Source organism: Numenius arquata, chromosome 1, assembly GCF_964106895.1.
Source record: "Numenius arquata chromosome 1, bNumArq3.hap1.1, whole genome shotgun sequence".
Taxonomy (NCBI): domain Eukaryota; kingdom Metazoa; phylum Chordata; class Aves; order Charadriiformes; family Scolopacidae; genus Numenius; species Numenius arquata.
This window is the reverse complement of record NC_133576.1, coordinates 117,436,177-117,507,754: the sequence shown is the minus strand read 5'-3', so window position 1 is coordinate 117,507,754 and position 71,578 is coordinate 117,436,177. Positions and strand designations below refer to the sequence as shown.

The 71,578-nt window shown below is 42.0% G+C and overlaps 2 protein-coding genes and 2 non-coding genes across 6 annotated transcripts; 2 read left to right on the top strand and 2 right to left on the bottom strand.

Annotated features, from left to right (window-relative positions):
* Window positions 1-31,919: 31,919 nt before the first annotated feature.
* Window positions 31,920-50,128, top strand: USPL1 (ubiquitin specific peptidase like 1). 3 transcript variants are annotated; one of them, XM_074148899.1, is made up of 10 exons: window positions 31,920-32,072; window positions 32,259-32,333; window positions 37,725-37,820; window positions 38,459-38,587; window positions 39,710-40,361; window positions 42,597-42,683; window positions 43,111-43,240; window positions 44,511-44,636; window positions 45,302-45,462; window positions 46,658-50,128. In XM_074148899.1, the coding sequence occupies exons 3-10, from the start codon at window positions 37,818-37,820 to the stop codon at window positions 48,526-48,528; spliced, it is 3,159 nt and encodes a 1,052-aa protein (XP_074005000.1). In that variant the 5' UTR covers window positions 31,920-32,072; window positions 32,259-32,333; window positions 37,725-37,817; the 3' UTR covers window positions 48,529-50,128. The 3 variants fall into 3 exon arrangements, with proteins under 3 accessions (XP_074005000.1, XP_074004990.1, XP_074005009.1); XM_074148889.1 differs by having other exon boundaries at window positions 31,935-32,072; window positions 37,725-37,891; window positions 46,658-50,122; XM_074148908.1 differs by lacking the exon at window positions 37,725-37,820 and having other exon boundaries at window positions 32,050-32,072; window positions 46,658-50,122.
* Window positions 50,129-53,894: 3,766 nt separating this feature from the next.
* On the bottom strand, window positions 53,895-53,967 carry TRNAV-AAC (transfer RNA valine (anticodon AAC)). The gene has a single exon. It is a non-coding gene; the product is annotated as a tRNA-Val (tRNA).
* A 264-nt stretch (window positions 53,968-54,231) lies between these two features.
* On the bottom strand, window positions 54,232-54,305 carry TRNAN-GUU (transfer RNA asparagine (anticodon GUU)). The gene has a single exon. It is a non-coding gene; the product is annotated as a tRNA-Asn (tRNA).
* Window positions 54,306-61,229: 6,924 nt separating this feature from the next.
* Window positions 61,230-70,202, top strand: ALOX5AP (arachidonate 5-lipoxygenase activating protein). Its single transcript, XM_074156821.1, has 5 exons — window positions 61,230-61,351; window positions 66,016-66,115; window positions 67,617-67,687; window positions 68,619-68,700; window positions 69,344-70,202. The coding sequence occupies exons 1-5, from the start codon at window positions 61,282-61,284 to the stop codon at window positions 69,504-69,506; spliced, it is 486 nt and encodes a 161-aa protein (XP_074012922.1). The 5' UTR covers window positions 61,230-61,281; the 3' UTR covers window positions 69,507-70,202.
* Window positions 70,203-71,578: the final 1,376 nt, after the last annotated feature.

Genomic DNA, 71,578 nt, shown 5'->3' with positions numbered 1-71,578 from the left:
CATGGCATAAAATCCGTAGTTATTTAGGTTACTTGAAATCATGGAAAACTGTTAATCTAACCAAAATGAATAAGTGGGCCCCAAAAACATAAATCAAGTTTAAAGGATGATACACAACAAACACATACTAAAATAAACACAAGTGAAAAGTTTGTGTTTTATGAGGTTTCAAATTAAAAGTGCAACTGTATGGAACTTAGTATACTAAAACACAATGTTAGGCAAGGGGAAGGTAATTACCTACAAAATGTGCCGATAAGTTGATGTTACCCGCTGACATTTATTTTCCCATAGATTTAATTCACTCACACTCTCATGCTCACTTACTCACAAGCACCAAGACTGATCTCTGCCCAAATGGTCTGGGCCAGGAAAATTTGCATGCAAAACAGAGGACAAGGGACATCAACTGTTAGGTCCTCACCCCATTTCAGGATTTGTTCTTAATTAGCAATAAAACCCCAGAGTTTTGAGCAGATCTTTTAGGATATCCTTCAGGAATCATCAGTTGTGACAAGACAGTCCTTTGCCTCAGGATCTTGCTTACCTCGCCTTCCATAAATCTTAGGCCATATTGCTGCCCATTCTTTTTTCCTCCTTTGGAATATAGATCTGAAATGTACGCCCACAGTCTCTTCTCCTGCTCAGCTAACAGGAAGAAGAACGGTGTCTGTGATATACCACAACCTTGTTGCCATCCTCCTGCTGTTAGGATGCAAGGTCTTCTGCTGGCAAGTCATCTGTGCTGTGGTACCCAGATACTGCTGGGAATGGTGTCCTGGAAACGGTGTCCTTTTTATCAGTACAGGCCATTTCTTTAACTTTCATACTTTCTCCTTATGCTTACACACAAATTTCCATCCATCCTGCATTCATACCAATCTTCATACTTCTATTACAGCTCTCTGCATAGTTTTATGTTAGTTAAACTGATCTGATGCAGATCGTTGCAGAAAGGATATGTTCCATACTTCTACCTCCTCCTTCCTTTGCCATGTGCTCCTCTATTGTCCTTGCAGCAACAGCAGCAGCCATCGCTGGCAAGCTGCTCAGGGAGCAAACCAAGAGACAAATCAAGCCTTTACTGGTAAGACTAGAATTGCTTTTTTAACACTGCAGCTCCACGAACTGGATCACCGGGGCAGAAGAACACCAGCCTCAGGTGCAAGGGTAGGACTGCCTCTATTTAATGGCAGTTGTTCATTAGGTCGGTTATGCTGTAATGGGAAAGAACACCAGATGCCTTGGCCTCAGGAAGGAACTAGGGCACCACTTCAGCAGTTTAGTGAAAATCTCTGCTCAATATGCTGCTGCACTCAAAACAAGAATAATAAAACAGGCTGCTTAAACAATAGAAGAGAATTAGAAGAAAGCCAGTGTAACAGGATTATAAAAATCAATGCTGTGACCTTACCAGAACAAAAACCACATGAGGTACAGGACAGCCCTTCTCCAAAAGCATACTAAAGAACTGGAAAGAGTTCAGATGTCAACAATGATAAACATTGAAACATATCATATGAAGAGAAACTGGCAAGTTTAAAATCAAGAGTATTATGAGTGGACACAAAAAATAATAAATGTTCCGACCAGACATTTCTATGCTTACTACCTTATAACATAAGAAAACATACTGAGAAACGGGCACAGGGGGAAAATTCAAAAATGATCACAAGAAATGTTCTTCACAACATATGTAATTTATTCATATTGATTATCAAGGAAATTCAGTTATTAATGTAAATACAATGCCCCTATCAACACTAATATAAATCAAACCAGTTGCTACATAAAGAAATCAGGAAGAAACTTATTTGGAGTTAACGTCAACTGAAGCATCAGGATGTATTCACTAGTGAAACAAGAAACTGTATTATGGTTTAAGCCAATACGATAACTCCTATGTGAAAATATCAACCGAAAAAAGGAATAGCAACTTGATTTCATTATTGAACTTTTATTCACAATTGCACACTAACTTCTCCTACAGTTTGCATTAACTGTTATTAATAGCTCAGTAACAACAGTATAGTGATAGTTAAAAAAATTTGAAACACCTAAAGATTGGACACTTCAAGCTCTTACGTAAGCAATAAAGGCTAATACACGAAAAACGAAAATCAGCATTTTCTCCATCACTGGAGGTTCTACCTAAAATGTATTTTTCCTGATTTCCAATCACAGCCAGTTTCTTAGAAGTTTGTCTATTTTTCAAAGAGCTGAAACTGAACATTTTTCCCCTTACCTTTTTTTTAAAGGATTACTTTAACAAGGATTCTCATCAGATCTTGCTTAAAGTACCCCAAAAGTGACTTACTGATCACCCACAAACAAAGGAGCTAGAAATAGTTTAAGCACTAATTACTTAGTATGCCACTACTATGCTGCTTGGTTTTCTTGATTAGATCACCCTGTTTTAGTTTGAAACGCGTATTTTTACAGCACGTACTAGAAAACACATTACCCCATTGTAATAGTCATTACAAAGACATACAGAAAATTATAATTCTTCCTCAAAGAGCAAAAAGGCTTCGTTTTATTAAGACAGGGAAGGAAAAAAAATTAATGACAGCATAAGGATGGTGCTTCATATATTTTGTTTGAGTTTTTTCCACTGTGTCTGGGAAGGTAAAGAGGATATAATATTGTCTGGGAGTGGGGCATAGTGAGGGAATGGGAAGGAAAAGCTGCCAGCGCTGGCAATGCAAGGATAGGACTTCATGGCTGGGTCAGGTAAACAGGGCAGGAATAAATGCTGAAGCAACATGCAGTACAATAGAGGGTATGAATGAAGACTCAAAAGGTCAGTAATATAGACAGCACAAAGAACCAGAATGATTGCCTGGAAACTCCTTCCTGGACAGCTGGTACCAGAACAAGAGAAACTGAGAAATTTAAATAGCTACATAAACTTTGGGCAGTGGCACTTGAATGTAGGCAAGGGTACGAGTTCCGTTAGAGAAGGGAATTTCTGTCAATATACAGCTGTGGGTCTGAGAAGACCTTACTGCCCGCAATGACAGAAAAGCTGTCTAGCACAAAAGCAAGCCAACAGGGTGCAGAAAGGCAATATACAATTTCTGAACCCAAAAAGCAACATACCTTCCATCTATGTACTGAAAGAAGCAGACCATTTACCACCAGGAAATCAGAACATAAAATTTATTTCCTTTGTTTAACTTATTCTGTTTTGCTGATGACATAGGCTGTGAATTTGCGAGGAAAAGAATAGTCACTTGCCAGATTTACCTTTTATTGCCACAGCTTTTGCCCGAGATCATTTTAGTAACACACCCCATTGACAAATATCGAACACTTTCTAAAATACAAGGGATATTTTGCTTTTCTAAAGCTATTTTGTTATGTGCTTGAAAACACATACTGAATATAGGTAACATTTACCTGCAAAGTTGCCCCATGCACTTTTTTTCCTTTTTAGTAGAGGGTGGGCAATTGCAATAAACTCATTGGGGAGAAGGCGTAAACTAACTTCATTTACATGTGAAGGATTTTCATGCTAAAGACATTTCTTTGCTCATTCCAGTAGTATGAAAGCTATTTTTTTGGCAATAAAAGTTTTTGGACCGAAACAGACATTTCTGAACTTCTTGCTGCTGATTAATGTACAGTTTAAGAGAGCCATTACTTTGTGACAAGCACTATAGAAGCCAAGTGTCAGATAATATATCAGCTTCTGCTCCACTTTAATTCTAATTTAATGATCAGAACTCTTTTATTCTTAATGCCTTGTTTTAAATATTAAACTGCAAAGAGTTCAGCAGGATACGTAGTAGCTACTGTAAGAGTAGTACACCTGTCTCATAGTGTGAATATCATGCGGGCATTAAGCGGAAGGTATTTTAATATTAGCCAAAGCATTCAAACACTAACATTTGTCACAATCCACTGTAAATCCGCTAAAGGAAGACCTAAGTTTACACTCCATATGCACAAAACTGACATAAACAGAGCAATAAAATTACTACAACTCACATGGTAAACTTTCGATCGTACTTATCATTCAGTCTGTATGTTGTGCAAATTATTTTCCTGAAATGGACAAAATATTTCTTGTTATTTTAAGTGCTTTTGTCTGTAACTGCTTGCGCATCTTTTCCTAAGGTACACAAAAGCTCTAGGTAGGAGCGCGTCTCCATTCTAGGACACGGCGCAGAATCACGCATGAAGGCATGTTCCCAGCACCAAACGACTCACAGCGCGCTCTCATCTGCGTTAGAAAAAAGGTACTACTTAACTACGGTATTAGTAGAAATCTTACGGTAATACAAGTGCATCCCAAACACAAGCCTATTTGTTGAACGCACAGTCCAAATACAGGGTAAGCCAGAGCTCTAGACAGCTAGAGCGGACTGCGCCACAGAGAGAGGCTACCCTAGCAGTAGGCAGCGCGGAAAGCCACGGCAGCAGCACCGAGCCTGGCCGCGGGAGCTAAGCAGAGGAGCCAGCGCGGCAGAGGACTTGTCGCGGCCACCAAGGTCGCGCTGGCCGCTGCGTGGCGGGGCCCCGCGCGGCGGGAGGGCGGGAGCGGGCGGCCATGAGCGCGCGCGGCGCGGCGGGCAGCCAATGGGGAGCGCTGGTGCCGCCCGCCCCGCGGGCAGCAGCTGGCGCGGCCGGCCAAGGTCCAGCTGCGGCCCCGGCCGGCTCCCGGCGGCTGCGGCTGCCCCGGGGCCGGGCGGGGAGCGGAGCGGAGGGGAGGAGCCTCCAGGGTCCTAGTGCCGCCGAGGCCGGGCAGGAGCCTCTCGCCTTCCGCCCCGCCGCGGCTGCCTCCCCTGGCGGGAGTCACCCCGGCGCTGCCCTGGTCATCCTCACGGAGACCATCTTCTGATGGCGCTGCCAGCTGGCCCAAGCCAAGTTTTGGCTCGAGTGTTGAAGAACCGAAGAAGAAGCTAAGGCCACCTGAACGTGCGCTGGGTGACGAGCAGAGCTGTGCGCAGCCCCCGGCGAAACCACCGCCCCGGGAGAAAAGGACTAAAGGATTCGACAGGAAAAGGGAAAGGTCAGTACCTTCCGCACCCGGCATCAAACCTGCCTGTGCTTATGAGAAACTCTGACGAGATCCGCAGAACTCAGCTGTGCATCCTCATCACGCAGAACAGGAAAGGAAAAACAGCTCGGGAACATGTGGGAAAGTGAGAGCCGGACTAAAAGCGCACATGCTGTAGCACACTAGTACGATTCCAGGATCCCTCCTGGCAAATGAAGGAAGCATCTTGACAAGCCAAAGTCTCAGAAACACAGAGAAATGCAGGAAGAACAGCCAGGGTGAGGCTGCTTTTACACCTGTAGATGTGGAATATACCAGCATGCCCAGTTCCTGTCCTCCTGTTGCTACTTTAAATTTACTGGAAGCGAACACAGCCGTACAGGAAGGCATAGATACAGCCCTCTGCACCTATACCCCACTCTCTCAAACACACCAGAGTGACAACTTCTGATGTATTTTCATTTTGCTACCTCCCTCCACTCCTTGCCAATACTTCAACACCACTTGAAGATCAAACAGTAGAATTCTGTGATATTTTTTACAGCTTTTATACTCTTTTAGTGAGATACCCTTAAGTGACCTGAGATGACCTGGTCTGAGGTGCTAGAATTAGAAACAGGATTGAAACTGCTACTTTTATTGCCTTGAAGTGTTTCCTATGGAAATTTGGATCAATTTTGTTAATAGTCTTCATTAATGTGTCTACAGTCCCGCAGCCCAAACCAGACAAGGGATGGACAGACAAGCTCCACATGGGTGGAAATAGAGTTAGGTGAGCATCAACAGTCTCCTCCTGTAAAGGAATAGGGACACAGACAGAAAAAATACCACACAGCATACAGCTGTGAGTAGAGTTAAGTGAAAAATTTATGGGAAGACCACTCTTTAATACAAGCGTAATATAAACGTATCTGTTCGCTTTGGGATAAACTCCTCCACCACATAGTATACATGGTAGAACAGGACCATTATTTAAAAGCCAAAGTACCTGGTTTATGTTATGTTCTATCTATTCTGTCTCAGCAATCTGTCTTACTCCTATCAAAACCACAGCTCTGTCATCTAGACAACAAAAATTCTGGAGCTACAGACATATTTTCAATACACAAATGAATGCAGGCTTAGAGTTAATACTGCTACGTAGCACATAAAAAAAACCTCAAACACCCTAAAGATTCAAAACAATATCTGAAAAATTTTACTTCACATACTGTTCAAAACCTTTCCTTTGATCTTACTGCTGTGGGTGCTCATCTGTCTCCATATTACAGATACTAAAGAAATGTAGGACTAGAAGCCCAGGCCAGGTTTAGACCTGCTTCTTGCAGTGCTCCAGTATGAAGCTTCAGGATTTTAAGTGATAATTTTTGTTGTCAATAGGTAAATCTGGTTTGTCTTTCACATTTTTATTAAACAAGGAAAAATTAAATTTGTAAGAAAGCCAAAATCCTTGAAATAGGTAAGATAACCAGAAACCAACTAGTTCACTCTAGTGTTTTCACAATACAGAGCGCATTAGATCTGTGCTATCAACTTCCCAAATAAAAGCATTTCTGAACCTAAATCGTTAAAAAAACCCCAAAAAAACGCACAGGTGGCAATGCAAAGCAGATACTCCTATAGTCTCCAGTCAAATAGTCCAGAAATGAATACACTGAAACTGTGCCACTTTATAAAAAAACTAAAAAAAAATAATCACTGTTTCTCAGTTCCAACTTATACTTACAAGACAGATGTAGCCTACAAACTCAGCAAATCAACAGTGTGAAAAAGAGCAATCAGACATGGTAAAACACAGCTTTTTGAAAGAAAGTACATTGAATAAGTAATTGATAGCACACATGTCCAATGTGCACAAAACTTCTCAAGGATTCAAATGGGCATGAGCATCTTCCACATATTTATATGGGATGGCATCAAGTTTCACTGCGGGCTGCAACATTGAGGCCATGCCTTTCGGCTGGCATGTTCATTTAACATATGAGTCATTCAGTGTGGAAACAACATAACAGAAACATCCACAAACTAATGAATTGTGAAAGAACTATAACATTTTCCCCCTCGGGCTTCCACCTACTAAAGTGTCACAAATAAAGTTAATATCACAAAAATGATTTAGCAAAAGAGGAATTAAACACTAAATGACAGTCAACTCTCTTACAAGTCAATCACTTGTTTTAACCATTTTTATTTGAAACAATACCAGTCAGACCAGTCACCTTCGAAAAGATCAACAGAAAAAAAAGACACTTCAGCCTTGATTTTTATAACTACTGCAACTACATATAAGATACCTCTACCACATGGAAATTACAAATGAGGTTTTTCTTGATTGATACCCCTCAAAATTTGAGAGCGTTTAAAACTAAGAAGAGCCCACCTTCCCCTAAAAGCTGGTTTAAAATATAAACAGATCAAATAAATAACCAAACACTTGCCATGCAATGAACCAGAGTGAAAGATTAGCCTGGAAAAAAAAAAGTTGTGAGCAGCCTGATTTCCTCATCCCAAGTTACTACGATAGCCTAAAGCAGTTCACAGCAGTTTAAAAAACTACTTATAAATATATCTAAGCAGATATCTAAGCTTATAGTCATATATCTAGCATGCATACTTGTCCAGTGCTAGAGGAACCTAGTATGGCCTTACATTATAGTTGCTGATTTGTGTTTTGTATTTTGGCACTGGAAAAAGCACATAGCACTTTAAGGGCCAGATTTTTATCTCCCACCCACCTAGAAAGTAAAAATGAGAAGCTGAGTGTTGCGGAAAGGGATATTAAATGGAAGTCACTATTAGTCACTTCCATACAAATATAATTTCAAATGAGGATACTGCTTGCATTCATCTTTTCAGAAACTGCCTTAAAGCAGGTCTAACTTGTGCACTTATATCAGGTCTTTGGAGTCTGGCCACAGACCTCTCAGGAGTTCATTTACCTACCAGACATTCTCTGTACTTCCTGTATCTTAGAAAGGATACTCTGTTTTGATTAATGCTTTCTTAGGTACCTGTTAAGTTATGGTGCACGTCTATACTGTGCAACTGAATACAGTACAACTAGATTGTGTCAGCCAGCCTGGTACTCCTCCCTGCCCAGGACACACTACAGTTTTGCTGTTCTCCTCAGATGCCCATCAGAGGTATCTATTAGCATCTGAGCTCCTTATCCTTGCCTTTTAACGGGGCTAAGGCCTCTGACAGGCATGCAGTGGGCTGAACGCTGTTACCACTGTTAGCACTCACAGACATTAACCACCATCCCTCTGACCAACACTGAACATCCAATTAATGCCTAATCTGCTTGTGAATCAGCTCCTGAGCCACCACAGCTTTCAGCATGGCATGAGAAAATTAGGTGTTCTTGAGGTCTGTCAAAACCCTAATTTCACTGGAAGTAGCATGCTGCTGGAAGAGCTCCCTAGTTCATCAGAAGAATGCTCAGTCTCTGTGCTGCTCTTCACTACATAGTGTATGCATACCCAGGACCTCAAAATACCTTTAAGACGAAGCTTTAAGAACTGCCAGCTGTTATCAGAACAGGTCCCACTGCAATACCAACCACCAGTGTGATTCAAAAAAATAGGAATGAAAAACAAAGGCATGAATTCTTTGTGAATTTTGAGATATCAGTATATACATGGATAAGAACATAATTGGTTTTGGTAAAACCAAGAATTTTTGCTTAAGGAATTGTTGGCCTAAGCTATTTCAAAGACTAAATTAAAAAGGAACCACTTCTACTATAGTATAGTTACAGGAAAGCTTCTACTGGTGTTTCTACTTGCATTTTCTAATTGTGTACATTATTTTTATAGTATGAAACTTCTGACAAAATGGTACCAGTATAGTAACTTAGCATGCTGCTGTTATACTTTTTTTTTTAACCTATACTTGGATTAAAAGTTTCCAGATATGATTAATTTACTAATAATTGGATAAGTGTTTCATATCTCCTGCAAAGTTGGATGCAATGCCTGTTAGAACAGTTACATGTATAGTGGTGAAATATGCCACCAGAGGTTAGTTATACTCTTGGGTACACTCTGAGTGAAAAAAAAAAAAAGCTGTATTTTTAAATGGTAGTTCAAAAATATTCAGTTTAAATATTCAGAGAAACGGGCTCACAAACAGTAAGCCATAAATGGCCCTTAACTACTTCTCTAAAATAACTTGCTTTTCTGAAAAGATACTTTAATTGGTTTTATATGCAAGAAGTAACTCTTAGTAAACTACAGTTGCTGTACACTGTTTCAGAATTTAAAATACTGTACAATATAGATCAATCCTCCTATTTTTCACATTTTAAAAGAAATTTTCATTAAACAATGAGACAAATTGTCAGAGGTGCACAAACACATTTTACTGAGAACCATGATGTACGTTTAAAAAAATTACATGCAAATCCTTACCAGAATGCCACTGCTTTAGAAGATGCCATATCCATTGTTATCCTTAAGAGATCCATCCAAATCCATCATTAGTACCTTGCTTGCTTTGCACTCAAGCTTCAGAATGTATTTCTGACAAGCAACCCTCACCTACCAAAATGGTTTCTAGAAAGCAAATTTAAAAGCTGTAAAACATGGAAAACAAACCAACAATTTGCAAACCACTGCAAGTGCAATGCAAACCCAGTCAATATAAAATTCATTCTGAAATGTTCGTCATATTATGCTGGACTGTAACATAACCACAGTTATAACATTATACTTGCAAATCACTAGTTCATCTACAGAAAAGCTGCAAGAGAAAAGTTCCTCTTATCCTGTTAAATCTCATATACCTCATCTCATTAAGGGTAGTCATTTGCCTAGAAGTGATTTGTTATAAAAATGCAGGATAAAGGAATATTATTCTTAATCATATTTAAGGTCTTCTAAGGACTGATGAAAATTGAAGTTCCATTGTGCTGGACAGCGCATAAACACAGACCAGTAAAAGGTCCCCGATTATATAAAAGCCAACAGTCTAAACAGATAAGACAGCGTGGGGGAAAAGTTCACAAACAGCATGACTGTAGTAAATGTAACAGTAGTTCTATTTTGGGGGTGCCTTTTGCTTGTAAAGAAAATGGAAGGAGATACAGAGTAAGGAGGGCAGACTAAGGGTGAAAAAAGCATATAAAGTAAGCAGGATTGAAGCAGAAGAGGTAGAATGGACGGAAAGAGAGTGGAACAAACAGTCAATGAGCACAGGACAGAGAACAGCTAATTAAAGTAGTGTGTGTTCCCTGAATGGTCAAAGGTCCCCAGGCTTTTGGCTCTTTCTGTTCCTGCTAGTTACTCTCTGATTACGTCCATCCTTTACTGCTCCCAGGCTTAGAGCAGAAGGGTTATACTGATTTTCAAACTTTTCCCCATCACAACTCCCTCCTCACCTTTTAATATGGGACCAAGATCTCTCCCTCACCTGTAGCCTTAAAACAGGAATCATCTGAATCTGCCCCACGTTATCATTATAAAATGAGCACACGCAGATCATCCTTATTTGCAAGTGATTAAAGTTCTGATATTCTGACTTCAATTTTCATAATTCTTTCTTAGGTAACATACTGGACAAAATTCATTTACAGAGCAGAAAAGTGAGGCAAGACACTGATCTACAAAACAGCAATAGAAAGTTTGGTCGGAGTACGTAAAACATTGTGTTCCATACTGAACAACAGAGAGTTAAGCTAAGATTCCGGGAGGGACAGCTGTTCTATAGGCTTTGGTGCACACAGCCAGATGGAAATATTCTAACTGTTCATGGTAAACTGTACTTGTTCGAGTATTAACTGAATAGATGAAACTTATATCAGAAAGGAAGATGCATTTTTATTGTCAAAACACTCATTGTTATATCCTCTAAGATAGATGGAGATAAATCTGTGTAAAGGGCAAGTTTGCCCACAAAGGCAAATTGAACCTATGAAACTGAAGTGGTGTAACTTTTTATGGGGCTCTATGGATAAGGGCAAATAAACTAGAATGAAGTCACTTTCTTCTGGTTTAAGGTCTCCAATACATATAGTTTATACGGGCATAGCAACTGCAGTGTAATTAAAACACTTTCTGGAATTGGGCCAGCCCTCCTAGGTTGTTTCCTTCTATGCATAAATAAGCTACCAATATATAAAGTTTTATACTGATACAGCTCTATTCACACTACAGGGAAAGACGGCTGATACTTTAATTATGCCAGTACAGATAAAGTAGCAAAATGTCTGATAGAGAACTTAAGTGTCTGAGTTACAGTCCATTTACCTATTGCAAGATAGCGACAATATTCCTAGAGCAGGCAAAGCTTTAGAGTACTAATTCTTAACTTAAAAAATAATCCCTCCTGTGTAATTCCCAGAACATCATCAGCCTTTGAAATGTTAATGGAATTACTAGAGACAAACCAGACTTTGAATTTCTGCCAGATTCTGTCAAGAGTTCAGCTGACGAGTTTTCTGTGTGACACTCAGGTATCACTATTCTTTTCATAATATCTTTTCTTTTAAAAATAACTTTCTTCAGCGACAATCCTGTGATAATTTTGAATCTTGGTAAAAACACTGGTAGAAACAAAGTGTGTGTTTTGGCTTGAAAAATACACATAAAAGCAATTACTCCTCCTCAGCCAGACTACAGCTTTGGAAATTATCTCTGACTTGCCAATGACAATAACAGGCAAGTAGTTATCCAACAAAATCCCTTTAGTTCAGCTGCACAATAGTACTTCCACCACTGTCTATACTTTATTTGGTTGGTTGAAACAGCATCTGCAAATTCAGGCTGCACTGTTAAAAAAAAACAACAACCTTTTTGCTTCTAAAGGAACAAACTTTAATTACTTCCCTAAATATTCCTCAAAGGAGAAAAGAGCCAAAAAAAAATAAAAAAAGTTTTAACTAGCGCGTTCCCCTAAGGACACTATGAATGGTATCTCCCAGACAACTGAGTTCAGACATCAGAATCACCTGATAAAACAAGAATGCATTTTCCTCCTTACTTATGACTTGTTTTACACTAGTTTCCAAAACAGACTCAAGATAAAAAGCACATATGCAGGATAGAAATTCAGTAATTCATTTAAGCTTGAATTACAATGTGCAAGTCTGGAAAACTTACCAATTATGTTTCTGTCAGCTAGGAAAACTATATGAAACAAAGGCATGCTTTTGTCTCCCTATCTCTCTCCCCCCTGAAAATAATAACCCTACTCCCAGAAATCTTTGCATAAAGTAAAATATCTACAGTAGTAACTTGCTTATCAATGGTGAACTGTATGTTTCATTAAGAGTATTGACTGTAACCTAACTAGCACATATAAAGTACTGATAGCTATATCAATTATATTTTTTTAAAAAGGAAAATATTTATTTTTAATAACTTAAACTTGTTCTAATCTTAGGGATGCATCTGTGTTGCAAGCTGAGGTACTTAAATTTGGGGTTTTTGTTTGCTAGTTGGTCAGCCTCAGTAAGAACAAAAAAATTGAAATAAAAATCAACAGTTCTTATAAAAGAACTGTTCTTATAAAAGAACTGTCATAAATAATAAGCAGCGCATACTTACGCAGAAAATCTTGTTAAGCAAACATGACACCTCTGTATAGAAAGATTATCTCATTACAAGTAGTTAATAGAGCACTTTAAGGTCCTGCCAGTAAATGTAGTCTATAGTATATAGGAATTGTAATTTCTCAATGCTATGAATTTTTTTACCAAAGTAACTTCAACTAAAATATTTGTTACTCACAGAAAGCACCTTGAGTGATGCAATACTGTAAGTTATTACTTTTAAATCAACCTCTCTGCTCATTTTAACACATGCAGAATTTTTTAACAATGGGCTAATTTTTCCAATAGTCAGGAAAAAAAACAAGGAAAAAAATTTTTTTTTCTGTAGATTCCAAAGCTTTTTTCCCCAAACTGCTCAGCCAAGATTCTGTTTCCAGTCCACAGAGGTCATTATTACTAAGGTGAGATTAATCTTAGAGATATCTCTCTCTATATATATATATATATTTATATATTCTGCTAAACAAAACACGGCTAGGAAATTCACTCCACATAGCACTTGCCTTTGGCCTGAGGTTGTGCCCCTTGAGATCTAAGATTCTATTCATTACCCTTTGTTCTGTGAAGGGCACTCAGCTAAACAAGGTTGGAAGTTGGGAACATAAACAACTGATGTCTCCAAGATTCAATGGTCTAGTAGGAAGTTAGTCCACAGCAAGTTGCAATGAAAGCTACTGCCTCTAAAAATGGAGGAGAGAAAAAGCAGTAGCAGAAATAGGTCAAACTCTAAAGTAAACACCCTTACTTGGTGCTTAGAAGCAGAAGGCTGTGCCAAGACAGACACTGCTTATATGCTTAACAATCATGATCATATTCATCAATGAGCTAGAAAGTAAATAAATTACAGAAGCAGTCCTGAAAACAACTGGTGGAACTTAGCAAAAAGATACGTCTCCAGCCATGGTCTTTAGCTAAACCAAAGCAGAGGGCACTTCATCAATCTACAAACTGAAATACTTTACCCCTTAATTTAAGAGTGTCATCAACTGAACCACTTGTGCTTTTGAAGTATCTGGAGTCCCAAAGCCGGGTCTCTAAATGACTGTTGTATTCAGAGTACCACATGAAATGAAATTGAAGTCACTGACTATCTCTCTCTGATGTGCTGATTGGAGTCCTCCTTTGATACCAAGTACAGTATTTGTATCCTGTAAGATGGTATTCCATAACTTGGACTGTAACCCAAGAAAATGTATGCTTTTCCTGAGCCAGAAACTACTCCTCTCTAGTTGTTCTTTCCTTCTGCTGTGCTGCAGCCTCTACTACCTTTGGAAGAGATGTGTTACTTCAGACTAACTGTTCTGGCCACTGGGTGGTGTTAAAGCAGGCAACCAGGAAGCTGTACTACCTCACATAGACAATTACCCCTTCCACAGTAGGATAATGAAGTTAGTCTTCAAGGCACTACATAGGCTTCAACACCTCTTCTTGGTGAGCATGATAGGAATGTGATATCATCTCTTGGAAGACCCTGAAACTCCCATAGCCAGATTGCAGAAAAGGCAGAAGAGTCTCCTCTTTCAAAAATCTAACTGACCATCTCAATATGACAACATTGATATGGTGGGATCCAAAAGAAGAGTATTTAAGCTGGATGTTGATGATCAGGACAACAAATTTCTGGGCCTGCTGTCAAAAGAATATCATGATGGTGGGACCCAAAACCAGCATAGTTTGTTAAGTGGTATCCAGTCTGCTATCGTTGTAAAGCTTACCTTAGGGCTTACCACCAGCTCTCAGCCAACGAGCCCTCTCTCAGACATTCTTGGATCAAAAGCCCCAGGAACAAGGTAAGATGTGTCTCTCAGACCCAGGAGAAGCAGCTAATTGTGTTCCAAAGAGAAATGGAACAAAGATATTCCATTATACGTCAATGTGCTGGGCACAAAGAGAGGTATGTGCTCAGCTTATATATATTGCCCAGATCCTGTGCTTCTAATTTACAGTGCTAATGGCACATACATACCTACAGTGATGTGGACTGTCTCTTAAAAGATGACACTTCTCTAAGACTGAATGTGCTATCTGCTATGTGATTTATTTTTTTTAATTATCAAGAACACTTTAGTAACTGTTGCTCAGGTTTTATATACCTTTACAAATTCAAGAGGTGCAGAAATTTGCCACCGGTTGTTTAGGATACCTGTGACACCAGTTACAGGGATTACTGAACATTCTAGGGCAAAGAAAAAAAAAAACAACTGTATTTTTCATGACCCCTGAAGAAACATGCAGCTTACTACAAGCATGTGATATTTATTCCACTTAACTTAAATTAATCGAAAACATTTGCATTTTAATAGTTTTGTTTAAGCAATTACTTGGCAGGAATAGTTGCTTACTTTCTTAAACAAGACGATTGACTTCAGATGAACCTGTTTCTCTCACAGTCTATATTGCCTACAAAATTGAACACAGAAACCCCAAAATATCTCATTGATGTTAATGGTCCATTGAAGTTAAATATTTTTAAAAAGTAATACATGTATTTCTTTGATTTGTTGTAATCTTTTTCCTTAAAATACTCTGCATTTTTATTCTTGATCTTTATCTCAAAGTACTTATCTTTTACAGCATCTTTCTGGTTTTGATGAAGGCAAGGTTGTAAGTCTATAATTGAAATTTGGTCTATAATTGAATTTTTTTGAAAAAAATCGTGAAAGCTTTAATGTTTTACTCTTTGAAACATTATCACACAGAAGAAAAACTTTTTGCTTTTTAAATAGGAAATTTTCTTGCTCTTTTTCTACCAATTACAGAACTGTTTTCCAGCTGCAGCCCTTCCCCCTCCAAAAACAGAGAGTGAAAGAGGACCCTGGATGATAAATTAGGACAGATTACTGGAGATGGCCATAACAGTTCCTGTTCCGATTGCTCACCCTGTTCCTCTCCAAGTTTCCTGCCTCCACTAATGATGTAGCAGTACCTGCTGCACCACTGTACTTTCCAAAAGCAGAAATAAACGTAAAACAGTACCAGTTCTGAGTGACTTTAAGGCTGTAGGTTACAAACTGCACTGGGCTGTTGCAACACACACAATGGAGCTACCCTCTCCCTGGAGAAAGCGGGGACCAGCTGGAGCAGGAAACAAACCAAGTTAATCCCATGATCTGAACAGAGCCCCTAACACGTACTCCAGTATAGAAGCTGTTACTTCTAAATTATGCATGCATTACCAAAAGACATCTCTGTCTTTGCAAAATGGAAATTGCAGAAGAACTAGCCATGTACTCATGGCTACATGTTGGAAAACAAGATAAAAATGTGGCTGGGAATAGAACTAGACATTCATGTTCTGTGCCAGTAAAGAAGTCCTCTCTAGAAACAGTACTGCTGAAATGTTAAATAACTATATAATGCTCAAACTGTAACTAACAAATCCTCTCACAAATATAGGCATATCTATTTTAAATGTTAAGTGGAAAATATTTATAGTTTAAGTTGCACCCTTTGCTACTTAATTATCATAATTTAAATAAGAAGAAACCTTTAAGTTCCTCCTCCAAAGAAGTTATTTACCTGAACTGTAGCTTGGGAGTCCCCAGTAGTCAATCTGTTCTGAGATTCTCATCCCACTGAATGTCAAAGACCTAGCATTTCAAGGATGGGATTTCAAAATCACTTAGTGATGACTTAACTTTGTCTCATTAAAGATAAACCAACCTTTATTCCCACTCAGGTCATCTCACTGATTTCAGGGAAAACACATTTAGCATTCGGCAGAGCTGAATACTTTCAGAAATTCTATCCATGAGATAAAAAGGGAAAACAACAAACAGAAACTGATATAAACCATTTGAGACATTTTGATGTAGGATAAATCAAGTATTTTTGTATATTTGTGTGCATTACAAGTAATTTCAATTACTTGTAACTGCTCACTGAAATAATATAATCTCAAATACCTCCCTCCTTAGTCTTCAGATACAGGACTCTGTTTATTCCTTGAGGAAAACCCATTTTTGTCCATGTACAGGAGGTTGTGCTAAGAACAACCGTAATACTGAACTTGCTTTATGTTTTACTCTTGTCCCACTTGAACTTCTGTGGAACTGTGTTCAATAACAGTTTGACCTCATGTACTGCCAGAAGCCGTTCTCACCAACAGCAAAACCTATTAAGCTTAAGAATATTATTCTTTAAAGATATTAAAAATTAAGTCAGATGCATCAAGCCCTTGGTTTTTATAATTCTGTAGCATTTATAAAAAAAGCATTTTGAAATTGGTATCTGGTAGACACTATTCATAGCATCCATAGTGCAAAATAAACCCAGAAAAATTAAGAAATATCTCCAGAATGAATTTAAATGCATTTCAACTTTTAGAACTTCACTGAGGCAACAGCCTCATTTCACTGGTGCTGTCCCTACTTGGAGTTCCCTAGTAACAGTTCAAAAGCTTTTCTTAAATAGTTCCTAATTTTTAATTATCCATTAAATTTATAAAGCCTTTATTTAAAAGTCTCTCCACATTTTCTCTAAGTATAAGGAGATTAAAGTAAAGGCTTATACTAAAAAAGCACTGTTCTTTCTATGTCACTGAAGTTCTTAAGCGTCAGCACTGTCCCAGGATGACATTGATATAAAGTTAAGCATGTGCATAAAAACATGCAGAACAGGAGCCTTTGTTTCTGGACCCCAAAAATACGATAGTATTAAATTTTTAAAATCTAGTACTTTTCAGTCTGTAGGATTTTTAGCAAGACAAATGGTATTGTTATAGATGCATATATGATCTGATGCTAAAGATATATTTCTATATATGTAAGTAATCCAGTAATTTAGCAACAAAGCAGACAGGTATCATAAAAAGTTCTAGATTTGTGTGCACCACTGAAAAAGCTGACAAACTGTACTCTGCCATTCTGATAAGAAGCAATTTGGTTGTTTATTTTTTTTCAAATTATCGCTTGTTTGACTGCTGGTTGGAATACCAACCCATAGCCAGTGAGAGAACCCCCACAGTTTGCAATGAGAACACAGGAAGAGACATTCAAGTACCTGTTTAAATATTCATAATTATTTTATTACTCTACTGCTAACACTTCTTACTGAATGTACATTGCATACAATTCCCATGCAGAATACGACTATAAACCAACTTCTTCTGTGAAGTCATTATGTTATAAAAATGATTGGATGTCTAGAAAAAATAAACAAAACATACAGTAACCATTCATGTAAAATTAAATCCTGATCCGGTGTTACCATGCCAAGATTTAAGGATCCATTTTAGAAAAAAATTCTGATTGGCAGAAAATTCAAAAAGCTGATTTTTTTTAAGTAGAAAATTTGAAGATATTTCAAGTTGTGAAAACCTGACCATGACTTCTTTTTTATTTCCCCGGAATGACTTGAGACTTAGTTATTGACAGTTACATCCAAACCAACAACTCTGGCTTAGCAAAATATTGAACTGAGAAAGTAAAGAAAAATGTAAGGAAACTCTGAAAAAGAACTTGTAACAAAAAAGAATTGTGTCATTATGATCATCATAATCTCTATCCTCAACAGCTACTCCAGAGAGAATAAATTATGCTAAAATAATTTTCCAGACAACAATTTCCCTCTGTACATCTCCTAAGCATGTGTGCCACTACATGTGCTTTTCATTTCAGGATACTTTACATGTCAAATGACCACCATAAAGGCTGACAGGCTCTGACGTGACACTGCATGTATGCTAATTTATACAAAATGCCAGCCTACCAAAAAACAAATAAGTATAATTAAAAAAATAACAAAGAAAAAGTACTTACCTGAACTTGACAAAGCACCTCTTAGCTGCAGCTGTACTGTTTTCCAAATGAGGACTCTTCCTTGCAAATAAGTGAGCTTTCTTCACATCATTATTCTGTGGCACAGGCTCCTCCAAATGGCAGAATGAATGTATTGCCATTATTGAAAATTTACAGATAATCTGAAGAAATTGAACTGAAAGCAAGAAATACAGTGGCTTTAATTTGTGTAAACTTAGTGAATTTACTTAATTTTCAAGAACTTGTTATTTATCAATAGCATTTTATAAACCACATAGAGGATATCTATATGCACTGATCGATAAAGTAAGTGCAAACGACTTTTGCAGTTAAACTAGATGGACAGTTTATTTGAGCAGCAATGCCCAGGTAAAGAACTTACATTTAATGCTACTGTGGAGCACCATTTCAATAAATTTCAGGGCTGTTTCTTTTACAGTGAGCACACTGCAAAGAAGTTTTCACATGTACTTTTGCAAACATTGACTTGTAATTTAGAATTATCTTCAAGTAGTTCAGGTTATTCCTTCCACTGTGAATTATTTTGTAACTGCAAATACTGAACAATATCTACCATTATTATGCTAATATATCCAGCCTTAGAAGATTGCCCTCAAGCAACTTTCTCAGATTTTACAGAACGTATATAGTATTTTACTACGGATGCTTATTTGATGACAAGATTAATCACTTTTAAAATAGATTCTAGAGGCATAATTTGATGAACATGTATTTAGGTAAAAGTACCAAATCAAACAGAGATGACCCTCCTGCTGCTTATTCTTATCCTTGTGCCACAAGCTCATTTGTGCAGATGTATCTGCTGGTGGAGCCACTCACTGTACCATTTTGAGGAACTAGCTTGGGTTAAAAATTGCTGTTTGCCATAGACTCCTCTTGATGTCAGGATCAATTTTCTGATCCAAGTCATTGCATGATGACACAAATGACTATGCCAATACAACAGAAGGGAAAATGAGACAAGAGCACATTGCTAATTGTGGCTACAAGTATCAGCATCTCAGAAATTAATGTTGTCACTGAAGTGTAAGTTACAAGGTAGATCATAGCTTTGCCACTGCAAGCAGTATAGGGTATTCTTGGACCGCTTCAACTTTCATTTCCATCTCTGCATCACAGTTTGCCATCTCCTCAGTTGCACCAAAAATCAGTGCTTGTAGGGCCACACCAAAATTGCTTGGGTTACAGAAACAGTTTCCTGCCAAAGGCCATACGTTGTAAATTTAAGAAGGTGGGATGAACTACACATGGCACGTGAGTATATGAATATGTACGTGAGTGCATCTCTCTTTTCCACCAACAACAGAAGCAATTTAGACTGTTGTTTAGACAACTAAAGACAGATTAATGCTATTTATTTTGTCTGCCTAGGTTATGCTTGACCCTAACTTTTGAACCCACTACCTGATTTCAAACAGTTTTGTCAAAGAGGAAGATTCAAAAGTCATTTACAATTTAATAAGAATTCAGAGATTTCAGAATTCCAAGTACTGGACAGGTGGGTAGAGAAGGTAAGGCCACAAACTGCCCAAACTGAAGGAGAGGCTGCAGCATATGCCCATGTTATTAGAAAGCAGACACATACATAAGAGACGCACCTTATAAATACCCCAGCTGCAGTTGGTACTTTTCATTACCTCTAAGATACAACTACATGGGAAACTAAGTGCTTTTAAGTCTTGCGCTCACAGAACTACTTGACTGTCCATTCAGTATTCAAATCTACTCACGTGGCATTAAAGTATGAGTCCTTGGTCTGCAAATTCCAGCTCTGCTCCTTGCATTCAGTTTAAAAGTACAGTACATACAACACTTGATAGCTTCTGGTCTTCTGGCACCTCAACCTAATGAGATGCGTTCTTCTTAGCAGATCAGCCACTTCATTCTTTAGAACCTCAGAATGAATGAATCACATCAAGTCCTCATGACTTAGGGGTCTTTAGCACTTTATTCAAACATTCAGTCTTTGGATTCTCTAACCCGATAATGTCTCATCAACATTATTTGAAAAGAATAAAATGTTCACAATATCTTTTTGGTGAAAAGTAGCATAAAGAAATCACTCCACTCCTTCCTTGCACCTCTTATTCCTTTTCATTGCTTTCTATACTTCCTAAAAGTCCAAGAGAACTGTCAAGTCCTTAACACAGAATCACAGAATCACAGAATCTTAGTGGTTGGAAGGGACCTTTGAGATCATCGAGTCCAACCACATTAAAAAAAAAAAAAAAAAAAAAAAACAAACAAACAAAACACAAAAACACACAAACAAACAAAAAAACACAACACAAAACCAAACAAACAACAACACCCCCCCCCAAAAAAAAAAAAAAAAAAAAAAAAAAAAAAAAGCAAGCAGCATCCATCAACTAAACCCCACACACAACACCCCACCACAAACCAACAATCCCGGGCACTAGAGCATGCCCTGAAGAGCCACGTCTACACGTTTCTTAAATACCTCCAGGGATGGTGACTCCACCACCTCCCTGGGCAGGCTGTTCCAGTGCTTGACCACTCTCTCAGTAAAGTAATTCTTCCTAATATCTAATCTAAACCTCCCCTGCCGCAACTTCAGACCATTTCCTCTGGTCCTGTCGTTATTCCCTTGGGAGAAGAGGCCAACCCCCCGCCTCTCTACAGTTTCCTTTCAGGTAGTTGTAGAGGGCAATGAGGTCTCCCCTCAGCCTCCTCTTCTCCAAACTAAACATGCCCAGTTCCCTCAGCCTCTCCTCATAGGACTTGTTCTCCAGACCCCTCACCAGCTTGGTGGCTCTCCTCTGGACACGCTCCAGCACTTCAATGTCTTTCCTGTAGCGAGGGGCCCAAAACTGAACACAGTACTCGAGGTGAGGCCTCACCAGTGCCGAGTACAGAGGCACGATGACTTCCCTGCTCCTGCTGGCCACGCTATTCCTGATACAGGCCAGGATGCCGTTGGCCTTCTTGGCTGCCTGGGCACACTGCTGGCTCATGTTAAGCCGGCTGTCCACTAACACTCCCAGGTCCTTTTCTGCCAGGCAGCTTTCCAGCCACTCTTCCCCAAGCCTGTAGCATTGCCTGGGGTTGTTGTGGCCGAAATGCAGAACCCAGCACTTGGCCTTATTAAACCTCATCCCATTGGCCTTGGCCCATTGGTCCAACCTGTCCAGGTCCCTCTGTAGAGCCTGCCGACCCTCAAGCAGATCAACACTCCCACCTAGTTTGGTGTCATCTGCAAACTTACTGAGGGTGCACTCAATCCCCTTATCTAGATCATCAATGAAGATATTGAACAAGACTGGCCCCAAAACTGAGCCCTGAGGGACACCACTGATGACCGGCCGCCAACCAGATTTTGCTCCATTAATCACAACTCGCTGAGCACGGCCATCCAGCCAGTTTTTTATCCAGCGGAGGGTACACTTGTCTATGCCATGATTCTCCAGTTTCTCCAGGAGAATGCCGTGAGGGACGGTGTCAAAGGCCTTACCAAAGTCCAGGTAGACAACGTCCACAGCCTTCCCCTCATCGAGAAAGCGGGTCACATGGTCATAGAAAGAGATCAAGTTGGTCAGGCAGGACCTCCCTCTCATAAACCCATGCTGGCTGGCCCTGATCCCTTGGCTGCCCTGCACATGCCTTGAGAGCTCACTCAGGATGATCCTCTCCATGATCTTTCCCGGTACACATTACTTACTATGTTACCATCCTCCTTTTCTTTTTAAATAAAAGCATACAAATAACCAAGTATTTTCCTGAAATATGCTGCTACCGATAAGACACGATAACAACTATATTCTGTTACTGTGGTTAATTCACATATTTGGAAGTGCTGAAACGTTACATAAAAACATTTCTGATCACATGCATGTGAAAGTGATTGGCCTTTTACAGCCAGTAATTTTGAGATCTCCTCTCTTATCACCAACTACTCCTTAAAAGTAAGCAAATAACAATACTAAATGAGAACAGAAAAGATGTATCAACAGGTACGAATTTTATCCAAACATAGGAATTCCTCATACATCTTAATGAGAAGGATCATACTACTGTTAATCAAAATACAATTTCCTAAATAATAGTAAAGACTGTTCGTCTTAATATTCACTTAACATGTATTTTATATTAAACAGTTGTGTCTCAAGATCTATATATATTCAGAATCTACATAGTATATTTTAACCATGGAGAGTTTTGCTGGGGTTTTTTTTGGGTGCTGGTGGTAGTTTTGTTTTGTTTGTTGGTTGGTTGGTTTTTTTTTTTTTTAAATATAAGTATGCCCTCTCACATTCAGAGTCCTTGCTTTGGAATGTTTTTAGGGCCTTTCGTAGACTGTTAACCTGCACCAATGGCTTTGGTACCCTAGTCTCAGTGCTGAAATACCTGGTAAGCTTAAGTCCATTCACACAGCTCAACTGCACATAAAGCATCAAATATTCAGGCACCCTACTCTGGACTAGTTCCAGAACTGGAACCAAGTCAACTGTATGCTAGGAAGGAATTCCTATACAAGGAATTCAATCTGATATAGAACTTTATACAAGGAATTCAATCCAACAGACAAAAAGGCATGGGTGTATTTCTCTTACCATTTTAAATCTTAAACTTGGGTCAAATTTGCAACTCCATGCTACAACATGATGCAATAGGTAAAATAATTGCAGTGATTTGCTAGGGCTTAGCTTATTCAATTAATATGTTTTTTTATAAATGAAATATCTATTTACATAATGCAAGTGTGATAATCATAAAATCATTCTAGTTGGAACAGACCTCAGATCATCTAGTTCAACCTCCTGCTCAAAAAAGCACTAATATATGAATACTCATTAACGATACAGGTCGCACTCTTAACCTTGCAGACCACTAATCGCATGTAATCCTTAATCAAATGCACTCAACTGCCTTTGATAGGATTACTTATCTGCAGAAGGGTCTGTGGGACCACTTACTTGCCAGACATTATTCCTAAGCATGGCACATTATGGTACTTCCCAGCTACCCCTGTAACCAGTATCACACTTTCATTTCATTTTAAACATCTTTTGAGCAGGTACCATTTTGAGAGCCATTTTGGAAGTAGGCCTGCTGTACATGAGTAGATTTTGGTATTCGAGAATGGGATGGAGTGAAATGGAGGGTGATAAACCAGTCAGCGAGGCAGGAAGCACAGAGTTGGTTCCTGGTTTCAGGTGTGTTTCACAGATTGATAAAAGTAGGATAGAGGTCCTGCTCTGAGAGATACCTATAAAACCTGGGAAATTCACACTATTGGCACCAATGGTCTTTTAATCATCAATGCCAGTGCCTGAACTTCAAGAGAGTAAGTTTGGGAAGCTCTGCTTTAGTAGTGCGGTTTTATTTTGTTGCTCTAATTTTGCTCTGATAAGGATCTCCATTTTGGATTTGTATTCAAGTTTACACCGTTTCTTTCATGCATGAAGAAGTGACTTAATATGGTACAGCATTGCTAATAAAAAAAAAAGAAAAAAAAAATCACTGAAACAATCCAAACATAACAAGAAAAAAAAGTTGAAACTTTTTGTAAACCATGATTACCAGACAACACAAGCTGTATTACAAAAGAAATTTGCCTTATATTAATTCAGTAACATACCTCTGTTCTGAAGCATAAAGTACAGTAAGAGTTTTTCTGTGCTGTGTGGCAATACATGAACTCTACCACACTAACTAAATAGAAAAGAAAAATTCATTCTCTAAATAATGATTTTATTTAAATATTTATTACCTGCTTCTGTAAATAACAAGATATTAATACAACTTAATTAAAATTAGGTTTATTTAATACAACTGAAAGAGAACATAATATTTTTATTTACTTTGTTAATTTATTAGGATTTCATGGTCATTTTCATTTACTGTGGACACTTTAGTGTAAACCATAAAAAGGCTCTTTGGGTGGTAACAACAGCAACAAAAAATAAACAGCAGCAGGATATATACAAAGGAAGAAATTGACTTTAGCAGCTTCGATACCCTTGCTCTTAGGCCCATCTGAGAGGCATTTTTAAACACCAGTATTTAAAAAAATACACTGAAAGCCTTTTAAATTCTACAGTTATTTACATGCCTTCCCAAAGCATTCATCAATAGCCACTGGCATATGCTAGGTTGCATAGAGGGCCTGTCCCTATTTGACCTGATATACTAGCTCTTAAAGTACAGGGTACTCCAAGAATTTTTACTCTTAATTATCCACAAAAAGAGCTACATTTAGACCTCTCAACAAATTTTCCCACCAGTGTATAAGTGGCAGAAGTTAGATCACAGGAGGGTGCACATTCGTCAACCACACGATCATGAAAGATGCAGGTAGGAAGCAGCAAGAGACAAGAATCAAGCAAGCAATTCTAAAGCCAAAAAATGAGATACTAGATGGATCCAAAACCTAAAAGAATACCTTCAGCAGCAAAATCTCCATCTTAGATATCTTTGTAGTTTTTTCAAGAAACTTTAATATTTTTCTGATTAATGAAGCAGAATTAATTGATTCTACTAAATATTTAAGTTCCCCTTTAATACCAAAATATATTGCTTCTGTGTTTTAGAAAGTAAAATTTTACTAAAGAATACTCGTTTGCAGCAAAACTAACTGCATTTCCATGTTTGTGGAACCTTGTATAGTATTTGGCATTATAGTTGAGACAGGAAGCTCAATACGTGACTACCAAGTAACAAGTCACTGTCCTAACACCTTGTCTGAGGGAGGAGTGAACAAATTGCAAGGAGATGCGCTCGTAATATCTTATACAAAGACAGAGATGCCCAAGCCTTGCCAGTTGCTGCTGCCATATAAAAAGCAGATTCTTGGATCTGAGTTTTCGCCAAGGTGTGAAACTACTTTTCAGACAACTTTAACTAGAAAACAAACCAAAAAAAAAAAAAAATAGTTCTGAGGGTCAATTATACTGTATTGCATATACAGAATGACAGCAGTATACAAATAACATGATATCAACACGCCTCAAAAACTTCTGCATTACAGCTTATATGAAAATTACCAGTGTGGCTACTTAATAACAATTCTGATATAAGGAAAAAGTACTATCAGACTGAAAAGGACAATTACAGTGGTTCCCTTCTGTTTTAAAGGCAAAGGTAGAAATTATGCTTTGTATAGAACAATTACTGAACATTATCACAGCCTTGGAACATATTATCTCTAATTTTAAAGTATAAAGAAAGGTTGAGAGATTGACAGTGAAGAAGACATAAAATTAGACGCATTTAACAGGCCAGTAGGTTCCAACACATGAGAATGAGAGGGGTGACAAATTTACATCAGCAAACAAGAAGGCTGTAATATTTGCTTTCAGCTAGAAGTTAAAATATTGATATTTTAGGCTCCAGAGAAGAAAAAGTAATAGTTTTTTTGTCACGACAATCATCCCCCCCTGTCCATTCCCCACATTCCCCGCCAACACAGGACCTAAGAATTATAGAAAAAGGTTCTACAAACAGTTTGGGGATTTTTTAAAAAACATTTATTTATTTATTTATTTAGAGAAGGATAATGGTGCCCAGGCCCAAAATATTTGCTTTTTGAGAGTGAAGAACCACATGTATTGTTACAGGAACAAGCATAACAAAACTCAATCATGATATAGCCTTTCAGCACCACCACAAAATAAAAACTGACATATAAAAAGATCTATGTCCTACCATAAAGACAAATCAAATTTCTTTGATTAACCCTACCTAAGGAATGAATTCATACCATCAGATTTACTAGCTGTTTTACAAATACACATTAACACCAAGCCTGATACTATGTTTTCAGACATTAAAAAATCACCAAGGGATAATTCAAAATCAGGAAAGATTTTGCAAAGGTGTTAAGTTCACACAGAATTAGTCCCACCAAGTTCAACAAACTACCTAGACTCATGCAATTCTATGACAAATCAGGGAAGCATGCGATATGTTGGCAATTCAAGAAAGATGAGGCAGAACATGTATTTTTAAACTCTTCAGAATAAACATGTCTTTCTTTTCATTTATACAGCACTTATTAGAAAGAGAGACCAGCAACTGAAACCTTTGCTTATGCATAGTATCCATGGCTGTAACAATACTAGCATCCATATATATATATATATAAATTCAAGACTAAGTAAGAAAAGGACCACAGGATAATGGTGGTAAAACTTAGCTCACGTGCCTGTAAGTACCAGAAGGAAAAGTCTCTAACAAATAGGTAACTATGTCAGTATAAGTTTAACTAGATAAGCAAGAACAGATAATCTGTCACTTTTAAACTTCTAGGAAATATGTCATTGCTCCTCCTTCTTTCTCAGCATTGACTGCCGTCTTACCAACACAGAATCAGATTACTTGAAGAGACTCCTTCCATTTTAAAGCACTGGAAACTGGAATACATGAAAAACGTCTCAAGGCATGTTATAGATTGTAACAAGAACTGATTAATTTCTTGGACAGCAAGTGTGTTAGTTAATAACCTTCGTTCTGCTAGCATCTATCTGAACCAAGTTCTGCAGGCAAGATATTTAGAAATTTTTCCAAGAGTCACAGGGGTTCAACTTTAATTAATATGTTTGATTACTGCTTATTTTCAAGAAAACAAAACAGCCATCCTTCAAAGTTACTTTGAAAACAGAATGAAACAATTAGATCCAAAAGAGTCATATGTTACATCAAATATCACATACTTGCATAGATAGAATTTGGAGTTAATTTCCCTTTCATAAATACACACAAAAGAGAAACAGCACGTTTTACATCATCCCAATTTTCCTAAGTCCTGTAAAACACTGCCTTCAGCTGCTATTGCTGAAAAAATTTCATGCAGAAGAACAGAAAGTCAGTATAAAGGCCAAAGAAAAAGGAGAGTCAAATATAACCTGACTTTAAAGAGCAACACCAATTAAAAAGCTCAGTATGAGTCCAGAAACCAACATATTATATTTGAGTAACAAACATTATTCATGATTTGTTCACTTAATTTCAAAAACACTTTGCTTGCTCTAGCCCTTTTTATTGTGCATGTCATTTAACAAATATCTCTCCAAACTTCCCCATCCATTTTTAAAGGCTTTACCATCCTAATCAAGCTAGCCAAGATCTTTGGCCTTACAGAGACATGAATTTTGTTTGACTGTTGTTATATTATCTCATGCTGGGTCCAATTCAATTTCTTCCATCAACATTAAAATGCATTTTCTATTTACACTGACTTGCACTAAGAGCGGGAATGCAACATCATGATGCCACAGGTTTATAACCTAACTGTTGGAAGAATCCTAAGGACACAAGTGCACAACACAGTGACCGTGATCATACCAAAGCTCACCCATCTTTACATGGGTTTCTGAAGCTACATTTCATCATTGATACTTTCCCATGAGAAATATTCCTGAAAAGAATTAACTCCTGAAAACCAAAAAGCTACTAAGTTTTGGCTATTTTTCCCTACTGGAATGGAGTCAGAAGCCTACAGGCTGTAGAACAGGGAGGTCAAATAACTCAAAGAATAGAATGACAATTAAGAAAGAGTATTTTGAAGGCCAGCTGCAATTCCCAAATGGAAAACTTTGCAATGATTTCTGAAAACACTGCATCAGGCCTAAAATGTACAGCTTCTCTCTTTGCTACAGTGCAGAGACGATGCTTCCGTTAAGGATGACAAAATAAGAGCCACTCTTAAGACCCAAGAAAAAAACAAGTCTAACTCAGAGCAGTGCATAGATTCCTCCTGCTTTGCCAAGGCTACAGACACCATAGTAGGGAAACAACGTAGCATTTATTTTCAAAATTATAGGGGGAAAAAAAAAAGGTCATAAAAATATCTTATAAGAGGTTTTTACTCTAGAAAAAAAATGATTTAAAGAGGTAGTGGTTGACAAAAAAGAACCTGGCCTCATGTTTTAGCTACTGATTTTATAACCTCTGCCTCAAGAAAGATCTCTCTCTCTGGTTAAAATGCTACAATGCAATAGCCAAAGGTTACTACATATACACATTAAAAACAGTAACGTTAGTAGTTTGTGGACTTAAAAGTAGTTATGAAGTGCAAGAAAGTTTACAATTACAGAAATCTTGAGTTATATACACAAAAATTATCAAAGTTGAGACTACTATGACTGTAAGCTTTCTTGTGGTACAGAACATTAATAACATATCTAAGCATTAAACAGAAAAAGATGCATACATGTAATTAGTTAGTTACTGCGTTCTTTTTACATTTCCAAATTGGCACATTACAAGGTTAAATTTTAATGTTCTTTTGTTAGTTTTTGGAAAAGAAGATGGAAAGCCAAGCAAACATAAAACCTGAGAAACAAAATCTTCAGAGCAAAAGTTTTCAGTTGGTACCTCCCACTCCGTATTCAGTTTCTCAAGGACCATCATGCAGCAACAATCTGGTTAGAAGCAAGCAGCCAACGGGTGTGTAATTTGCATGTGAAAATATTTTTAGAAGACACATGAATAGCATATGTTCTCAGCCTGAGTACAATCTCCTAAATACATGCCCTGAATATTATTTCCCCAACATGGGTAATTATTTTCCAGATAATGATTCCTGGTACAGATATGTTACTCTCTGAAAACAACATACATATCTCAAGCCTTAAACAACACTAATTTTAAAGTTCACCTGGGGGGCTGGGGGAGAGCCTTTATATGATTAAATTTTCTCCTCCACATCTGAACATAATAACAAAAAAAGAAAAAATGGGTTTTTTTCTGTTACATTACATGCTTAATGTACATGCCAGCAGGCTTCCATCACGGAAAGTGCCCATTCCAGATATGCCTTTTAGAAATATTATAATAAACTGTTTTCAAGTCTTTACTGCCAATGTAATTACAGAGTTGGCAAATTATGCTTGAAAACAGAGAACACCCTAATTCATTAAGTTAAATCAAATATGTATGTTCACTCACCTGAACCAAAGCAGCTTCAAAATTATATCAGAAAACCTTTCTGCTCTTCCTATGTTAACAAAAAACAGTTTAAAAAGGTAAAGATGGAAGTCAATGAAACCAGAAATGGGCCATGTGCTAATACATTGTTAGTTAAATCTAAACCAAATCTAGTCCAACTGACACAACGTGCTGGAGAGAACAACGTATGAGCAAACAGCAGTCTAACTAGATCCCAAAGTCATTACCAGTCCGCATCTGAAAGACCCAGACCAATTCCTGGTGACTTTGGAGTTTGCATCATGTAGTAATTATTACTTTAGGATGGTTTTATTCAGGCCAAATGAAGTTCTATTTTATTGTGAGATTAAAAAACTCAGTTTCTTGTCTTTGCCAATGTGCAAACTCTCTTCCTCAAGCACATGGGAAAACTCAGGTCTGGATTCTATCTTTGGCCCAAGCTTTTCTTTATTCAAGTTGAATACCAGGGAGGGAAAAAGGAGGGATGCCAGTAAATTATACTGTGGTACTTAGCAGTATATAGAAAATACCTGAAATTATAGAATGGTTTGAGTTGGAAGGTCACCTAGTCCAATGCCCCTGCAATAAGCAGGCACATCTTCAACTAGTTCAGGTTGCTCAGAATCTCGTCCAACCTGACCTTGAATGTTTCCAGGAATGGGGCATCTACCACCTCTCTGAGCAACCTGTGCCAGTGTTTCACCCCCCTCATCATAAGAAAAAATTTCTTCATTATAGCTAGTCTGAATCTACCCTCTTTTAGTTTACCCTGTAGCTACAGGCCCTATTAAAAAGTCGGTCCCCAAATGGAAGTTAACTTACCAAAAAAGCTGGGGGGAGGGCAATAAGAGCAAGAAAAATATCTACTTCATCATTCTACAGCACAAACACATACACACAAGCAAACAGCTTTTACCACATCACGTGTTAGGCAGTATACACTTGAAAAAGAAGCTTACGCTTGGTGGAAGCCCAAAACAAAACAAAGGACCCTAGTCACCCCTGGGAAAAGTAAAAACGTAAACTGCAATGAAAATAAGTTAAAAATTTATTCTTTAAATTAATAAACAGAGCATATATTAATTTTCATACATCCAAACACTGTATTTAAACCATAAATAAGTATTACTAGGGTTAAAACCACAACACTCAGTGAATCCTAAAATACCACTTGTAAAATCACTGCATACATACAACCACCTAATTAATCTACCTAACATTTTTCAGTGGATTGCATTATTTGACCAGTTTTAAGAGTCAAATAGAGCAACTGAAAAAGAGATGAAATACACACTGCATTTGATGTGTATGTAGAAACACCAGTCTCAATGACTGCAGAGCTAGTCAGTTCCTTCTCCTACTCAACTTACCCAAAAGCGCTTTACACTCCTGATGCAAGTACATAGAAAAAAATACATTCTCCACAATGAAAGCACTAATGAATCAAAACCCAAGATCAATCCAAAAGAAGCACTCCTCACAAAATTATCACCAAGTTTCATCACGATCTTTCTCCAGTCAGGCAACTACTTCCACCAATAAAGCAAAATACCCTCAAACTTTAATTCAAACTTTGAAACGTTACTGTACAAATTAAAGAAATAACTACAGCAAAAAGCTAGATTACAGACGTTATGATGGAGCCATCATACTAAGAGATGATTTCATGATGTAAACCATACAATTCTAAACGTCTTTGAAAAATGCAACTGGCGTCAGCAACGCAGAGGCATGCAGTACGAGAGAAGGCATTTTCCATGCTATCACTAGAACAATTTCCTGACTCATTCCATCCTCCAGCCCCGGGGACCAGGCTAGCTTGGTCCACGCTGACAGCCGCCTTGACGTAACTGAAGCAGAGCCTTGACCTAAATGCCGTTGCTGTTGAGCTCCTTGCAGCTCACACTCAAGGAAAATGAACCGATACGGATTCAAAAGCTAGCGTCAAACACTCGAGATACATCAGCCTGAGACTCCGAGTGCAGAAACGCTTGTTGGGACCGAGAGCCCCACACCACCTCAACCTCTTGAGACTGAAACCTCCAAAAACAACTAACTGCAAGGCAGACTCTAGGCTGCTTAAGAGAAGAGATTTTCAAAGAGAGCCTGCACGTCACCGCAGCACTTTGGCGCAAGCCGAACTGACAGAACCAGCGTCTCGGTGCAAGACAAGACTCGAGGTACCGAACCTCGGACCGGGTTAAACCACGCCCTGGGCGTGATTTTAAGCAAGCGTTCAATGAATTGCAGATTAATCCACAACTCCCAGCCCCGAGCAAGGCATTGCCAGGAAAGGCGCGGCTGTGGGGCGGCAGCACCGTCCATCCTGTTACCGGTCGGGTACTGTGGGGCACGGGGCTGCCGCCTCCCGTCAGCGAGCTGCAACAGGCCCGGCTGCCGCCCTTCGCCCCTCCGACGAGCCGGGGGGGGAGCAGGTGCGGGCCCCCTCTTTGCTTAGGCGCCCGGGGAGGCGACGGAGGGAAGCGGCCGCTCGCAGGGCCGTCCCCCACGGAGGGAGGGCGGGCTGCGGGGCACATCGTCCCCTCCCACCGCTCCGCACGAGGAAGCGCGGAGGAAGGGCCGCGGGGGGGAGGGAGAATACCTCAGGCGCTGCTCGCACCGCCGCCGCGCAGCCCCGCTCCCGCCCGCCGCCGCTGCCTGCCGGGAGCGGAGCGGGGCGGGGCGGGCTGGCATGGCGGCGGGGACGCACCGGAAACTGCGCAGCACTAGCAGCAGCGGCCGGGCGGGCGGTGGCGCCGGCCGCGCCTGAGGCCATCGGCCGCCCTGAGGCAATAGCCGGCAAGTAACGGCCGCGCAGTAACGGCCGGTGAGTAACGGCCGCGGGGCAGGGAGACCCGCGCCTGCGCCCGCCGGAGCGCACGTGGGGCGGGGGCGGGCCGCGCGGGAAGGCCGCTGAGGGGAGGCGGGCGGTGGGCGATCGACTGAGTGGGCAGGCAGGCGGGCGGGCGAGCGAGCGAGCGAGCTGGGGTCTAGGGCTTCCTGTGCTTCGCAGGGCGCTGGGGAGCGCGACGGAGGGGCCCGGGAGTGGCGGCGCGGAGAGCCGAGGCGCGGCGGTGGAGGCCAGCAGGTGAGAACGGGGCTGGGGCCGCGCCGCCGGGCCCGGCAGGCCGGGTGGCTGCCGGCGAGAGGGGCGGCCGCGGGCCGCGCCGAGCCCTTGGGCAGGCCACCGGGGTGCTTCTTGCGTGGGCTGCGGTGGGAGGGCTGCCTGACGGGTTCCTAAATGCCGACTGAGTATTTCATGTCAATAGCTGTGTGGTTAGGGCGGGCGTTACCTTTGTTCATTAAAGCTGGTTGGAAGAGCGCTTCATGAACCAGAGAATCATAGAATGATTTGAGTTGGTAGGGAAGATCATCGAGTGTCCCTGGGCCGGGACACCTTCCACTAGATCAGGTTGCTCAAAGCCCTGTCCAACCTGGCCTAAGGATGGACTTGGTGAGGTACTAGTGCACCTGTGTAGATAGATATATCCCCCTTGCACAGTTTTCTTATGTTCTGATAATTAACTCTATAAACACTTTTTTCTTCTACAGTCTTTCCATAGCACATGGATCACTCTGGATGTGGATTAAAAACCAAGGAGGCTGTTTAACCATAGGTTTATCTGAAACAGTTGAGCACCTTTTGGTGTTGAAGGAAGGGCAGCCCCCCCAGCACAGCCCTGGCAGCGGGCTAGCTGCCAACCCGCCCCTGTGCCCTCGACTTCCACTGCCTGGGGCCAGAGGCTGAGGCTCTGCCGACACAAAGTCCCTTCCTGAAATCTTACATCTCTTAGCTGCAGCTAGAGTAAACCACACTAGTTTAGGCTATGTACTTTCCCCACGCTAACTCACATTTTTTTCAGAAGGATTTGTCAACAAGTTCCTGTCCTTTCTCATACACCCATAAAAGCATTTAATATAAGGAGGCTTAAGAGAAGTCTGACTGTAGGAAAAACTTTTAGAACAGCAGAGTATAACACTGCATGCAGGTTTATTTTGAAACTTTATCAGTTTTACCTTTATTTGCCTTATTCTGTGTTAGGCTTCTTGCAGGGAAGAAATGTACACAGAAAGGGAGATTTGCAGTTCTGCTTAGCGCTGACAGGCTATGTGTAGAGAGAGTTACTTCGTGACAGCAATGATGTCTTATTACTGTTGCACTTAATGGAACACGTTTTGCGGCTAAAATTGTGATTTTGGGGGAGGTAGCTGTGATTTGAATATTTATACTTATAACTTCAAATAAAGAAAAAACTTACAACTCTGATTTCTTCTTGTATAAAGAATGGATAGGTACACACATGGAAATTTTTCTTACTTTATTTTTTGTCAGACTTTTGTTTGTTTCTTTTAATCTTTTCAATATCCCCTTGATGAAGGAAAGAAGACATGTAAGATGATTTACAAGCAGGTTATTTTTAAATGTCCCTTTAGCCTTTAAACAAAGAGTAGATGGTCTCTTCACTGTAATGTAATCAGTGTTCTGTCACCTGCTTACTGCAGTTTGTAACTGATTTTTATTTATAAGGTGTTGTTTCACAAAGTACCGCTCAGTGTTATCAAAAGGTCCAGGTCCCTTTTATCAATGAACCATAGAATGTTTTGGGTTGGAAGGGACCTTAAAGATCATCTATTCCACCCCTACCTGCAATGAGCAGGGACACGTCCCACTAGACCAGGTTGCTCAAAGCCCCGTCCAGCTTGGCCTTGAACACCTCCAGGGATGGGGCATCCACAGTTTCTCTGGGTAACCTGTCCCAGTGTCTCACCATCCTCACAGTAAAGAATTTCTTCCCTACATCCAATCTAAATCCATCCTCTTTAAATTTAAAACTGTTGCCTCTTGTCCTGTTACTACAGGCTCTGCTAAAAAGTTTGTCCCCATCTTTCCTGTAGGCCCCCTTTAAGTACCAAAAGGCTGCAATAAGGTCTCCCTGAAGCCTTTTGTTTTCCAAGCTTACCAACCGCTACTGTCTTGGCCTTTCCTCAGAGGAGAGGCGTTCTAGCCCTCTGATTGTTTTTGTGGCCCTCCTCTGGACCCATTCCAACAGGTCCATGTCCTTCCTGTGCTGAGGGCTGAAGAGCCAGTTGCAGCACTCCAGGTGGGGTCTCACCAAAGCAGAGTAGAGGGGCAGAATCACCTCCCTTGACCTACTGGCCACACTTCCTTTGATGCAGCCCAGGATACAGTTGGCTTTCTGGGCTACAAGTGCACTTTGTCAGCTCACGTTCAGCTTTTCATCCACCAGTACCCCCAAGTCCTTCTCAGCAGGGCTGCTCTCAATCCCTTCATCCCCCAGCCTGTACTGATACCGGGGCTTGCCCTCATGCATGTGCAGGACCTTGCACTTGGCGTTGTTGAACCTCACGAGATTCACATGGGCCCACCACTGCAGCCTGTCAAGATCCCTCTGGAAGGCATCACTTCACTCCAGCTTATCAACTGCACCACTTGGTGTCATCTGCAAACTTGCTGAGCACACATTCCACCTCACTATGTCATTAATAAAGATATTAAATGGTACTGGTCCCAATACAGAACCCTATGGGACACCCTCATTACTGGTGTCTACTTGGGATATTGAGCTGTTGACTGCTACTGTTCGGATGTGGCCATCCAGCAATTCCTTAGTCATCTAACAGTCCATCCATCAAATCTGTATCTTTCTGTCTTTCGCCCTGTCAGCTCTGGAGCTCATCAGACCTTTTCATAGGCAAATTTAACTGACTAGAACAACAGAAAAACTTGTGCTTTGCAGAGTTTTCTGCTGGTTTGTGTGTTCGGTTAGCTTTTGGAAAGTCTGCTGACAATGTGAGCTGTCAGAGAAGGTGGGGGGAGAGAAAGAAGAGAAAAGAGGAGACCTCCCTGTTTTGCAGCAGCGAGCCATTAGATCAACTCATCTCCTGAAGAAAGCATAAGCGTAGCCTTAATAATTATGCCAGGTCCGTAGCATATTTTGCATTACATTCTTCAAGTATATAGGATAAAAGAAGGAAAGTAGCATAAATGGTTTAAAACATGACTCAGTAAGCTTGAAAGTGCATTCCTATGTATGTTCCCATCTGTAATGCAGGTATTATCTGTTGCTACAATGAGTTATTTCAGTACTTGATACAGCGGTCTTTTACTTGGCTGTTTTTCTTGACAACTGTTGATCTGATGCCCAACTTTTGTACGTTGTGCAAAGATCACGAATAACTTGCTGTAATCTTATGAATACTGAAAAGTACAGGCAGGCCACTTGATACCACTCTGCATATCTAGTACTGACAGACCTGTTTTATTTGCTTGTTGTGTTTATGTCTTTGAAATAAAAGGACAATTAATATTTTTTTTAAGGTTTGTTATATTCATAAGTGCAATAAAAGTCTTAGACTCCAGCACTGTAGCACTATTGCTGGGTGATTATAGTTGGGGAAGGTATTGTACATCTCAGAACAGTATTCAAGGTTTAAAAAGAAGAGCAGAAGTAATAGGGAACATCACTGAAAAAAATACTTGCTTTCCTTTTGAGAGGGATGACAGGGAAAACAGGGACTTGCAAAGGAAGAAATACGTTTTATAAAACCAGGGCATGCTTACAAAGGAATAACCTGCAGGTTCTTACTGTTACTAACCTTTTTGAGTGTGTGTTGCATTTATGTGGTGGGAAATTGCCTTGAGTTCCCCTCATGTGAACAATGTATTTTATTTACTCTGAAGAGCTGAGACTGCTTCAGACCAAGGAATTGCCTAAAAGTCCCCTGAACAAGTTAGAGACATTTTCTTACTGTAGCATGGAGAGTAAAGTTGTTATGTGTTTTAGTGTGGTTGATATCTGCAGAACTTGTATAAAAAAAAATCAAGTTCCTGGCTAGACTAAATATATGATAATAGAGTTGAGTCACAGTGTGATAGTGCTATTGCCACTGTGTGAAAAATTGGAGAGCTTGCCTTTCTTTTATAGTCCAACAAGCTTGTATACTTTGAGTTAATTCATTATTTTTTACCTTGAGTGAGCCCAGGACCATGCTGTTTCTTGTACACCTTCCAACTCTGAAAACTAAATGTGCACTAAGGCATATGGGTTGATATTTTTGTTCTTACCTTCTGTTAGAACCATTAGTTTTATAAGTCAGGGTATACTGTCTTTACGTGCTGCAGCCTGGTAATTCCGAAAAGAGCTGCTGAACATGTTGAAAGTGTCACTAGGACACAACCATCATCTCATTTTGACCCTCTCTTAAGTTGCCATTGGGGACCGATTTGAAATGCATTGTTACATTTTCCTACTGTGCTTTTTTAATTCATGCTCCGTTGGTTTTCAGCACTCTGTCCAGTTCTGTACAGTCTCTCCTTGCCCAGTATTATAAATGTTTTGGGATTGAACTGGTATTTACACAGATCTCCAAGAATGCCTTGGGAAATTTATTTTTTCCAAAAGGAACTGTCATCTGAGTTAGTTCTGTAGTGTAAGAAAGGGTTAAAAGGATATGATGGTCAGTGGAAGTAATGAAAAGGGAACAGTTGGGGCTGAAGGAAAGATATTATTACACTGATGACTTTGCAATTCAACTTACCTGATCTTCCTCCTGCATCTTCAAGAGATATGTATTTATTCTAGTTAGTTCCATTTGAAGTCAGCAGGAGCAGAATTGGGTCCCTGTAGCTCTAAACCTCTGTTTTTCTGGCTGATTCAAGGAGTCTTTAGCCTCAGTGCCAGTGAAGGAATAGACTTAAGGAGTTGCCATCTGATGTGGACCTGGTTCATACTGCAGTTGTCCTCCACAAATGTGTCTGTGTGATGTGAGAAAGGCATTATTTGCCCCTGAATTTGAGAAATCATTTAAATAGAGTATTCAATGCCACTTTTAAAATATGCAATAAAATTATGTAGCAGTGATACTGTGAAAGAGCTTTAGTTTGCTATGAAGTCTGTAACATTGTTAAAATAACATCAGGAGAAGCTTCCAAAAAGTGGCAGTAGCAGCAGAATGCACTCCTCTACTTATGTTTGCAGTATAAACTTTACTAGTTTATTATGCACTAAATTCACTGTTTTGAAAGGTGCAACAGTGGGGTTTTTTTGGTTGGTTGTTTTTTAATGTTCCTCATTACCCACCTGTAACTGTATGGGATCTTATTGTAACCATTTTTAAAGAAGTTCGTTCTTTCTGAGGGTTAAATGCAGTAAGCTGAGATGCCCAGCTACATTTCTGTAAACTATAGTGCACTTGGGAAATATGTGAGACGTTGTAGAGTGCAAAGAATAGATAAACTTGCAAATTCAGGGCCTAAGGCTGTTAAATCTGTTGTGCAACTTAATTTAAAGTTTTGAGTTCATAATCTGCACTAGAAAATAAGTATTCTCAGTTAAGAAAATGCTTTTCTTAATTCATTCTTACAGAAAATACAGGCTGCATTATTGTTGGTATATTTTTTTTCCCAAAACTTGATCTAATTTTTCTTTAATTGTTTTATTCACTTCTTATTTTTCAGGAGTCTTTGAAAAATCCTTAGTGGTCATGACATTGTTACAAGTGACATAAATTAGCCAGTGGCTCAGAATGATGGATACCCAGAAGACTACAAATGGTTTGCAAGTGATTGGAGAAGGGACTGGTATAGGGAAATCGACACTCCACATGGTGGGGTATTTGGGAAAAGTCAGTTGAAACTTGTTTTACATGTGTGCAAAGTTCATTTTTCTCTGCTTTGAGAGATTTTTAATTGGTCTTAATTTTACAAAAAAAATTCTCAAAATTATTTTCCACGGAAATCTATAAAAATGGCGAAAGATTATCCTAAGTAAATATGTGCCTATGATTTTTTTACCGGCACTATTTTTGCAACTGTTTGCATTCCTATGAAAATTGATTTGTGTTTCAAAGATCTGAGCTTGTGTTCCCTGGCAATAAGGTCCTGTGGTTTAGTTCAAGTAGAAGGAAACATTGCATAATTGTGTTGCTAAAGATACCTTATTAAATATTTGAATATTTAAATCAAAAGATAAATTTATTTAGAACACTCTACCACATGAATATATATCTTATAAATATTAAAAAAACCAATCTAGTTTACTTTTTTATATTGTATGAGGTATTACATTAAGAAGTTGCACGTTGGTTTTCTGTTTTGGTATGTATGTATGTCTCACCTTGGGATAACATGAAATAGATAAGTTTATACTGCTTTTTCTTTCTTTTTTTTTTTTTTTTTTTTTTTTTTTTTAGAACTGTGATCCTCTGGAAACAACTGCACACGAGTATTGTCCAGTCTGCAAAGAGAAGGGCCAGATCCAAGTTTTACGGACTTACCGCATTAATTTTCAAGAGTCTATTTTTCTTTGTGAAAATCCTCAGGTATTATGCTGATTATCAGCTTTGTTTGGTAGCGCAGAGGCCTTTACTTTCAGCAGTTACTTTAAGTTCAAGATTTTGCTGGTGGTAAGCAGACTGTTGAAATAGGATCCATTTGAGTCCATATGCTGGATGATGTTTATCTGTATATAGACAAAATCATAACTAACCTGTGTACGTGCAGTGCTTAGGCATACCTAGCTACCCTAAAGAGTTAAAGAGTAGATTAAAATGAATAAAGGAGAGCAAAGCAACACAAGTGGTACTAAATAAATCTTTGTAGGAATCCGAATAAAAGGCAAAACTTTGATGATCTATGTAGCTAAAACACAACTCTTGCAGATGTGAGTCTTCTATTTTCCCTCCTTTAAGTCTGGGTAATGCAAATTGGTTTGTAATTATAATTACAATGTTTGGTTGGGTTTTTTCCCCCTTTTAAATCTAACCTTAGCTAGATTTCTGTGGTGCTAAATATCTGAGTTGTGATTTTGCTGCCTCTCCCTTCTCCACTACTCCATGTGTGTGGGGAGGGTATAGCAATCCCATATAAACTGGTGCCCTTAAATTAGTAGACAGAGACTAGACTAGATATGGGTCTCAGAGATTCTTTTCCTATCCCTCTCTGCTTTTAAATAATCATGGTATTGTTCTGGAGATCAGTAATAGCGGATTTGACTACATTCTGGTTGCAGAATAGCTATATGTTTAAGACCCTACCAACACCTGGTCTAATGCAGCTGGCTAGCCTGAAAGATACCCTGTCAATTTTGGCACCAGTAATCTCTCAGGCATGGGAAGATAATGAAGGAAGGAATTTAACGGAATAAGACAAGAGGACTCTCCTCAGCAAAATTAGCTTGTTTTCAGGGGCTGAAAGCATTTACTGGAAAAGTAGTGTTGATTATCACTACTGATGTATTTACTTCACAATTGCTTATAAGGCAGTGGCTGAATAAAACACCCTTTCTGGCATACATATGTTGAATTTATGTATTGATTTCATTAAAATACCACTTTATAGAAGTTCTACATTCTGTTTTAAGAGTATGGTTTGTACTTCTTTTAGCTCTTGTTCACCTGAAATTGCTTTGTAGATTTCACTGTAACTTTTTTTCTTTCCTTTAGTGTATCTACCCACTTGGTTATAAACCATTAAACAGCATAATTACTTCTGCTGATTCTGAAAATCATCAAGTTCCATCTACTCTTAAGAAAAGGAAATTGTGTGATACCAGTGACTTTTCTTCTGTTGAATCACATTCAAAAAAAGCAAGGGCTAATAATGTGGTAAATGCTGAGCATGCTATTAATACAGACCCTGTTGTCAAATGCTATCAGAATAGCTTATGTATTCCCAAGTCAAGCCTACGTGATGTGTTACAAAAAGACCCGCAAAAAACTAGTAACGATGAGGAGCCCAGCATGCAGAAGGTGGATTTTGAAACAAACACCAACAACTATCAAGAAAGTCCGCCTAAGCCTGCTAGTCCCAGAACACAACTCTTGCCAAATTCTGAACTTTGCTCAACAACTTCTGAAATTTTGCTCAAAGAGGATAAAGGTTCCACTAACGACACAGAGTTATGTCTTCAGTGGAGAAACACACATAATCTTTGTTGGTTAGATTGTATTTTGTCAGCACTGGTACACTTAGAAATATTACAATTTGCTCTAGCAGAAGAATATAATGATGGGAAATGTTTGCTCCAGAAACTCTTAACAAAATATAATCAAGCAACTGTGCTTCTGAATACCTGTAAAAGGAGTAAAGTAAAAGGTGAGTAAATTTAGCTGCTGTTTCTTCATATTCAGACTGATCTGGTCTGGTACAAATACGTGGAATTTAGTACAGTGCACTTAAATATGCAGTTCTATTTCAAGGTCACAAAAGAATGAGTTATCATGAATTACCATGAATTTGCAGAGTAGTGTGCTTTATCTAGCAGAATCCTGGTAACCTCTGAAATTGTTTTTCTTGAGGTAAATGTGCACACTTTGAAATCATCAAACACTAAGCATCTATTGATTTATTATTTTTTTTTGTCCTATCCCACATAGAGAATATGTGAATTGTTTATGTAATTGGGCTTGACTGTTTCCTTCCCTCTGTCTGTTCCCCTCTTCTGTTTCCTTCCCCCTATCATATTAGGATTCTTTTCTAATCTTAATCTTAAAAATTATTTCTGTTGTGGATTATATCCTTGTATAAATGGACAGTTGTCGTGTCACACCAAAAATAGTAAAGCTGGGAACATATGTTCTCTTCTGGCTCCAGCTGCACTCATTGAAGGAACACTTCCCTGAGGTCTGCAAGCTGTGCTGTGGATGATAGTGCTTCCTAGCCCGTTTCAGTCCAAATTAATCAAGCACATTAACCTGGTTCATATTACCTGGAAGGGGCTAGTGAGTACTCACAGGCTGGAGGACTGTAACCTCCAAGCACAAGGGCAGTGGTGGGCAGTTGGGGGCAACCTTCCAGGCAGCACAGCTGGAGTCAGAGGAAGATGTGACACTGTAATGTGTCACCTTGATAATTTTCTGTATTGTGGATTGAGTTTAGGACTCGTAAACTAAGATCTGTTTCTCTTAGTCCTCTTAAACTGACCCATTGGTGTCATAAGTCTGAAATTCTAAGAGCTCATCTGTTATAGAATTAATACAAATCCCTGGTTAGCCAGTACCTTTCATAATTTTTTTTTTCTGATAGGTGTTCCAAGTAAAGTGTGCGTTTGAATACAGAGACTATAGTCCCAGAACAGCATTATATAACTTGAAGAATATTGTATCTTTCCTGGGAAAAATAATAGGCATATCAAAAATGGCTTAATTCAACTTGTGGCAGAGAAAACAACTATTTACAGAGGGGAAAAAAAATATCCAAAAATATTCTGAAGCAGTTCATATACTCTGCTTGCCAGAAAGTCAGGCTGCTTGATTTTTTGCGGTTTTGGCTATTACTTGGAAGCCCTCTACCATCACAGAACCTGTCTGAGATGTTTTCCTTTCCCCTCTGTTGTGCTGTGTTTGCAAAGGAGCTCTGGTGTGCAAGAGCCCTTAAATGGGGATGTTGGGTGTTGGAATATAGTGTCATTTGAGATAACAAACTTCATTTCCAGGAATTGCTGCAAAACAAATTAGTTTATTTGTGCAACAGTGGAGAGGGGATTGGGTGAAGAGTGTTGTTGTAGAGAATAGGTGTAGTGTTTATACTGCCCTTCTGTGTAATTTTTCAGCATCTTTTACATATGGTTGGTTTTTAAAACAATCAAAAGCAATAGAACTGCAAGAAACTTCTTTTAATCTTTTTTTGTTTACATAGGTTTTGTAAGTTAGAAATCATTTTCACAGCTATTCTAAATCCTTCCTTTAATTTGTGCAGGTTATGATCATGATTGTGTAGTACAAGTTATGTTCTTGCTTGTGCTTTAAGAATGTGTTTGTGTATGAACAATGTACCTTGTAAATTTAAAATACATAGTAAAATATATAATGTACAGTATTTTAAAATTAATTACTATTTTAAAGGCTAAATTTAGCAAATCACTATTTAATCTGGAACAGCACAATTAAATTTTTTATTATGAATTGTATGACATCATTACAAAGCATGTAAGCAAATTTTTTCACTTTTTTGATCATAATGTTTAGGTTTTTAGATCTACTCTTAATCTCTGAATCTCCAGTGTTTGCAATGTCTGGTTACATTATCCTTAAATGTCATGACTATCTAGCTATAGGTATAGACTCTTAGCCATAATTTAAGTCAGGTTGAGTAATTAACTACTGGTTAGCAGACTGCAGTAAAATGTTTATAACTTCCGTAGATTCTTCTGTAATTTTCAAATCAATTAACACCAGACATTGGCTATTTTACTGACAGTTTTAGGCAAACAGGTCAATATGAAAGGCATCAGCTTGTAGAGAGTGACTGCATGTTAGGGATACATGTGTGTGTGAAAGGGTGGGGGTGTTACACATAAATACATGAAAGCATATGTATTTTTTTCTTTAGATGTTCTTCCAAAAGCAGAATTGCATCTCAATGAAATCAGAAACAGAATTTTTACACAGCTTCAGCCTCGGCTTAAGTGTGAATTAGGTAAGTAACTAGTGCAGCATCTCAGTATTTACTTTCAGGAAACTCTACATGTAAAGCCTTGTAGCGTGTCAGTACATAAAAATATGAATGTGTACATGCACCCAAGTCAGCTTGCAAATCCTTTTTTTTTTTTATTTTATTGGTGACATGCTCATATTTTACAGTATGATCAGCTGCTTTGTCCCTTGACTGTTTTTGACTTTTTAGAGAGCATATTCTCATCTTTGTAACTCTGCTGTGGTCATGAAGTTGTGATTGATAACAACCTAATAACATGGATCAATCCCTTTGCTGTGAGGATTAGAAATACAGCCTTGTAGGGATAACTGGATTTCATATCATAGCAATAAGCTTATATTCTTCATTTTTGAAGTACTGAAAGCTGATTTCAAATATTCAGTGACTTTTTTCTGCCCCAACTTTGAAGGTAAGCAGGAGAGTCCAGTGTTTGCGTTCCCTCTGCTCTTGCAGCTGGATCAACAAGCTGAGAAACTATTCTTGCATTCGTTTTCATGGAAGTTTGAATGTGTATGTTGTGGCTACAAATACCAGGAACGGTGAGATTTATTTTTTTTGAAGTAGCTTCTATATAACTGTTCTAGCATACCTTTTTAAATCTGCATGTAATAGTTGATTTTGTTCAGATCTCTAGGTTTTGTACAGTTTAAGCTTGGTGAAGTTTTACGTGATCCACTTTTTTAGGCTAGCATTTGCAAATAGTTTACTGCTATGTCATGTCTTAGGAAACCATGTTATCATTTAATTAAGGAATAGTAGGTAACTGTATGAGTCCCTGGCCATGCTCACTCTGGTATTTTGCTAAGAGTATACAAATTGTTGTGGTTCTAAAGAATACATTCCTAGTACACTTTTGCTGTTGAAGAGTATCTGTAATATTCATTTGCATTACAAAGAATCAGAGATTCTCTCACATAATTTATCCATTTTATAATAGTATTCCAGGGAAGTAATTTCTTGAGAATTGATTTAGTTCTGTGTAGCTGCAGGTACAAGCTAGTCATTTAGGCTCCTTTTAGACTCAGCAGAAAAAGAGAGACACCTTAAGAAGACAGCTCACTTCACTTTACTTGAAAAATACCTGTTTCTCTCCACTATCTTAGGTTTATATGATAAAATTCTAGATCCCCAAGTGAGATGAGATTAATGCTGTCTGTTACACTGCCAGCACACACTGTAGTCCTAGTTAATAGGATGTGTTCAAGAGCCTTTGTTATGTACCATGTTGGGTTTTTTTAATGGTGAAAAATCTAGGGTAGGTTGAATATAAAGGAAGTCCTTTCTGTGGCTAATGAATGAATAAACTACGTTATTTCACTTTAATATCCCGTACATTGTATTTTCATACAATATAACCTCTGTGTAATCTCAGCTCTGGATGTACTGTTTTTTGAAAACAAGATCTTGTGTAACAGGGATTTTGAGGTAATTTGTTACGGCTTCCTTCTCTCCTTGAGATTCTGTATTAGCTAGTAAATTAGACAAATCCTGGTACAAGCTCTCTCTTATGTTGGGAAGGAAACAGAGATAACACGCTAAGGGAGAAAGAGCAAATAATGTGAAACTGAAGGCCACAGAGCTGCTGAGAACAAATGGTGACTGATACTGTTTGGCAGAACTGACTTCAGTGCTGACTTGGATGTGATGCAGTCACAGTGGAATTCATACAAATAGCATGAATGTGAATAGACTTTGGCTTTGTCTAAACATTTTTATAAGTTTTTTTCTCCTAGTGAAGTGTGTATATTCATTGTTTTCTGATCAGCAACTCAATTTACTCTTTTTTTGTGTGTGTGTATGTGTGTCCAGGTTTAGGAAAACGCTAACAACATTCACGAATATAATCCCTGATTGGCATCCACTTCATGCTGTTCATATTGGACCATGTAATAACTGTAGTGACAGATCTCAAAGGCGACAGATGATTTTGGAAAAGTGAGTTTGGATATGTGAACTTGAAAATAAAATACATAAAATTCTGAGAAAATTTATTGAATGTTTCACTTTAAAAACCAAACTATTATCTTGAGTTTGCAGAGATTCTAAACTTTAAACTCTGATAAATACTCACTTTTGAAGATTTTTAGATCGTTCTTAAATGCTGAGATGGCAAATATTGTTTAAGAAGCATGAAACATAGACCAGTGTTTAACATGCTGACCAGCACATGTGTTTGAGCCAGGTCGTAAATACTTCTTACCAAGTAGTAAATACAGACAACTGATGCCCAGTGTCAGCTGTTCCACAGCCCCTGCTGTTGGTGGATAGAACTGTTGCCTGATCATCTATTTGCTAGTTTGACTTGGGAACAGTGTCCTTTCCTACTGTGGTTATGGCACAGTTGTCTTTTTTTTTCACCTTTTCCCCACTCCCAAAATCCCTTATGTTGTCTTGGCTTTTTCTCCTGATCTATAGCAAAATGGAATGTCCAGTTGGAGTATTCTTATCCCTTGACAACCATGCAATCTGAAGAGTCCTGTGTTGAAGTAGAACAGTAAGGGCAGGACTAACATACTCTTTGAGATGCCTTACTTTTTAATTATGAACTTTTGCCACTATTGTTTTGTAATAAACTGGTACTTTATTGTTTCTTTTATTAGAGTACCCTCAATATTAATGTTACATTTCGTAGAAGGCTTGCCACATAACAACCTGAAGGACTATTCATTTCAGTTTGAAGAAGATACCTACCAAATAACATCTATTGTTCAGTATCAAACAGATAAGAAGCACTTCATAACCTGGTCTTTGAATCCTGATGGTAAGAACCATAAATTCTATTATAATACTTCATGAGTCTGCATGAAATACTGTTTTATGGGCTACTGCGATAGTCTCAACAGTCTGTATATAATAACTAGGATTTCTTTTGTCTGTATTCTAAAATTCATACTAAAATTTTGTGAATAATTGTGGGAACTTTGCTAGTCAGGGTGAAGGTTTCAGTTTGGTTTAACTCGTTTGTTCAGCAGCGTTCTGTCCTACACTGTACTCACTGGCAAAAGTTATTTGGGTAGAGTTGTTTCCTTTCATAACTTTGTAAAAGTTAAAAAATACAGTCTGGGCATGACTGTGGGACAAATGGTATTGGTTATTTTGAAGCTAGTTATTAATCCGTTCTTGGTCGGAAGGAAGAGAACCTATGGAACTACCAGCATTAATGAAGTTTCTTTTCATTTCTGAACGTTACTGCACCTGAGGCACAAATCCATGTTAGAAACCTTACTAATGGTATGATGTTTGTACCAGTGATGGGAACTCCATAAATGGAGAAAGTGAAAAGTTGATATTTTGATTCTCATGCTTCTGTAGAGAGAGTGGAGTGCAGTCTTATCAAGTGTTCTGACAACATGAAAATTGTCTAAATCATACGCCAGAGTTTAAGAAGAAATAGGAAGAGGAAACAAGCACCTGGGAAGTGCCTAGTTAGGAACATCCTATACATCATATATTGCTATTTTTAAATTCTTAAAGCTGTAAAATATTTGGTCATGATCTATGAACAATTTGCAGATGATGAGGCAGATTATTAAAATGAGCAGTTTCTCTTAAACCCCTGTGCCTCTCACCCAGGCAATGTAAAGGTCTACTGAGAAACTTAATTTGAGAGCTGGTTCTTCCCTGAGAGCTGTGCAGGTATTTTCAGATAAGATTTCAGAATCATTAACTCAAAAAAACCCAATCAAAAACAACTTAGCTTTGTTTTTTGGTTGACCTACTGTAATAATGTAGTAATATTACTGTAATAATATTGCTGCAAATTCTGCTTATGTGTGATATTTTTACAGTGAAAATCTCCCAGTTTTCTCTGATGTAATAAAGAACGGAGAAGAAACTCTTTATTTTTTGCTTGTTAGGGGAGTGGGTTAATAATAGTATTTGACAAATGTCTGAGGATAGTGACTTCAATTTTAAAAGTCTCTGAGTCTCTACACTGGTTGCTATTTCTTTTTCAGGAACTTGGCTTGAATGTGATGATTTAAAGGGGCCATATTGCAAGAGACATAAAAGATTTGAAGTTCCTCCTTCAGAGATTCATATTGTTATCTGGGAAAAGAAAACATCCCATGCACCAGAAGAACTGAATTCACAGTTCCAGAGTAAAAACATTGAAGGTTTTCCTCTTAATAATGTACAGTCAAATTCCACAGTGTTGCATTGTGGTTTTGATAACACAGTAGACAAAATACCTCCAGAACATCGCAAAGAGGATTCTGTGAGAACTCCAGATGAGAAACAGCAGCAGTTACCTGAGGATGAAAGTATTGTTCATCACGGTTTAGAAAATTTGGCACGTGATGATCTTGTAACACTGACGCTTGAAGGAATTCAGGTTGACTCAGAAGGTAAATCGCTGCTGAATGGACAGATGGTGGGAAATAACCTTGCTGAAATGGGCACACCACAACAACAGGAATCAGCTTTTTCACCTAACACTCCATATACAGGAGAGTTTGCTGGATCTAGTCTAGCTGTGAACAATAAATGCATGTTATATGAAAATTCGAGCGTTTGTTTGCCTCTGGAAGAGTTGAACCCAGCAAATATTACTCCTTCTGTGCCCAAAAAACATGACCCTGGCTTGTCGCTTGCTCAAAGAACAGATGACAGAACTAATGTACCTAACAGAGAACGTGGATCAAATTCAGAACTAGAGCTAAACAAGAAGTTGTCACCAGTAGAGAATATTATACAAAAATCACCGGACTTGAAAGATGCAAGCAAAATTATAGTTAATTCTCAGGTTGCCAATTCTTCTGCTGCCAATAATTCCTTTCAGCCTTCACACAAAGACCAAAAAAGAGGATTTGTAGGAAGCTGGGTAAAGAAATTATTAAGCAAGAATACTTCTTTTATGCCTTCAAGTGCCTCAGCTCTCAAGAATGAGAGAAGTTGCAAAACTCCCTCAATGCAAAAAATAAGTGAAGTGCGATTGCCGGTTAAGGGAGCAAGTAACTTTGGTGGTTTTCAAAGCAGAGGTACAAAGAAAACAACTGAGACCCCGAAGTCAGTGGTTCCTCAGAGTAATAATAGTCATCCTTTATCAAATTTCAAAGGGTTTTCTCAAAGCACTCGTCTTCCAACAGCAAGTCATACCACTGTTGAAGGTCCAACTTGGAATAAGTCAGGAAGTACGTTGGGTACCTCAGGTAAAGTGACTCAGTTCCATTCACCTAGCTCTAACTCTGGGAAGGCAGAAGAGTCAGATAGTGACAAAACAAAAAAACTTCGCTTAAAACTGTTAAAAAAACTTAATGCTAAAAAGAAGAAGTTGGCTTCACTGGATAGGCTAGCAGTGGAACAGATGAAATATGAAAAGCCTGTGAGTGGAGGTGAAAGCACCCCATCACCGATGGCATCTCACAATGACAGTGAATTATTGCAGAGCTTTTTAAAGGAACTGCAGCATCAGATTGATGTCGCAGATAGTGAATCTGAGTGCACCAGCCATAATAACAGTGATGAAATACTGGCGGAATTACTGTCCCCTACTTCAACTGTTGCTTCCTTAGAGGCTCCAAAAAGTGAAGAGGAATGTATGTATATGGAAATGGTGGATAGCAGCGTTGCAGCACCAGCGGCTGATGAGAAGACCAGTGTGCCACATGCAGCGGTGACAAGCGAGGACCACAATTATTACAGTCCTGTAAAGGACAGTAACTCGGAACTTCATGCAATAAGCAAACCCAGTGTGAAAAAACTTGCTTTTGAAAGCCCTACAAGGGAAGATATCCTTGAAGACCTATTCTCCATTTCAGCACCGAGCTCAATGGCAGGTGACATAGATTTACCTCATTTTGATGAAACTCTGTTTGAAACTTGGTAAATATTCGGTTTCTTGGTTTCAAGTATTTGTTGATATTATGTATACTTTGAAGCAAAGCACTATTAAATTATATTTTATAACTAGTGTCGTTGCACACTGGCTGTACTTGAACAGTTTACAATTGAGGTATTATTTTTCTTAAAATTTTGTTGTAGCAGGCAAATAAGGTTTTAATGCATTTTATTTTTCTGAGAAGCAGTTATTTTAGCTGTCAGATATGATGATGATTTTTAATTAAAAGCTCCTATGAGTCTTAATTTTTGCTGCTTTTAATATGGAAAACATCCACATTCCACTGAGTATAAGAAATAATAAACTTGTGTAGTCTTGATGACGTAACAGTGTAAGAAATATCATTTAGGTAGTAGTGATTTATTTTACAGAATCATCCAACTCCAAAAGTCTTTTTGTCCAACATTTGAAAAAAAAAATAGAAGTACCTTCTACAATTGGGGATGTTTGATGTTTGATGCTTTGATACAAAGGTAATTTGCAACATTAAACATTTGCAATAATTAAACTTGAGGCTGGTATTCTGTTAGGAACTCTACTCCTTTCAGAATTACTTTTCAACAAGCTCACCCCTTGGATTCGAGGAAGGATGGATACATGGTAGAAATTTTCCTATTGGAAATTATGGCTCGTACTGAGTTTTCATCCTGGATAACTGAAAATATATTTTGACAGGATATTCTGAGCCAGGTTATTATTTAAGTAAGATTAATAAAATTTGGGCCAGAGTTTGCAGCACTGAGAAGGAATGTCAGATGTAACTTTTAGTAATTTTTAACTGCAAATACACTAATAAAAGAAAGATTTCTAAGAATTAAAATTAGCTGTAAGTTAGCACCCACTACTGTTGTCACTAGGAGTTTTTCATGGCTAGAGCAGTGCACCCTGGTCCTGTGTGAGAGTAACAAGGAAAGGCAAGGTCAATAGGAAGATAGTGATGGAAAATGTGGCAAGACAGTGGAGAGTAAGCAGAGGGATTCTGGATTTGGATAGCTTTCTGGATTTGGATAGCTTTCATTCTGCTAGATGAGAGTCTTTTTTAAATTCATAGACACAGAGCTTGAGGGTATTATATGCTAAATTACATTAGCTGTACATTTCTCTTGTACTCAGAAATAACAAAGGTGTTATCAGCAAAGTCTTTGTTTCAGCCATTTTTAGAGTTATTCTGCATTTTTTCATGGTTTTAGATCCCAAGTTGAAAACATTAAGTCCTCGGTCTTACTCTTCTAATAGGTGCGGCTGAACATAATTGTTCTTACAAGGCAGATTTAAGTGGTCTTGGATAGCTTGAACCAGGTTCAAAACGTGTTTCAAAAAAACTGTCAGTGGCACTGAACTCACTTTGCCAAGCTATTTCTGTTGCAGTTATGTATATGTTTATCAAACCGGCACTTCAGACAATGAATGGTTTCATTCTTGAAATACAAGTCTTTGTAAAGAACTTGAGCTCCGCCTCTGTTTTAAATGTTGTAATTGGTAATGTTACAATAGAAAATGAATCAATGGATTCAGAATGTAAAGGGCCAGTGTGCCACTGGTGAAAGGTTTGCCTGTGTGTGAATTCCCTTATTAAAAAATGCTGACCAAAATTAGTGTTCGATTTATCAGTGAATAAAATAGGTGCCTCAGCAGGACGTGAGAGGGTGAAAGGAATTTCCTGTGGAGTTTTCCAACCGGTGGTTTCTATGTGTGCAAATCACTAAAACGCAGTGTGTCTCACTGCCCCCCGACTACTTGTTGCAGAGGTTTCCCCAAGCAGTGACGAGCTGCCTTCAAGTGCAGACACTATCTGTGGTTTTGGACTGTGGACACCAGGACTGGATTGCAGCTGCCTGCAGCTGTGAAGCGGGAGCTCCTTCACTACTGGCTTGGGACAGGGCACAGACCCAGGGGTGAGTGAAGCAGCGACCCTGGGGTTAGCGTGGTGCAAAATACATAGGGCAACGTGAAGAAGAGACCCCGCTAGAAGATAAGAAAGTCCTGGTGTAAGGAAGGACACTGAATGGTTTGGATTGGAAGGGACCTTAAAGATCATCGAGTTCTAACCCCCCTGCCACAGGCAGGGACATCTCCCACTAGAGCAGGTTGCTCAAAGCCCCATCCAGCCTGGCCTTGAACACTTCCAGGGAGGGGGCATCCACAACTTCTCTGGGCAACCTGTTCCAGTGCCTCACCACCCTCATAGTAAAGAATTTCATCCTAATATCTAATCTAAATCTCCCCTCTTTCAGTTTAAAACCACTACCCCTCGTCCTATCGCTACACTCACTGATAAAGAGTCCCTCCCATCTCTCCTGTAGGCCCCTGTTAGGTACTGGAAGGACAATAAAGTTAATAGCAGAGAAGGGTGTCGGGGGCATATTGGTGCATATATGTTAGGAGTCCTCGGTCTCCAGCTGTATGGGATACAAGATGGACACCCATATGTATAGAAGATCCATGAGCAAATAAATAACACTTGAGATTAAAGTAAGTATGAAACTAAATCTGTTAATGCTGCAAGTTATTTGCTGCCTGAAATAGTTAAGTAAAGAAGACGCTTTGCAGGTTTGTATTTTTCCATAAATGTTTTACTGCCTCTCATCCTGTGCAGGTGAGAATTCAGCTGAGATTGGATGAAAACCCCACGACCAAAGAAACCGTTTGGAATTTGGTGGTTACTGGACTTTTTGTTTTGAGACTAATTTTAAAATGCAGCTTTTTGTTTCAAGTCATAGAATCATAGAATCGTCTAGGTTGGAAGACACCCTTGGGATCATCGAGTCCAACCATCTACCCTACTCTACAAAGTTCTCCCCTATACCATATCCCCCAACACCACATCTAAACGTCTCTTAAACACATCCAGGGGTGGTGACTCAACCACCTCCCTGGGCAGCCTATTCCAATGCCCGACCACTCTTTCTGTGAAAAATTCTTTCCTAATGTTCAGTCTAAACCTACCCTGTTGGAGCTTGAAGCCATTCCCTCTTGTTTGCTATAGAGAGAATAGAAAGAATTACTTTTCTGTCAGTTAGAAATAAACTAGGTGGGCATATAGCAAATATGGCGAGTGGGCAGAAGTTAGGCACTTTATTTTGGAGGTTTTATTGCTGTTACAGGGTAAATTTCCAAAAGTAATGGCTTTGAGCACTTGAAGGGATTACATTTTACACGTTTCTTCACCTCTTGCGTCACATAATCTTCTCAGTCTGTGTCTTCTGATTTGGGAAAGGCACAGTTGTGACACAGATTTACAGCTTTTAGTTCAGAATCAGCTCTACGGAGGAGGTAGCACTGATTCAGATCTTACTACGTGATGATATATTAATACAGTTTTTATCAAAGAGTATATGGAAAAGAAGGGCTGCTTTCCTGCTTTCTCTCATCCTGCCTATAATAAACCAGCCCATCTGCGGAGGAGCTGCCTGGATGGGTTTTTAGCTGTCTACCTGCTAGGGCACTGTTCTAGAAACTGATTGTGGTGCCAATTACAAATCTGATTTTGATCTTGATGTTGCCTTTTTGCTTTAAATAATCATTCCCTTCCTGGCAATGTATCAACAGAGAGCGATTGTTCCTTGTCCCCGTTCCTTTTGCAAATCTAAGCAGCTGCTCTTCTCTTCGTGAGCCGCTTCGCGCTCAGAGCAAAGCGTGTTACCTTCCGAGCAGATTATTCTCCATGCAGCTCTCCAAGTGTGTGCCGTGCTTTAAAGTCCACCAGGATTCGATCTGGGAGTGGAAGAGCTTACAGTCTAAGTATAGATCTAAGACAGGGTGTGGGCAGAGCCAGAGAGAGAATCAGGTTAACAGGATTACGAGGCTGATGAAGTTTGCGATGTGTGGTTTTGCACCGCTGTGCACAAACACTGTGGGGTTGTTTCCGAGGGAGACGCTGAAGCTGCACCACGCAGGAGAACGCGGTGGAGCCACGGGGCTCATGAAAGAGAGTGAATTCCAGGAGGGGAGTGTAAAGAAGTAGGCCTGGCCTTTTTTAACGTAGGGACTGGAAGAGTAACCTGTTGGGGGCTGGGTGCCTCCAGCTTATGTTTTCTGGAGAAAAGCTGAAGAAACCTTCAGGAGATGTTTCTCCCTGGACTTAAGTCTTTATTACCCTTTTATGTAAATGACTATCTAAAGGAGCTTCTCGAATCATAGAATCATGGAATTGTCTAGGTTGGAACAGACCTTTAAGATCATAGAGTCCAACCATCAACCTAACGCTGTCACTTCTAAACCATGTCCCTCAGCACCACATCCACCCATCTTTTAAATATCTCCAGGGATGGTGATTCCACCACTTCCCTGGGCAGCCTGTTCCAATGTTTGATAACCCTTTCTGTGAAGAAATTTTTCCTAATATATCTAAAATGCCCAAGACAGAGCTTGGGCTAGCTGAAATCCTGTCCGATTTAGAAATGGGCAACATGTTAAAATAACCCATGAGCTCTAAGGGTTGGCAATACGCCGGGGAACCCTCCATGGAAGCACCTGGTGAGGAGGCATCTCCCCTTTCCTCCTTAGTAAAATGGACTTTGGTCCTGGTGACTGGTCCTTGTTGCAGAACTTTTTGATGCAAACACCAGAGATGGAGAGGCCCAAATTATTTTGTATCCCTCTATTGGTGGACTGTGTGTTCAACCTTTGGCTTAGAGAGAGGATGCCCCAGAATTTTTACATATGATGTATGCATTTGAGCTTCTAAGATGGCATTTTACATTATTTCAGTGAGTATATGTCCCTCTTTTTTACTTCCCTCTGCCTTCAAGCCTTGCTTTGCCATGGGAAGACGAGATTTTTAAACGCTTTGTGCTGCAGCACCGCAAATGTTACCATTAATTGGCATTATCTCCAGCCAAAGTTAGCGGGTTTTAGGCTAACTAACCGAACATCTTCTACACCTACGGCCATGCAGGGGCAAGCGGGGAAAATGCTGTTATTATTTGGTGGTGGAATTGTACCATTTTTGAACTTTTTGTCCAACGTTTCTGGTGATGTTCAGATGATTTTAGCTCCTACAGGAGCTCCTTTTTCCTCCTTTGGGTCATCTTCCCAAGCAGGCGAGGGAAAAGTCTGTTTGCGGAGGGGGGGAGCTCGTGCGGGGGAATGAACCAAGTCTTCCAAATAAATAACTTTCAGAATGGAACTCCCCGCCCTGCCCTTGCACCTCCCCTCCCGGCGCCGCCGCGGTGGCAGGGCGCTCTCTTCCCCGTCCCCAGCGAGGTCGCGGGTGTGCCCCACCGTGGGCGATGTCCTCCCACACCGCGCGGGGCCGCCTGACCAGCGCAGGCGCGTTTTAAAGGCGGAATCGGGAAAACTGACGTTTGTGGTGACATGGAACGGGAAGAAGAGGGGGAAAGGAAGAAAAGTGGTGTTTCCGCCCGGTTTCGAACCGGGGACCTTTCGCGTGTTAGGCGAACGTGATAACCACTACACTACGGAAACTCCCGCTGGAGAAACACTTTACTGCACCCCGCCTTGACCCTGACCGCGCAGCGCGGCCGGCGCCGGCCACCGGGGACTCTGCTCGGCAGAAGGCGAGGCCGCGGGGTGCACAGCCGGTCCTGGGCAGCTCCCAGCGGCATCCAGGCGGCGCAGGCCGGATCCACCCGCCGTGAAACTTCCCCCGCGGGGGAGGAAAAAAAAGTTGTCACCGCTTCGGTCTTTGGAGCCCTCACGCGGGACCCCACCACCAAAATACCTACGCTGCGTCCCTGGGTGGGCTCGAACCACCAACCTTTCGGTTAACAGCCGAACGCGCTAACCGATTGCGCCACAGAGACCAGTTGCTAAACACGGTCCCCGAGCCGGCTGCTGATGGCCGCATCGCGCCGGGAGACCCCGGGTGGGAGCGGGGGGCTCTGCCCACGCACCCCCGGGGACCCGCTGTCACTCCGCGAAACGGCTCCCCGCTGAGAGGGTGGCCCGGGAGAGTCTCGCTTCGTACTCCTCCTGCAGCACTTTGGGTGTCCGTTTGCTTTTTAAATCTGAAGAATTCAAATTTTCCTTCCTTCCCCCCCCCCCCCCCCCGTTCTGTGGCCTTTCCCATAGGAGCAAGGGAGAGGGAAACAGTGGACAAGGGAAAAAAAAAGAAAAAAAGGTTTTAAAGTTATGTATCTTGGCGAGTGGGAGCCTGACAGCCCCTTCTGGCGACAGAGCAGCCGGCAAGAGAAAGCTCTCTGAGGAAACGCCAAGGACGAGCAAGGCAAAAATAAACATCTCCCACCACTCGGTACTAAAGTGTCCAACGTCTTTTCTTCCTGTAGTTTCAATACTAAAAGGACTAGTTGTCATCAGAGACTTGAGGAGCAGAAGACACAATTCAACCCACAGCCTTTAAAGGCCGGTGGTAATTATTTGCAAGAGTTAATGGAAAGTGGAACCGCTGGCAGAAATGAGTCAGGGCGAAAGAAACAACTCAAAGGGGAGTGGAAGGGAAACTGCTGCCCGGGCAGCCTCGCTTCAGCTCTAAAAAGTCTATTAAATGAATTAGTAAACAATCAATTTGCAGCCACCTAGAAGGTAATAAGTTGATAACAACAACTAACACCAGTTGTGAAAACCAAACGATGCTGAAGTAGTGTAATTCACCTTCAGGAACACCAGGTCCCAGAGACTGAGGGGAAAGGCTGGAGCAAGGAAGACGTACCCTTGGTGGATGAGGATCAGGTCAGGGAATATTTAAGCAACCTCCACATACCTAAGTCCTTGGACCTTGATAGGATGTACCCACAAGTGCTAAGGGAGCTGGCAGATGTCATTGCAAGGCCACTCTCCATCATCTTTGATCGATTATGGCAGCTGGGAGTAGTGCCCAATGACTGGAGGAAAGCATGTCACCCCCATCTTCAAGAAGGGCAAGAAGGATGACCTAGGGAACTACAGGCTGCTCGGTCTCACCTCAGTCCCTGGGAAGGCAGTGGAGCAGCTAATGCTGGAAACCGTCTCCAAACACATCAAGGGCAAAGAAATCACCAGGAGTAGTCAGCATGGCTTCACCAAGGGTGAGTCATGCTTGGCCAATTCAATAAACTTCCATGATCAAGTGACTGGCCTGGTAGATGAGGGGAGAGCAGTGGATATTGTCTATCTGGACTTCAGTAAGGCTTTTGACACTGTTTCCCATAAGATCCTGACAGAGAAGCTCTTCATGCTGGATGAGCAGGCAGGTGGATTGAAAACTGCCTGAATGGCCAGGACCAGAAGGTGGTGATCAGTGGCATAAAGTCTAGTTGGAGGCCACTAATAGTGGTATACCCCAGGGGACAATACTGGGTCCAGTCCTGTTCAACATCTTCATTAATGATCTGGATGATGGGGCTGAGTGTACCTTCAGCAAGTTTGCAGACACCACCAAATGCAGAGGAGTAGCTCATATGCCAGAGGGTCGCGCTGCCATTCAGGGGAACTTCAAGGCTGGAGAAATGGGCTGTCAGGAACCTCACGAAGTTCAACAAGGAAAAGGGTGAAGTCTGGCACCTGGAGAGGAACCGCACCATGCGTGGATATATGCTGGGAGCTGATAGCTGGAAAGCAGCTCGATGGAAAAGGACCTGGGGGTCCTGTTGGACACCATGTTGAACATAAGCCAGCAATGTGTCTTTGCAGCAAAGGCAGCAAATGGTATTTTGGGCTGCATTAGAACTGCTGCCAGCAGGTCAAGAGGCCACAGTTGGAGTGCTGGACCAGTTCCAGGGTCCCCAGCACAAGAGAGACAGGGACATACATCCAATGAAGGACCGCAAAGATGATGAAGGGACTGAAGCATCTCTCCTATGAGGAAATTCTGAGAAAGCTGGGAGTTTTCAGCCTGGAGAAGAGAAGGCTCAGGAGGATCTCATCAGTGTGTATAAATACCTGGAGGGAGGGTGCAAAGAGGACAGAGCCAGGCTGCCTTCAGTGGTGCCCAATGACAGGACCAGAGGCAATGGGCACAAACTGAAACACAGGAGGTTCGCCCTCAACATCAGGAAGGACTTTTTCACTGTGAGGGTGACCAAGCACTGGCACAGGTCACCCAGGGAGGTTGTGGAGTCTCCATCCTTGGATATGTTCAAAAGCCATCTGGACATGGTCCTAGGCAACTGGCTCTAGGTGGCCCTGCTTGAGCAGGAAGGTTGGACCAGATGACCTCCAGATGTGCCTTCCAACCTCATCTCTTCTGTGATTCTGTGAACTTCCTCCTGTGACAGGGTGGCTGGTTGCTGGGGCTGTTGGGAGGCCACCACGGTGACACCACATGGTATCCCAATGGCTGCTGAGAAGCTGCTTCTTGGGAGCAAGGGAGGGAGAGACAAGAGAGAGGAAATCCCCACGAGATGGTTCTGCCACTCACTGGGCACTGCTCAAACCCTACTAGTCAGTAGCTCCCTGGGAAATCAGGGGGCTTTGCAAAAAAGTCCTCAGAAGGTGCTGTCCTGGGCCCTGCTCAATTCTCTGGTCTCCTGATGGCAGAGAAAATACCAAATCTGCAGTGTGCCCAGGTCAGAGGTGGGTTTCCTGCACCCCGGTGGAGGGGCTGGGGTTCAGACTGGTCTGGGTACATTGCAGCAACACTCCGGGCTCAACCATCTGAAATTTAATAAAGATAAACCCAAACAACCGCTCTGGGGGAGGCGAGCCCTGGCACACAGACGCTGCTCGCCAGCGAGGTGGGAGCGCCGCAGAAATGGACCCGAGGGTGAAGCGCAGCCGCGGGGATGTCAGCGGCACACGGCGCTCGTAGAAAAAGGCAAATCTGCAAATTTTACTCAGGAGAGCAGTGGGTGAGACAAGGAGGGCGAGGAGGAGGCTGGGCCCCGGGGTGGCTGGAGGGACTGCGGGCTTTATCTTCAAGAGCTGTGTTTTGAGCTGAGTTTGGACAAATGGAGGATGGAGACAGTAATGGAAAGCATGAAGTCTGGGAAATGCGGAGAAGGAGAGGTTTTTGAGGCGGCGCTCTGACTGCTCCTACGGTGTCATTCTCTTGGCCACGCAAAATGAAGACAGCGCTTCAAAAACTGCAGCGTTGCCCTTTTCTTCACGTGGTGCTTCCCGTTTCCAGCTCTGTTCATGCTGGAGATTTGGGGTTTGGTCAGGCTTCGGAAAGGATGCGATGCTGAAGCAGGCTGACATGATGGCAGGTAGTCGCACACACGTGTGTTTACGGACTATATATTTGGTGGTTCTGTGGTGCTTTAAGTGTACAAAGCCCAATGCTAATATTAACCAACCAGTCCAAGGGGCTTTTGCCCCATTGTGTGTATGAGAAAGCATGATGGCTGTGTGTCGCCTGACACCTATGTATAGGAACTTCACAGGAACAGCTTTTATTTTATTAGGACACACACTTTCATTGGAGTCCTTGCAGCAGAATGCTGAGCAGAGTGCACGAGGGGGGAGATGAACATCCCAAAAGATATTTATAGATGTGTGTTCCTAGTCCTTTCCTCTCCAGTAAGAAAGCAATTCTCTGAAAGGATTATTTTGACTGGCTGCTCAAGATTTCCAGAGGAGGAGATTAATGTGCGGGAAGCCTCGCAGCGCCACTGGAAAAGCTCGCTGGCTCTGCACATTTTCGTGAGCTTCCTGGCTCGCTGTGTCAAGGTTATCTTCCTCAGACAGGGAGATGTGGATGTCAAATAGCGACGCAGCAAGCAGGAGGGCTGGGGTCTGACAGCAGCTGCTGAAGCACAGAATGACCTGTGCCTGGAGAGCACCGACCACAAATGGGGGGTTACAGCGGATGCAGGCACTGCGCCCCAAGGTGTCCATCCCTCCTCCCTTTTTTTCTTTTTGTCTACTTGAGAAAATCCACTATTTCAAATGGCCGAGTGGAATACAATGGAGGTGTTTTCTCCCAGGTGCTCAGTGTTTTCAAGTGGTGCCAACTTTGCCTGATCCTGACAGCGATCCTGTGTGTATCCCACAACAGAAGGGGAGGCAAGAGCCACCCAGATGTTTAGGTTTGCAGGGAGAGGGAACAATTAAACATCTAGATACATCAGAAGCTGTTTGCAGAGTCGTTTTAGTTCCATCTTAGCCCTCCCTTGCCAAGGCAATTCCCCAAATTGCAAAAAAAATTTGCCAGAGCCTGGTTCCATCCTGCAGCTATTCCAGCTCCAAGGGGTACAAAAAGATAACATTCCCTCCTCCAAGGGGTTTCTGCTCTTTTCAACTATATTTACAACTGTGTTGCTCTGCTGGCTAAAGGGAAGGGACTTCTCCTTCAGTGTCTCTCATGGCCCCTTGATTTCCTCTGCTTTTCCTTAAACAGAACCCTCAGAATTATGTTGCACTTAAAAAAAAAAACAAACACCAAACCACTGCAATTCTTATTTTAAGGCAGCCATACCAAACAGATTTTTGCTGGCAAAGCTTTCTTCTCCCTGCACACCCAGAAATCAGCTGAGAAAGCCCCTGGAGTTGATATCATGGTTGGGGATTTTTTGCAGGGAGGAGGGTAAAGGCCTGTTTTCCTCCACACATATGTTGGGGGTGACTTTGGAGTGAGCTTCAGCATGAGGAAGTAATGGGCTGGGTTTCCAGTAAAGCACCGGTGCCACCGGCAGGTCCTATGGTGCTGAGCAGTGCCAGGGGACAGGCGGCAATCGGAAGGGGCAGAGCAGAAGAGCAGAGCAGGGATGAGGATGCGGGGAGAGGTGCTGAGCGGCAGGAAAGCCTGCACTGCATTACTTTTTGCATTATGGCAATTTCAAACCTTAGCAGCCTGATTCCTACTGCCTTTAACATGAGATTCCTGCCAAATTGAAGCCACCTTTGGAAGCCTTTGAAAGTAGGGAAGACTGTGCGCTTTCATGGCAAGCTGGAGGCTTACTGTCCCAGAGTGGTCTCCTCTGCTTTTACTGCTCCTTGTAAATCAAAACTAAGCTGCAAGCTGCCTGGTAGGTTTACACTGGTGTAAAACAGGCGGAAGAAAAGGAAGGATCAGTGTCTACTGTAGGAGGACAGCTGGGACTCATCCAGCTGCAGATGCCCTGAGGACCTGTGTTGTCTCCTTCCCCCTCTCCTGTCAGTAGCTCCCTCCTGCCTGCCCGTGTCCATGCACAGGTCCTTTCTTCATGGTCACAGCACTGGTCTCTGCTTCAACAATATTCCTCTTTTGACTGAATTCCATAACTACATTTAGGTGGTGGGTTTTCCTCTTCAGGAGATTAGTAGAAGCTTAGCATTAAATACCATCCTTAAATACCAGCTACAATCCTGTGCTCAGTAGACCACAAAACACAAACTTTGGTGTTCAAGTAAGAAAAGGCCATTTTGTGGGGAAAAAGAGAACTCAGTTGTATTAAAAGCATTTGGCTTAATAAAAGGCCCAGTCTCCACCTAGATACTAACTACGGCCTTGCTGCTTACACATTTGCGTCTGCATGGACTACAGGGAATGTATCCTTGAAAGACAGCCTTCTATTAAGTTAAGAAAAGGTCACAACTCACAATGTTAATCACCTGCCTCTCAACCAGCATGTTTCTATAAATTTGCTTGTACCCAAAGTACCTGAGAGTTTTCCATATCTTATAGTACAGATAATAATAATTTGCATGATAGAAAGACTGGATAAAAACACTGTTGTAGGTAAATGTGTCCCCATTGAACAAGATGGATTTGACAGCTTGGCACCTGCTGGGAACTCCTACCAGGCTGTGTGCCATCCAGAGAGAGGAAACCAGCTATTCGGCCGTGGTTTGGATGCTGGGCAGCACTCAGACCTTCTGGATAGCATGTGGGGGAGTATAGACAAAGAGAGAGACAGAGAGATGGAGAAGTTGTTCAGGCCTCAGTCTAATGGAGACATTACTTTTATTAGTGTTAAATCCCTACTGAAGGTAAGGATTTTTCATAAGGCTTTTCCCCATGAGAATATGGGCAAGAGGGTGCAGAGCAGTTACAGTCAGCAAATGATGTACACTTTGGATAAGGATGCTTTCCAGTGATCTGGCAGAGGCTGTGGGACTCTCTGCAGCCATCCAACACCACAGCCTGTGCTTCCCTGCTGTCTCCGTCATGGGGTTGAAACCAAGGCGTGAACACACTGCAGCAATTATGTTAAGCTGTACTGGGCTTCAACTACTAAAATTGGGGTACAACTGTGAAGTCTGAGCCCGTAAAATGCTGAATGCTGGCAGCTGTCATTATCTTCCAGGGAGTTATTTGTAGGGGTAAGGATGCAGGATCCATCCCTGGTAAGAAAAACCCTATTTCTGTGCCCACCTGCAATGCTCACAGCATTTGTGTACTGCCCATTCAAATATGCCCAATGGATCAGGAGGTTTTCCTGGTGACCTGTAGCCCTGGGGTCTCCTCACTGGCGAGGCTGATGGAGATGTGACCAAGGAGGTCACACACCTAGAAGCAGCAGTATTATTGAGACTTGCCAACATTATTTCCCCTCCCAGCTACTTTCTGCTGTTCCACACAGCTAGCCAAATGCTCAGATGTACTTCAGATATCGAGGTCGCTATTTTGCTCCTGTGCAGGAAAGGCAACAGATATCTTTCCACGTTATATACCCTCCTAGATCACAGACATGCAATCTCTTGTTTCTCTGGGCTTCATCTGTACATGCTGAGTGAGTGAGCAAGTCTGTGGCTGTGTTGCTCTGACAGCCGCCCGAGTGCAGGGTGCTGCCACTCTCCTGTGAAGCCATAGGAAATGTTTCACGATTCAAGATAAGAGAGACCTTCACTTCCTCCTTCTGTGCTTGCAGGGCTAAGCTGCCTCCGAGGCTGCACCATCCACCCTGACAGCCCACTCACAAAATGGACCAGGAAACCCTTGGAAGTGTCGTCCTGCTCGCCATCGTCACCTTGATAAGTGTTGTCCAGAACGGTAAGACAAAAACAAGCATTTATTTAAGGGCTAAAAGGGAGCTGAGAAAAGTTCAGGATGATGTATGCTGATCTGATCTTTGGATAGATAATCTTTGTATATAAGTGTGTGTGTGCTTAGGTGTGACTTTGGCTTTAGACATTATCTTCTAAGCATAAAATTTGCCTGGCGATACTGCAGTGTCTTGGCAGTCGCATGGTCCTACTCTGTTATTCTAGAGTGAGCTATTCTATGATATTCTCTGGTATTCTGTGTCAGCTAATGAAAGGACTGAGAAGCTGAGGTACCCACCCTGTGACAATATGCATTTCGATTTGGGGACTGAGACCTTCTTTCCTGGCTAAAGTCCCTAATGTGGGCAGCCAGAGCCGCTCTCCAGCCACGGGCAGGGGCTGGGGCTCTGGGGGGCTGCGATGGGTCAGACCTTTGCATGGAGCTTGGCGAAGGGGGCAAAACTGCATCGACTCATCAGAGGAGTCTGTCCAGGTTATTTGAGGGCAGCAGCTCTCCTGCTTTCCTGCATCTCCAGGTCCTACAGTCCAACCAACCTCAGTTAGCTGCAGTCCCAAGAACACTGCGCATTTCCTGCAATGGAGAAGTTTCCTGTTTTGGTTCTTATTCAGACCTCTGTAGTCCCTGCTATTCTGCAGGATTTTTTAAATAAACCAACAAGTTTCTCTCTTGTGCAAACCTGATTTGGACTTGATCATCATCACTTATAAATATTTAAACATTTTAGCAGCAAATTCTGCCCAGAACACGGAGAAGGCAGTGAGGTTTGCCCCAGCTGCACTGAGATTGCCTGGGTTCATGGAGAGTCAGCAGTGGGATGGGGGTGCTGACTCAAGTGCTGGAAAATTTCTGTGAAGGCTTCTTGGTATGAATGGGAGATTCCCACTGAGCACAAACCCCACGTTCAGTCCCAGGAAGTGGGCTGTTCTTGGGCTGCTGCAGAAAGGGGAAGTGGTGGAAGCCTCGGCATAAGCCTGGCTGCCAGAGAGCCAAAAAAAAAAAAAAGAGGTGCAGAGGGGTTTAGTTTCAACATAGGCACTAAATGCCACATCATTTAACACAATGCTCTTTTCTGGTAAATGCAGAGTATGTGATGTCACCAGAATAGGGCACGTTGAGATCAGAGCCCATACTGCAGTTGAAAAAATGTGTCAGATATACATTTCTTGCTATTTAACCAGGTGACTTTAGATACAGTTTTTTTTCCTCTCATTCTGAAACTCGAGCATTTGACTTCCAGCCTGACATGTGCTCTTATCTCATGGAAATCTGTCTGTGAGATTATTGACCCAGCCGCTGCAGACAGGCAGCGCAGCGCTTGGCAAGGGGCTCTGCGTGCCAAGCGGTAGTGGCACACAGCCCTAAGCCATGATTTCAGACCTTGCATCATTTGATTTCCTCCTCCCAGGCTTTCTGTCTAGGAAGACCGGACAGATATGCAGTCCTGCAACGAATGCAATACACAAGGCAGCAGAAATGCTCATCAAAAGATATCAGTTGTTGTACTGAACTCTTGCTGTGGCTCTGGTTCAGCAAAGCACTTGGGCATCTGCTTGATTGTCTTTAAGAAGGTGAAGCCAGTACCGTGTAAATTAGGGTTTATATGCTTTTCTGCAGGATTAGAAAACGGTTCGGGTGAATACTGTTATTCCCAAAGCTGGAGGCTGACTGTGGTGCTGGCCCAGTCTGACATCCATTTATTGTCACCTTGTCCAGTTACTGTCACCTTGTTTGTCTCAGGAATCTCCATATCCTACAGAGTGACTCACATGGCCGGATGCTGCTGAGTCACACATGTAGCTTTAGGTTTTGTTCTTGCATGAGAGATGTTGCACGTCAGCAGCTTTCAAGGCAAGTCAGTGGTCATTGCTGGGCAGATCGGGATGGAGAAAGCAAAGCGAAGTCAACGGAAAGAAGGAGTAACTTGCAGGTTTGCCAGCACTCGCCAGGTTGGAGCATCAGCACATGGTTTCTGTTGGCATGAACTTGCGAAACAACCAGGCTTGGATTCAACTCTTGTGCCAGAGTGGGACTGCAGTGGTTCAGGCTCAGGGCAGCCTGTGCATCCCTTGCGCCTCAGGGCATCACCTCCTTGTACAGCTGAGCTGAATTGAACCCCTCAGCTCTAGCCCTGCTCCTTTCAGACATCTCATGCCGGCTTGTGAAACCACCTTCTTGCCTTGAGGTTCAGGGTCAAGAGCAGGAAATATAGCCATGGTGTTTTAAGCTGCTTCACACTGTATTCTCCCGTTTCCCCAGTGCCAGGCTAACAGAATCCCAATGCTGCTGTGATGTGAGCACAGACCTATGGCGAGAGCCACCCCTGGATGTGATCTGTCAACTCTGCTCTTGTCCTTTGCGGACCTTCAGCCTGGCTGAGCCTCAGGCAGCCAGGACTCACCTATTGGGCTGCCTGCTGGGGAGATTTTGGGAGCCTGCAGGGCGTGTGAGGTTGACAAGGCTAAGGAACCACAGAACTGGGGAGCCACTTCCAGGGAAAAATCTCACTTGATGCAGCAGGCTCCACCTCTCCATATGACAGTGACATGCTTGGTCCCCTTCTGATTGACTGCCCTCAACTTAGGGGTCCACGTGGTCCTGAGGAAATATAGTTGCTGCGGTGGGTTGGAGGTGATTGACGGAGGCATTTTCTGTAGAGGTGGACATCTCATGTGAGGTGGTTGTCTAAGCTCTTGAGTCAATGGAGAAAGGTCAGCCCTTCAGTGAGGTGATTTCTCTCATGCCACTAGCTCTTGGAGGTATGCTTTGACCTCTGGAGGTGCCTTTCCTCAGTTTCCCTCTGTAACCCACTGTTTACAGAAGGAAAATATCCATCTTTCCAGCACTTCTCAATGTCTCTGAAGTGAGGTGAGACAAAGCCTGCTCCTCAAGTGTACATGATAACCCTACCTCTGTCCTTTGCCCTAATGCCCAGTTTGTTGACCAAGGATCCATACACCATATTGGAGACAGCAAGAGATTCCAGGACAGATGCCTGGACCTCCACATCCAGATCCTTCCCAGGAGACCCAGCACACCCACACCTGGCCAGCCCTGGTCCCAGACACTGTGCACTGTGAGTGTCATCACCAGCACCTCCAAGTTCTTGTCCTCAGTTGTCCTTGTCCTCACTGTCACGTTGGACATGTCTCTGTTCAGCCTGACGGCTCTCAGCATTGCAGAGCCTCTCTGCAACAGCACACTGGCATTTGGGAAGTGGAAGCAACTGCAGCAGCAGAGAGGGAGATACATATAGTTTATTCTTGGCTTTCTCTGAAGCTGTGGCATCTTCTAGTCGTTTCACGTACATGCTAAAAGGAAGCAAGGAGGTATGCTATGTATCCCACGGAGCCCATGCAGTCCCAGGCCTGCAGGAAGTGGTTTTCCATCACAGTAGCTTTGCACTGTACAAAAAATTTCCATCCAGCCTAGTCCTCTTCAACTAGGTCCTCTTAGACACCATAGGCAGGTTAATAGCCCCATGCCAAAGGCTGGGGTGGCATGGAGGTGGAGATGCCTGGAGCTCTTGGTGGCTAAGCTGTCTGCTCTGGGTCCCCCAGGGCCAGGTCCTCCAGGAGCCAACAGTGCACCGCACTGGTGGCAGTGGGAAGGTCTGCAGCCTGGCTCAGAGTGCTGGGGGTTTTTCTGGAGAAAGGCTGTGTGTACCCAGGGAATCACTCAGTGGCTTTTAGTGAAGGCAACGGAAGTACAAAAGACCTACTTACAGCATCAGTGAGGGGAAAAAGGAGGTAACTTCAGATTCTAGGGATTAAATCCTGCAGCTTATCGAGTTACACTTCTATCGTTATAATAATATTTTTCCCGATGGGTTATCTTTTTTATATATATATGGCAAATATTCTAAGCCATGGGGTGATTTGGGTACACTGGGATGGGATGCACGACAATACAAAGCTTGCAGCTTGTAGCCTGTCAGGGCTCTGCTGCATTTAGACACATGATTGATGGTCTTCGGTTTAGTGTCATCAGATAAAATGTGTTTGTCAGGCGCATGGTACATTATCTTGAGGTGCTGCATTTTGGCAGCAGCTGACACTCTGACACAACACTGCTGCTTAAAAGGAGGATGCACACAACGCGGACACATAGCGATCAGCCATCAGGACCAGGTTCTCAGTGGGCCCTTCTGGAAAATGAAGCAGCCCTGCGGGATGTCCCTGGTTTGGCAAATGGGTATCACTGAAAGAGAAGAGACTCCCTTGTCTCCCTGCTCTATTAGAGAGTGAGAATTGGGTGGGTTTGGCAGCTTTGTCTAGAAAGCTTTTTTTCCCACTGGGGGCACGAAGGACGGAGTCTGGGCTGTACTTCTGCAGCAGGCAGAGGTGTGGGCTGCCAGCAGTGCAGTGCGGGCATGAAGCAGGGCTCAGAGGGGAGGGCCTGCTCTCAGTCACATACGAACCCGTGGGGATGTCTGAGGTCACACCGCACTGTGCCCTTGCACAGAGGGTTTGGTTATACCATGGTGACAGAGTGAGCACCCTGGCCACATCCTGCACCTCCACGCACTCACGTCCTCTCCTGCCATCCAGCCTGAGAACACTTCATGAGAACAGACCTGAGCCCACAAAGCCCAGCTTCTGCAGTATCTCCAAATTACATCTCAGATTGAATACTCTGTGTTTCTTTGACAGCTTTTTTTGCTAACAAAGTGGAGCATGAAAGCAAACACTGCAATGGCAAGGGGTTCCAGCGGCTGGGATCCTCCGCCTTCGACCGTGTCTACACTGCCAAGTGAGTAGACAAGCCCTGAGGAGCCGGTGGGGACAGAGTGGGGTTTGTCTCTCTCTTCGTTAGGGTTTAAACCAGACCCTTTTGCAGTCCAGAGGTGGGTTCCAAATGCCCTCAGATGAAGGCATTGCTCTGCAGTCCCACTGCTGCATGCATTGCTGTGATATTTAGACCTGCAGTTCACCAGTATGTTTGCTGGTGAACCCAGCCCCTTTCTGGGTGCCGCATTTGTATTGGACTTGCAATCCTTATGTGTATTCACAGAATCACAGAATGATATGGGGTTGGAAGGGATCTATGGAGATCATCTAGTCCAACCCCCCTGCCAAAGCAGGTCCACCTAGAGCAGGTTGCACAGGAAAGTGTCCAGGTGGGTTTTGAATGTCTCCAGAGACGGAGACTCCACCACCTCTCTGGGCAGCCTGTTCCAGTGCTCTGCCACCCTCACAGTGAGGAAGTTCCTCCGCATGTTTAGATGGAATTTCTTATGTTCATGTTTGTGCCCATTTCCTCTTGAATTTATTGTATTATGCCCCTTCATTTGGGAACCCGTTCACCCAGCAGTAGCTAGTGCTGGCAGAGTGATACGAGCACGGCCGGGGTCCCAGAGGCACTGCAGCTCAAAAGGAAAGAGTCAGTGGAGAGACACTGACTTGCTGAGGAGCAGGTCGGTGGCAGAGGTCCTACAAACCCCTTGGTCCCTGGGCAGCTCCCGTGGCACACGGCTCTGTACTTCTCCACCACATCCGTACCTCTTGTCTTTGACATCCCTTCAGAGATGAGCAGAGGGGAAAATTAATTCCAATCCAGAAGAAAAAAGAACATAAAATATTTTTTATTACCCGTGAAGTACTGATGCTGTGCTTGAAACTGGATGGGACGTCCAAGTGCTGCCCTTCACAGGTGTGCAACCTCTGCCAAGGGCAGAGTGCTTCCCCCTCGGAAAACATTCCCAGCCGACGGAGGCAGCTGGAAATCATTCCTGTTCCCCTGCAAAGACACGTGTTAAGTCTGTGAGACACTCCTATTTGCAGTGCGATTTTGTTGGTTTCATACGGCTTTCAGTGCCAGTAACTTGATTAATATGACTTAATTACAAGGATTTTCCAGGCCAATAAAGCACACAGCATCTTTTATAAACGTGCCATGATCAAACAGGTTGGAGGAGGAAAGCGGCTTTCACAGGTGCCAGGCATGTGCGCGGGGCAGTTTGTTTTCCTCATCAGGCAGGACAAAGGCATCTTTTATTCCAGTGAGGAAACAGGGAAGCAAACCCGGGGGTGAGGCCGCCACCGTGTTCGGGCACGGACACGCCAGCCAGCCCCGGGCAGCCGCCTGCTGCCGGCATGTCAGGGGCTTCCCACCAGTCTGGGGGTAAAAACCCACCCGCAGTGGGATTATTGCAGCCCAAATTCACCCCCGCCACCCTTTGCTGGTGAAACATGCTGATTTTGCTTCTGTTTGCCCCATGTTCTGATCTTGTCTCTGACAAATTCCCTTCCAGTCAGAACTGCGGACACGCATACCCTACATTTCTGGCTGTGCTTTGGTGCGCTGGCCTCCTCTGCAGCCAAGGTAACACACAATTTTTTTTCCCCTCTTCAACCTTGCACCGCTTTCAGCAGGGGATGGTGAGCATTTGGAGGATACACTTCCAGGGACCAAATTCTCCTGCAGTGGGGGGACCTGTCTCACTTGGCTGTCCTGCAGCTTGCCATGCTGTTTAATTAGCAGCACACTCCCTGGCACAGTTTATGCCAAAACGTGTCCCCAGACACGATTCCGGCAAGGGACATTTCCCCTATAAGCATTACGGATGAGATACATCTGTTCTAGTTGGAGGGTTTAGCACTCGGATGCTGGATGTTGCATTATTCACCCCAGGACTGGAAAGGGGCTCATTAAACTGCCAGAGCTGCCAGCCTTTTCCAGAGCTGAGGGCAGCCCACTATCTACCTGCATTTCTAAATATGATCCCCTTTAATGCAATTTGAGCTTTCCTGAAGATGAGTACTTGCCTGGGGTCTGTGGCTATTCTTTCTGGAAGAAAGGAGAAGGGATGCTGCCTGCAAGTGTGGAAAAAGCTATAATTAGGGGGGAAAGGAGAAAAGCCCCTTTTAATGTGCTCAGAAATGAGTATTGGACCCTAGTACAGTCCTGCACTTGCTCCTAGAGAAGTGCATCTATCAGCTGCCTTTTATTTCTAGTGAAAGCAGTGCCTGAGCTGGCACCCTTCGTCCTGAACCCAGCATGGCCCATTCTGGGTTTCTGCAGTGAACCATCTGCAGGCAGGATTACACCCACAAATTCTTTAGAAAAGCTGGTGTGAGGGCAAGGCAGGTACTCTTTTTTCCCATGCAAAGGTCTCTGTCCTGCTTCCAGTGCTCATCCCATAGCCCAAGGCTGCAGGTTCTTGTTTCCCAGTCCAGCCTGGGCAGCAGATGGGGACGGTACATATAGAGAGACCTGTGCTGGTGTCTAACGTCTCGTTTTACCCTTTACTCAGCTCCTGCCGCCTTTGCTGGCCTGATGTACTTGTTTGTGAGGCAGAAGTACTTTGTGGGTTACCTCGGGGAAAGGACTCAGAGGTAAGGACATGCAGAGCCTCTTTACGAAACCCGGGATGCCACAGCAGCGCAGCCGGATGCTGCCACTTTCACAGGCGCAGCCGCCGGCTCACGGCGCTGCCTGCGATGGCTGTTTGGATGGGGTGGTGCAGGAAAGCCCTGATATTCTGGGGGCACAGGAGGAGCTTTGGGAGATGAAGGAGATGCAATGTCACTGGGGTCAGGGGAGCTGCAGGAACAGAGCGGCTGTTTCGGCAGCTCCTGCTCACAGTTTCTGCAAATACACACATTTGTGTGTTAGTGCCACTCTTTGCACAAGATCGTCCTTTTATATTAATAAAGCTCTTTACACACATGTGGAACAAGGTTGCCCCATAGCCTGTGGTGGCTGAGAAGACATACAAGCCCCTCTGAATAGCCACTTTTGTAAGCAGCAGCCTCCGCTGAGCGCAGGAGGCCAAATCCAGACCCAAATGGATCCTGAAAATGGCTTTTAAGAGCTCACAGCTGCCTTGCAATGCAAGATAGAGCAGAAATTTGCCCCCTTCATCTCAGCCCCTGAGGTCCTTCAGCTGGTCTCAACAACAGAGTCTGAAGTCTGAGGACATTTCGCGTGAGGTGATGTATGTTAATGAATTGCTTTCCCCCCTTTCTGTCTCCTCAGCACTCCCGGTTACTTATTTGGAAAGCGCATCATTCTGTTCCTGTTCCTCATGTCCGTGGCTGGAATACTCAACTACTATCTCATCTTCTTTTTTGGAAGTGACTTTGAAATGCACATAAAAACGATAACCAGCGCGATCTCTCCATTGCTGCTCATCCCCTAACTCCCCGCAGCGCTGAGGGGGTCAGCGTGTTTAATATATCAATACCCAGAAGCAGCCATAATTCAACTGTTTAAGAAACGAACCCGTAACCCTTTTAGATTGCTGTAAATCTTGTGCTTGATGGGCTTTGTAGTTTGATTTAACCTTGCTTTTTCCTTCAGGAAAAGAGATTTATCGTGAGCACTTGGCATGCCCAAGGAATGGTAACAACTTCCAGTTAATTCTTTAGAGGTTTTTTCGCTAAAGTGCAGCTTGCAAGCTGGTTGCATGAGTGGAAGAGACATAGTATGCTTGCTTCATAGCTGTGTGGTACTCAGCTTTTGTCCCAAAAGCCAGGAGCCTCTCAGTGTCATTCCTGACCGATGGCTCCCGCACAGGCATAGCCTTTCTTCGGCATCCCGCACGCCCCTGCCCATGCAAAGGCATGGACCAGCCTCTTCACCCACCCTTTCCCTCCCACTTGTTGATGACTGAGCTCCAGCTGCTGCAGGAGGGCGGCAAATTGGCCCGTCTGGTCTTCCTTGATAAATATTCATGCGCATAACACTCCCGACACTGATCTCATTTACACTTCAGCCTTTTTTGTTCTCCCGGAGCTGTGGAAAGGGGTCTTGCGTAAATGAGGAGCTGTTGTATTGACGGTGAGGTTGGTTTTGTTTAGCTTGGCTTTGTTTAATAAAACAGTCTAAAAGGATGAAATCTGTTTGCTCCCATCTTCTTTGCCTGGTGCGTGATCCCAATGTTCCACGGCTCGGCAGCTGGCCAGTGAGCAGAGCACAGGGAGAAGCTCCGGGCTCTTTGTGCGAGCTGCTCATTGCCCTGGGCACGGCCTTGCGGAGACTCAAGTTTAACAACTCCCTCTCTATTAGCAAGTTCAATTTTCTGCTTCCATCACTAACAATGTGCCCCTACAAAGTCCTTACGGAGGAGCAGGTTTGATTAGAGAAATGGACCGAGGTAGGCAAACAGGCCGGCACAATCTTTTTAAACATTGCTACCCTATGAGTGCTTAAGCTCTTAAGCCTGCCTGATTGCTGCATGCAGGATGGATAAAGCTGTATTTTATGACTCCTTTGGGAGGGACAGAGACTCCTCACTACGTGAGAAGAGGGTTTGCAGAACTGTTTGCGGGAGCAGGCGCAGAAAGCTGCCTGCCTTTGTACGACGTACCAAGGCTGGTGGGTTTTGTTGCTGCCCGATAGGGCAGAGGCACTTGTGCACGGCTCCTCTCCTCTGCACCTGACCCTTCACACTGACAAAGTAACACACACCCCATTTTTCTTATCTTCTATGGGATTTTTAGATGTGAAAGATTAGTAATAAACATATTTAATGCATGATGATTGGCTAATAAATGTTCTTACTGGTTAGAATAGGTAATTCAAAAAAATACAACCTAACCTCCAAACCTATAGCTGCTGAGACACCTTTTTCCCAGGCACAGACAGCACTTAGGTTCCTTCCCTCCTCTCTTTCTTAAAACCCTGTAACACACTCCAAACCCTGCTTCACACCATGCTTCTCTGCCACCCTCGCTCCACAGCTCATCAGCAGCCACCCGTCCTTGGTGGTGACCCACCACCCCTCTGCCCCATGGGGTCAGTCCACCAAGGCATGGCAGCACCTCAGAAGGAGAGGGGTAACCCCTATGTTCTGGAGCAAAGGCTCATGCTGCCACCACTGTTACTCAGTTCAGAGGAACAGACTCTTCACCAGGACCACAGTCCCTGCTCTCCAGCCAGCCTGGTCTCCCTGAGGTCTGAGACTTGTTTATGAAGACCGTAACTTGTGGGAGGCGGGTCTCCCAACACTTTGTGTCCACCTTACAGGTTTCCCCAGCTGCATGAGTCTCCCCTGGTGCCTTTTTGTCCTCTATAGTAAGAAACAGCTCACTTGACCTCCTTCTGATGTCTCCTGCTAGCATGAGAAGAGGCTCTCCACCAGCCAGCTATAAAGGCAGAGGATTCAAATGTCTATTTTGGGTCAGCTAATCTATGCCACCATTCTCAGGCCTCTCTGTTGACTTGATGGTTGGTTTCTACACAGCTGTATTTAGGTAAGATCAGGTGATC

Bases quoted from the DNA above. Each gene is read 5' to 3' on its own strand.
- USPL1 (XM_074148889.1), top strand. From the start codon at position 37,793: ATGATGGATACCCAGAAGACTACAAATGGTTTGCAAGTGATTGGAGAA. The intron at 37,892-38,458 runs GTCAGTTGAAAC...TTTTTTTTTTAG, and splicing joins TGGTGGGGTATTTGGGAAAA to AACTGTGATCCTCTGGAAAC. The intron at 40,362-42,596 runs GTGAGTAAATTT...TTTTTTCTTTAG, and splicing joins TAAAAGGAGTAAAGTAAAAG to ATGTTCTTCCAAAAGCAGAA.
- ALOX5AP (XM_074156821.1), top strand. From the start codon at position 61,282: ATGGACCAGGAAACCCTTGGAAGTGTCGTCCTGCTCGCCATCGTCACC. The intron at 61,352-66,015 runs GTAAGACAAAAA...TTTCTTTGACAG, and splicing joins GATAAGTGTTGTCCAGAACG to CTTTTTTTGCTAACAAAGTG. The intron at 67,688-68,618 runs GTAACACACAAT...CCCTTTACTCAG, and splicing joins TGGCCTCCTCTGCAGCCAAG to CTCCTGCCGCCTTTGCTGGC.